Source organism: Mesocricetus auratus, unplaced genomic scaffold (genome assembly GCF_017639785.1).
Source record: "Mesocricetus auratus isolate SY011 unplaced genomic scaffold, BCM_Maur_2.0 Super-Scaffold_4256, whole genome shotgun sequence".
In the NCBI taxonomy this organism is placed as follows: domain Eukaryota; kingdom Metazoa; phylum Chordata; class Mammalia; order Rodentia; family Cricetidae; genus Mesocricetus; species Mesocricetus auratus.
In genome coordinates, this window is record NW_024429182.1 from 104462654 (window position 1) to 104534742 (window position 72089).

Genomic DNA, 72089 nt, shown 5'->3' on the forward strand with positions numbered 1-72089 from the left:
TGTGGATGGTGATATATATGGATCTCTCTGCTGCCAGCGTACAGTTGTGCCAGCACCATTTGTTGAAGATGCTTTCTTTTTTCCATTGTATAGTTTCAGCTTATTTGCAAAGATCAGGTGTTCAAAGGTGTATGGGTTGATATCAGGGTTTTCAATTTGATACCATTGTTCTACCTGTCTCTTTTTGTGCCGGTATCAAGTTGTTTTCATGACTAAAGCTCTATAATAGAGTTTGAAGTCAGGGATGGTGATGCCTCCAGAAGTAGCTTTATTGTGCAGGGTTGTTTTGGATATCCTGGGTCTTTTGTTTCTCCATATAAAGTTGAGGATTGCCCTTTCAAGGTCTGTGAAAAATTATGCTGGTATTTTGATAGGGATTGCATTGAATCTGTAGATTGCTTTTGGTAAGATTGCCATTTTTACTTTGTTGATCCTACTTATCCAAGAGCAAGGGAGATGTATCCATTTTCTGTTATCTTCTTCAATTCTTTCTTTAAGGAATCAAAGTTAGTGTTATACAGGTCTTTCACCTATTCTGGTAGAGTTACCCCAAGATATTTTATGGTGTTTGTGGCTATTGCAAAGGGTGCTGTTTCTCCGATTTCTTTCTCATCCCCTTTATTGTCTGTATATAGTAGGGCTACTGATTATTTTGAGTTAATTTTGTATCCTGCCTCTTTGCTAAAGGTTTTTAATCAGTTGTAGGTGTTCCCTGTTAGAATTCTTTGGTTCATTTACAAAGATTCTCAAATAGTGAAAGTTTGACTTCTTCCTATCAAATTTGTATCCCCTTAATATCCTTTTATTGTCTTATTGCTCTAACAAGAACATCAAATACAATATTGAAAAGATATGGAGACAGCGGATATCCTTGTCTTGCTCCTCATTTGGAGGAATCACCTTTAATTTCTCTCCATTTAGTTTGATGTTGGCTGTTGGTTTGCTGTATATAGCTGATATTATATTCAGGTATGTTATCTTATCCCTGATATCTCCAAGACATTTATCATGAATGGATGTTGGATTTTGTCAAAGGATTTCTCAGTGTCTAGTGATATGATCATGTGGTTTTTCTTTTTCAGATTGTTTATATGGTGGATTACATTGATGAATTTTCCTATGGTGAACCATCCTTGCATCCCTGGGATGAAGCCTACTTGGTCATGGTGAATGATTTTTCTGATGTGTTCTTGGATTCAATTTACCAGTATTTTATTGAGTATTTTTGCATCAATGTTCATGAGGGAGATTGGTCAGTAATTCCCTATCTTTTTTGTGTCTTTGTGTGGTTTGTGTACTAAGGTAATTGCAGTCTCATAAAAAAGTTTAACAGTGATCCTTCTGCTTCTATTATGTGGAACAGTTTGAAGAGTATTGGTATTAGATCTTCCTTGAATTTTTGGTAGAGTTCTGCACTGCAGCTGTTTGACCCTGGACTTATTTTGGTTGGAAGACTTTTTATGGCTGTTTCTATTTAGGGGTTATAGATATGTTTAAATTGTTTATCTGTTCTTGATTTAATTTTGGCAAGTGATATCTATCCAGAAAATCATTCACTTCCTTTAAATTTTCCAATTTAGTGGAGTACAGGTTTTCAAAGTATGACCTGATGATACTCTGAATTTCCCCAGTGTCTGTTGTTATGTTCCCTTTTTCATTTCTGATTTTGTTAATTAACATGTTCTCTCTCTCTGCCTTTTGGTTAGTTTGTATAAAGGTTTATCTTTTTTTCTCAAAGAACCAACTCTTTGTTTCATTGGTTCTTTGTATTGTTTTCTTTGTTTCTACTGTATTGATTTCAGCTCTCAATTTGATTATTTCCTGGTATCTACTCCTTCCAGGATGAGTTTGCTTCTTTTTATTCTGGAGTTTTCAGTTGTTTAGTTAATTCTCTAATGTGACTATTCTCCAGTTTCTTCATGTGGGAACTTAGTGCTGTGTATTTTCCTCTTAGTACTGCTTTCAAAATGTCCCATAAATTTGGGTATGTTTTGTCTACATTATTATTGAATTCTAGGAAATCTTTAATTTCTTTTTTTCTTCCTTGACCCAAAAATGGTGCAATAGTTCATTGTTCAATTTTTATGAGTTCGTAGGTTTTCTGTAATTTGTATTGTTGTTGAATTCTAACTTTAAGCTATTTTGATCTGATAGGATATGGGGTGTCATTCCAATTTTTTGTATCTGTTGAGGTTTGATATGTTTCCATGTTGCCCAGTATGTGGTTGATTTTAGAGAAGTTTCCATGTGTCACTAAGAAGAACATACATTCATTTGTGTTTGAGTGGAAAGTTCTATAGATGTCTGTTAATCCCAACTGGGTAATAACTTCTTTTAGTTCCTTTGGTTCTTTGTTATATTTGTCTGGTGGTCCTGTCTAGTGGTGAGAGAGAGGTGTTGAAGTACCCAACTATAAGTATGTGAGGACTTTTGTATGATTTCAGCTTTAGTAATGTTTCCTTTATTAATGTGGCTGTCTTTGTATTTGGGGCATAGATGTTCAGAATTGAGACTTCATCTTAATGGACTTGAAATGTACTTCTTCATCCCTTTGATTGATCTTAGTTCAAAGTCTAATTTGTTAGATATTACGATTGCTACACAATCTTGTTTCTTGGGTCCGTTTAATTGGAAAATCTTTTCCCAACACTTTACTGTCAGATAACATCTGTACTTGATGTTGACATGTGTTTCTTGTATGCAGCAGAAAGATGGATTCTGTCTTCATGTCCATTTTATTAGCCTGTCTTTTTATAGGCAAGTTAAGACCATTGACATTGAGAGGTATTAATAACTGTTGGTTGTTGATTTGTTGTTTGTTTTGGATTTGTTGGTGGTAGTGTTACTGTGTGTGGATTCCCCCCATCTTTTTTCTTTTGGTGTTTGGTAAAGCAGAATTATTTATTGCCTGTGTTTGTGAATGTAGTTATCTTTGTTGGGTTGGAGTATTCCTTACAGTACTCTGTGTGTGTCTGGATTTGTGGATATGTGTGGTTTAAATTTGCTTCTCCATTTATAGTGCTTGAAAGCTTTGCTAGGTACAGTAGTATGGGCTGGCATGCATGTTCCCTTAGCATTTGTAGAACATCTATCAAGAACTTTCTGACTTTCAAAGTTTCCATTGAGAAGTCAGATGTATTTTGAATATGTCTGCCTTCATATGTTACTTAACCCTTTTCTTTTGGTGCTCTTAATGATTTTGTTGAATGTGTTTTCTGTACCTTTGAACTATGTTTCTTCACCTTCTATACCTATTATTCTTAAGAATAGGTATAGATGTTCTACAAATGCTAATGGAACATGCATGTCAGCCCATACTACTGTACCTAGCAAAGCTCTTAATATTTTTTCTATATTCTCTATGTTTGGGTCTTGATTATTATGTGGCAAGGGGACTTCTTTTTGTGGTCTTGTCTATTTGGTGTTCTGATATTAACCCAACAGTGAAAAATACCTTTTAATCTATCAAAATATTTCAATTACATGGTTCATAAGAAAGCTTGTGATAATTGTTTTCCAGTTGAAATATGGACTTGTAATAGTCATTCTAGGAATCATCCTTCATTTTTTTTCTGATTTTTATATGACAGAATATTGGAGATCATAAAAGTGACAGGTAAATAAATTTGGTTTTTAGATTTCATAATATGTGTTACTATTGTTGAAAACAACCACATTATTACACTGGTTGCTTACAGATCTCTTGGCAACAAAACAAATTCACTCATAATTTCTACTGTTTAGTTAAGAACATTTCCTTCTGAGGTATAAGAAGTGCTTTCACTATCACCTTTCCAATAAAACTCAGATTTTAGATTTTCCGAATTCTAAATAAACATTTTGCATTAGCCATTTCCATTAGAAACGCCTTCATTTACGAAACTTGTCCTAGTATTTAAATGATGCCTGTGTCTTGTTGAGATGAGAGAAGAAAATAAAGGTATTGCCCCAGGCAATAAAATTACTAGACCTTCTAGCAGGAGAGTAAAATCAACTAATCTGATAAAATGTTGTTATGTATTTTTCATTAGTTTAGAAAACTAAGTTTTATCATTAGTGACTTCTACTCAGTTGCCTTAAATACCCTCAGGAGCCAGCTGGGTAATCAGAGATGATAAAATGTTTGCCTTGATTTCACTTGTTTGAGGTAAGAAGATCTGGCACCAAGTGCATTTGTGTGTCTGTCTTTAATTATTCCCTCCCCGGGTCTCCATTTCTCTCCATGTCTGTGTTAGGTCATCAAGGTGTTAAGTGCAAAGCTGCAGCTTGATGGAACAAGGCTCCAGACAGTCTGAGTTGAGGAAAAACAGTGCTGTGACTTAACAGCCAGAGGATACATTTGATCAAATGGTGGGTAACTTGGTACAGAATTGGATTAAACAAACCAAAAAAAAAGTCAATAAAAGAGCAGAAAGTACTTGTGGGAAGATTTCACAGGACAAAGTCTCAGTACAGGTACTGCTATTTTCTCCAAAGATTTTAAATGATATATTTTAGGAAAATATCACAATTTATCTCAAACAATGGAAAACAAACATGTTCACAGGTCATATGAATGAAACATTTTGTAAAATTGTCATTTACCTTTAGAAAGAACTCTCATTTAAATCTGCATTCACACAAATGAAGCAATATAGATTTCATGCTTTGATTTACAAATTTAATCTATTACTAAGCCCATTCAAATTTGTGTCTCCTCCAAACAGTGCTTAATATCAAATATATTTTGTAAATTTTAGAAGCATATTATTATTTTATTTTATTTCTATAATTCTCTAAGAAATTATTCAAGTAACTTCACATTTCCAAATGAACTTTCTTCTTTAAATTGTAATTTTGTAGGCTTTAAAAAATAAAGTAGATTTATTTTATCTTTTTTTTATTTGCGATTCTAAATATACTTCATTCTGCTTGGAAAGTTGTTTGATGACTGACTGTATTAGGGGGTTTTCTTGAGTAGATATGAGGTTTGCTCAGCTTTGTGCTTTCTTGCAGTTGACACCCAGGGGAAAAGAGGTCTTACCCAGGAGCTCTGAGAGAACTCTGAGGGAACCAAATTAGCTGTAGATGCATTGACAGAGGAGCTTTAGAATCCCTCCCAGAGGCTTTGCTTTTGTAATAAAATCCTATAATGTAAAAAGACAAACTTCTTAATCTTGGGTAGCTCTGTATGAACAGAAACAATATTGGTATCAAGATCTTATTACAAAAAGAATAAATCATTTGGAGATAAATCTATTGTTACAGCTGGTGTTCAGCCTTTCCCCATGAATTCAGTTTGCAAAGAAAAAGTAGAGCAAACACAGTAGGAAGACTGCAGTCTCAGGCCAGGATAAATACTATTCAGTATTTGAATTGGAAGTCCATAAAAGTCCAGAATTCAATAATTTCTTTAAAAAAATCCTTTTATTGTAATTTCCGATGAGTCCACTGAGTGAGGAAATATGTGTTACCACATGACAACCCTGACATGGAACTAAACTTATTTCCCAATGGATGCATTGCCCTTTCTACATCAAAAGTTACATTTCCCTTTCTTCAAATCAGAAAATCATGAAGAAGCAAAATTGACGTGATACAGTCTTGGAGCTTTTCTCATCACAGCCTCCTTCTCTCTCTCTATTTTTTCCATACTCTGTAAACTGTATTAATTCTTTGTTTAACTTAGACCAAGGCAATGTAGGGTCCAAAACCAGAATGAATGCAGAAGAATAAAAATGATAGTTTTCAAAGAAATAGACATTCACAGAACTTTATGAGTATCTTTGTGTCTGGAAACTCACAGAGCATCATAGCATTATCTAGGGAAATTAGATCCCAACGATATTTAAGAAACTATCTCAAATGTCATGTAGATAGCAGCTTTCACAGTTGCAAGTCCAGCATCTAAGTATGCATAATCCACATATCCCATTCATGCGTGCGTAAAGCTTTGTAGATTTAGTGTTGAAATAATTCAGAAATGTTCAGATTTGTACTATTATTTCCATAACCTTCTGTCATGATTACAGAAAGATGAAAAGGATGGCCTATCATCAGAAGAAAAATAACAAATGTATTAGTGACTATCAGGCCTCTATACAATATCACTATCAGAAAAATAACTAAATGGGATGGAGTCTGAAAATAATGGTAAACTGGTGTTCTCATTACAACAATGTTTACATATTCAATCTAGGATGCTCTCTAAGCTATAATTTTTATCTCCACTTAATTTTTCCTTACATTTTTTCAAACTCAAATTAAGCTTGCACCATTTGTTCAAACAAAAGTACTTTTTTATGGAGATCTCCAGCTTCAAAGAATTGTTCACCTATCATGTAGATATACTGGCCAGGAAATAGACTGTTCCTTCATTCTGGCTATTTAAAAGATGCAGTAAGTTTAAATTTTCTGCATTGTAATCTATTTTTCTGTAATTCCTATTTCTATGGATCTTTCCCCAGACAACAGTACAAACTTTGTCTTGATCCTAAATACCACAATATTTTCATATTTTTACAAATTTTCTATTTGTACTATATTCCATAATTCAACTAGAATCATTATTATAAATGAGAAAAATGTTATGATGCTGTGCAGTTTGGTAATTTGCAGCAGCTTCCTATTGTTCTAAGTTAGTACATAAAGTTACTGATTTTGGATACAGAGTTTTCCACAACATTGCTTTCTTTCTATTCAGCAAATTTTAAATAGTTTTCTTAATATATCACACTCACCATAAATGGAGTGTAATAAGATCCATATTCAATACCCAGGGAATGAAAAGCTGATTTCTAGTAAGGGAAGAGTTCCATTTCCCAGACATAGCTTCTAAGAGTGGTGCAGATGCCTGATGTTATATAGGATTTTAGAAAAGTATATAATTTGGGATCCTGTGGATATCCAGAACTGATATGATGGAAAGCATATATAAAATATTTAAAGTACTGGGTAACACTAGTTTTGATTAGGTGGCATTAGGAAAATTCTTACTGTAGTGTATTTATTTCTGAGTAGTAGGGTTATAAATGTGAGTGATTGTCATAAACTCATTAGTTTATCCACAGATGCTGAAGTTACAACTGAAAGAAGTTACAATATATTTTTCCTGAATACATTTTGTCATGGCTAGAAAAAACTTAGTGATGCTTACGATGTCTTTCCTTCATGTATCTATGTGCACACTCATGCCATGCATGCCTGATATACCCAGAGGTCAGGCATTTGATGTACTGAAACTGGAGTTATGAAAGGATGTGAGCCACTGTGTTGAAGCTAAGAATCAAACGCAGGTCCTCAGAAAAGGAAATATATGCTAGAAACCACTGAACCATGTCTCCAGTCCCTGAATTATCTTTCTCTCTTACCATTATGGCTATAATGTACCTTAGGAATGGAATAATAACATTCTTGTTTACTAAAGCATACTTCTGTCTACAGATAGAACATGATAATTAACTCCCGAAAATAATTACTTGGCAATTACGTCTTAGGCCATGGAAATTATGGAAAACAAAGTCATCTTTCAATTTATATCTCATGAGGATAAAATCAGTGTTTCTTCCTTCATACTCCATCTGCCTTCTACAAGTGATATTAAAAAGGAAATAACAGGAGACCATGAAACCTTTCTTTAAAAGCCATTCTCATTTTTCTATTCCATCTTGGGTAATTTTTCTTAATATTGTTATATATCCCCTCCATAACAGAAGAAAAGTACCTCTTATAAAACTTTCAGTGGCAAATGGGCACTATGTCTCTCTAATATATGGTGCTGTTAAATTATTATCACATTACTGCAGCAACAGTGAGATGTGCCAAGGATGATGGACTGCCAACTGGCTTCGACAAACAAGACACACACGCTTAGACTCTGAGAGACTCTCTAGTCAAGCACAGACATTTCACCTAATTGGCAGGGACCCAAGTTTTGACAATAGCTCCTATCACCCTGTGGTATTATTTAGAGTACAAAATATTCTCATTCTCTTTCCTTATTTTTGTTCTTGTTACAAGAGATTAAGAGCTACAATGTGTGTTCACACAGTACGTTATTTTAATACCCATCAAGTCTCTTCTGTTAGGCCAAAGCTGAACATTAAGAAAAGTTTTTAGACTTATGCCTCCCCATTTTCAACAATGTTTTGTTATATTTACTAAGAGTGCTAGTTTTTCTTTCTTTGGAATGGAGTACACATTCTCTTTCCCTCCCTCCCTCCCTATCCCTGTAACTCTCCCCCTCCCCCTTCCCTTCCCCCTTCTCCCTCCTCCTCCCTCCCTCCCTCTCTCTCTCTCTCTCTCTCTTTCTATCTCTCTCTCTCTTTCTCTCTCTCTCTCTCCTTTGTCATTTGATAGATCACATAGAGGCAGCTTTAAGTCAGCCAATCTTACATACTTGGACTGTCCATTAAATATTATTGTAATCACCCTAGAGCAAATGCCTAGGATTAAAACTTACTTAATAAGGAAACTAAGTCAATTTATACCTGATCTGAAGCACAAAACTCTATGATCCACGTAACTATTAGTAGTTTTCTAAGAGACTGCTCTGTTCACAGAAACTTCTAACTTAAAGAAACTGTCTTCATTGTCTCTGATATGGGTGCTTGGCATGCCAACTTCCCTTTCTTGGCAGTTGCTTCTTTAAAACTCTAGTAAAGTTGTTCTCAATCTTCTTAATGACTCCCAACTATAAAATTATTTTGTTGTTGCTTAATAACTGCAATTTTGCTACTGTTATGAATCATGCATAAGTATCTGTTATGCAACCTTTGTGAGGTTTGTCACCCACAGTTTGAGAACCACTGTTCTATTATAACTCTATGTCTCCTTGTTTTTTTTGATTCTAGTGTAAAGGAGCAGCCAAACCGTTCCCACAGATATTCACTGGAATGGCATTTCAGAGCTGTGTCCTGCCCTGTAGATCTTTCTTTAAAGTAACATATTAGGATCACCAGACATCCCCATCCATCTGTCCTTCCTCCAAACTTTTAACCATTCTGTTGATTTACATTTTAATAATTCAGATATTTTCTCTTTATTTATTTTCATATCTCCATGTGTGCATTCTGTTTCCTGTCTTCCTAAAAATGCTACTTCTGTTATCATATGTATGTCTTTTCTAAATATTCAATACTTGTTAAAAACAAATGGTAATATATATTTTTTTAATTTAAAAAAAGCGAGTGCTAGTGACTACATTCTCTTTCCACTCCAAAACACTATCTGCCCCATATGGCTAGAAGTTTCAGCCTGGCCAGATGCAGCTTTTGATATTAAGGCATAAACTGAAATATGAAAAACAAATTTTACAAAATATTTTGACTATTTTTTTCCTTTTACTGAAAATAGATTTGTTTCCCTCCCTCTAACTTGACCAGTTTCTCTCTACTTCCCTTCCCATCCAAATCTATCCTTGTCTTTCTCTCACTAAAAACAGATTTCTAACAGATAGTATTGCAGTAAATATGATAATAAAATATATAATAAAGTTAAGTTTAAAAATAACATATCAAAATTGAATGAAGAAACAAACAGAAGGAATAAAGCCCAAGGGAAGTTTAAAAAAAACAGAAATACACTCATTCACATGTCTCGAAATCCCATAGAATAACTAAATTGGAAGCTATAATCTATATACAAAGATCTGTAGGGTAAAAATAAGAAGAGAAATAGGTAATTAAAATTAATAAGATGTTTCTTTGTCTTGTTGTATCATTTTTGTCATATTTAGCTGTCCTCTCTTGGAGGTCTGCTTTTTTATGATGAGGAAATAGAACGGGATGAATCAGGCGAGGGTAGGTAAGGAAGCTGTAATCAGGATATACAAAAGAATAATCTATTTTTCAATAAAAACATAAAAAATAAAATAAAAACTGAAAGCAAAATCCTACAAATAAATCTAAATCAGGACAATTCTAAAGATTAAAACTTAAAAAAAGTAAAAGACCTGAAATTATGACACAAGGAACCTCCAAAGATGCCATTTAGTTAGTATTCTGTTCATCTCCTGTTGGGCATGCAGCCTAACCTTAAGAGAAGTTTGGTTCCTCCCTGGAAGGAAAAAAATGTACTTTTTTCATACAGTAAATTCTTACAGCAGTTTTCCCTCCAAATTAAAACCCCCACCCCCTTTACCCAGATCCACTTCCCTATTTTACTTCAAAAAGGAGTAGACCTCCCAGGGGGCATCAACTGAACTCAGTATTATTAGCAAATTATAATTATGACTGAGTACAACCCCTGATATCAAACCTGGATGAGGCAATCTAGCTTGAGGAAAACTGTCCCAAGAGTAGGCAAAAGAGTCAGAGACAACCTCCATTACAACTGTTAGGAGCCCCACAGGAACACCTAGCTACTCAGCTATAACATACATGCAGAGGACCTAGTTCAGACCCATACAGGTTCCATGTTTGTTGTTTCAGTATCTGTGAGCCCATATGAACCCTGCTTAGTTGATTCTGTAAGCCATGTTCATGTGATATCTTTGGCCCCTCTGGCTACTGCAATCCTTCCTTCACCTCCTATACAGTGTTTCCTGAGATCCATCTAAAATTTGGTTGTGAATCTCTGCATATTCTCCCATCAGTTGCTAGATAAACTATCTCTTATGAGGATTAGGCTAGACACAGATCTATGACCATAGCAAAATATTACTAGGAATCATTTCATTGACTTGGTTTTGTTCTTGTTGTTTGCTGTTGTGAGTTGTGTTTAGTTTTATCCTGTTTCTGGCATATCCAGCCCTGATTTCTGACCATCCAGGCAGTTTCAGGCATTGGTTCCTTTTGTTGGTTTGAACTTGAAGTTGGAGCAGTCACTGGTTGGCCACTACAATAGGGGACATCTTACAGGCATGACAAATTATAGGTCAAAGAATTTGTAACTGAGTTGGTGCCCAGTCCCAACACTGGAAGCCTTGTCTATTGTAGAAGATGACCAGTTTAGACTCTGTATGTCCCATTGTTAGGAGTCTTTGATAGGATTACCCTTTGAAATTCTTGGGAGTTTCCATTACGCTAGGATTCTATATTGCTCCCATGACAAATGCCACACAATTCTAGTAGTCTCTTTATTAATTAGAAAGTGTTTCTGGGTTGGTGACCCTGCAGGCCTGTGTATGCGACCTGAGTCTGTGAATTTTTATTAGGTTTTAACATGTTGATTTAGAGGGCCTTGTTTTCTTGATGTCCTCCATCCTTTCTGGGCCTTCACTATTTCTACATCCTCTTCTACTGGGGTCTCTGTACCCTGTGCAGAGGAATTTGATGGTCATGTCACATTTAGGACTGAGTTCCAATGTCTGTCATGTTTATATAATGTCTGACTATGGAACTTTCATTCTTTGCATAAAGTCTGACTGTGAATCTCTGTATTTGTTTCCATCTGATGTAGGCAGAGAGTTCTTTGATGTTGGCTGAACAATGTGCTGATCTACAGTATAGTAGAAAGTCATCAGGTATCATTTTTCCCACAGTATTGTTTTTAAAACAGTAGTATTTACTTTTATCCTAGGTCCCAGGAATATCTAGCCTAAGATCTTGGTCACTGTGTAGTGTCAGGTATGAGTCATATTTAGCATAGTCGGCCTTATGTCACGTAAGATATTTGTTCGTTACTTCCACAAAATGTGTGCCACCATGTGCACTAGTGTGAGAAGCCGCCCTCGCTATCGCTATCGCCATTAGAAGATGGCGCTGACATCCGCTGTCAGTTGGAGTTCACCGTTTAAGCTGTGCCTCTCCCGTGGCGTCATCTGGGGTGATGAGCAAACCACCAATCCCGGCTCTATACGTCTCACTCGGAGCTCCTAGGCTTATATAAGGGGCTGGGTTTCTGAGCTTGGGGTCTCCCTCTCAGAAGCTGATCATCTATCTCTCAAGATGGATGTAAAGCTTTACTGCAGAAGTATCCGAGTGTCCTGTGTCGTTCTTGCTGGCGAGACTGTGGCGCGGGACATCTGGTGCCGAAATCCGGGAACTCTTCAACATCGCCGGCGCCGCGGGAGACCCCTCGGAAGACGGGGCGGATTCAGAACTGCAGGGACGTAAGTTCAGAGAGGTATGCTTGATCCTGAACACCCCCCTTTCTTGACTTTGGCCTTAGTTTGTCATCACCGTGGGACGGGTCAGTGGAGGCTTTGGTGCTAGTCCTGTTTGTCCTTCTTCTTCATCGTGGCTGGTGCTGACAGAACGGTGCTGTCAGTCTGGTAAAGGAGTCGAGCGCCGTTCTTTAGATAAGCTGCCAGCGCGATGGGGTCATCACAGTCAGTGGTTACTGCCCTACAGACTGTGCTAAAACAAAGAGATCTTAAAATTGCACCACGAACACTTCAAACTTTTGTGAAGGAGGTAGATAGAGTGGCACCATGGTATGCTTGTTCCGGGTCCCTCACTGTGGCCTCATGGAACAAGCTAGGTAAAGAACTAGACAGGAAGCATGCAGAAGGAGATCTCCGCTTAGGTAACAAAGCCATTTGGAAGCTAGTTAAAAACTGCTTGGAGGATGAGGCCTGTCACCCTGCTATAGTAGAAAGTCAGAGAACCTTAGAGGAAGTTCAGGATAGCATGTCAGAAACTGAACGGAGTGAGAGAATGGGAGCTCGCAAAAGGAAAGACATGTCTAAGAAAAAAGGCCCTCCCCAAGAAGTTAAGAAAGGGGCAGAAAGAAGGGAGTGATCATTCACCCCCTAACAAATCTAAGAAAAAGAAAAAGCCAGAATCTAGCCTATACCCTACGGTAGAGCTAGAAGCCTTGGAGCTAGATAATTCCGATTCTGACACTCTGGATTCTAGCGAAGAAGGTAGTCTAGAGGAGGAGGTGGCACGGTATGAGGAAGAAAGATATCACCCTGATAGACACCGGCCGCTGAAAACAAAAATGAATGTGAGGCCACCGCCTATAAATCCGGCGGGCTCACGCCCCACGGCGCCTCCACCGTATGAGCTTCGGCTGAATACTGGTACTGACTCCTTTTTACCTTTAGAGGAACGGAGAAAAATACAAGTGGCTTTTCCAGTATTCGAGAATGCGAAAGGCGGAAGAGTACATACCCCCGTAGATTACAATCAAATCAAAGAATTGGCCGAATCGGTTCGTAATTATGGGGTCAATGCTAACTTTACCACAATACAGGTGGAAAGGCTTGCTAATTTTGCCATGACTCCCACTGACTGGCAGACGACAGTGAAAGCAGTGCTTCCCAACATGGGACAATACATGGAATGGAAGGCTCTCTGGTATGATGCAGCCCAGGCGCAAGCTAGAGTTAATGCCACGGCTGAAGATGAGAATCAGAGGCAGTGGACATTTGAAATGCTGACAGGTCAGGGTCAACATGCCCTTAATCAAACCAACTACATCTGGGGCCTCTATGGTCAGGTGTCGGCCGCCGCTATTAAAGCATGGAAGGCCCTCACAAAAAGGGAAGAATCCAGTGGACACCTTACAAAGATTGTCCAAGGACCCCAAGAGCCATTTTCAGACTTTGTGGCCAGAATGACCGAGGCCGCCGGTCGCATCTTTGATGATTCAGAACAAGCTATGCCCCTGATTGAGCAACTTGTCTATGAACAAGCAACCCAGGAATGTCCAGCGGCTATCGCCCCTCGCAAAAGCAAAGGTTTACAAGATTGGCTCAGAGTGTGCAGGGAGCTGGGGGGGACCCCTAACCAATGCAGGACTAGCTGCCACCATTTTACAAACGCACAGGCATAGAGATTTATCTAATCGAAAAGCTTGTTTTAATTGTGGGAAAATGGGGCACCTTAAGAAAGATTGTCAAGCCCCTGAAAGAACAAGAGAACTGGAGCTTTGCCATCGTTGTGGTAAAGGTTATCATAAGGCTAGTGAATGCAGGTCAGTCCGGGATATGAAAGGGAGGCTTCTGCCCCCTATTAAAGAACCCAAGGTACCCCAATCAAAAAACGGGTTACGGGGCCCATGGTCCCAGGGCCCTCAGAAATATGGGAACCGATTTCAGAAAAGCAATCAAGAGGAAGTAGAGGCTTCCGAGGAACCCCCGTAATGGACTTGCGTGCCGCCTTCGACTTCTTACTCATGCCCCAAATGAATGTTCAACCGGTCCCAGTCCATTCCCCTGGACCTTTGCCCCCTGCCACCATTGGGCTTATTCTGGGCCGTGGCTCCTTAACTTTACAGGGACTCATTATATATCCTGGGATTGTTGACCGTATCATAAAGAGGAGATTCAAGTTCTCTGTTCTAGCCCTCGGGGCGTATTTTCTATAAAGCAGGGAGATAGAATTGCACAACTGGTGTTGCTGCCCTCCCTCGGGGATGGAGAAACCTACACTTTACAAAAAAGGGCTATGGGATCTTCTGGAAGTGATTCAGCCTATCTGGCTATACCCCTAAATGAGAGACCTACAATAAAATTGTTAATTAATGGAAAAGAATTTGAAGGGATAATGGATACGGGAGAAGACAAAAGCATTATTTCACTCCATTGGTGGCCGAAGTCTTGGCCCACTGTTGTTTCATCTCATTCTCTACAAGGTCTTGGATATAATGAAACTTCACCTCAAGTTGTAGAATGTCTGATAGTACTGGAGGTTCTTGAGGCTTTTCCAGGACCCCTCAATATTGTATCAGATTCCTCTTATGTGGTTAATGCAGTTAATCTCCTTGAGATAGCTGGAATAATAAGATCCTCCAGCAGAGTTGCTAACATCTTTCAGAAGATACAAGCTGCCTTGTTAAATAGGAGATTTCCTGTTTTCATTACCCATGTCCGAGCACATTCTGGACTCCCAGGTCCCATGTCCTTAGGGAATGACTTAGCGGACAAGGCTACAAAGCTGGTGGCCGCTGCCTTGTCTACCCACGCACAAGCAGCAAAAGAATTCCATCAGCGCTTTCATGTGATGGCTGAGACCTTGTGCCATCATTTTGCTCTATCCAGGAAAGAAGCTAGGGAAATTGTTACTCAATGCCAGAATTGCTGCGAATTCTTACCTGCTCCCCACGTGGGAATAAACCCACATGGCATTAGACCATTGCAGATGTGGCAGATGGATGTTACTCATATTCCCTCTTTTGGAAGGCTTCAATATGTTCATGTTTCTGTTGACACCTGTTCTGGCGTAATGTTCGCCACGCCCCTAACAGAGGAAAAGGCCTCATATGTGATTCAACATTGCTTTGAGGCCTGGAGTGCTTGGGGAAAACCCAGAATTTTAAAAACAGACAATGGACCAGCATATACCTCTCAAAAATTCCGACAGTTTTGTCGGCAAATGGATGTTACCCATCTAACTGGCCTACCTTATAACCCTCAAGGACAGGGCATTGTGGAACGTGCCCATCGTACACTCAAATCATATCTGATTAAACAAAAGGGGAGTATTGAGGATGTTCTACCCTCGGTACCAAGAGTTGCTGTGTCCATGGCACTTTTTACCCTTAATTTCTTGAACTCTGATGCCCAAGGCCACACTGCGGCCGATCGCCACAGTTTAGAGCCTGATAGGCCAAAAGAAATGGTAAAATGGAAAGATGTCTTGACTGATCTCTGGAAAGGCCCGGATCCTATTCTTATAAGATCCAGGGGAGCTGTGTGTGTTTTTCCACAGGAGGAAGAAAACCCCATGTGGATCCCTGAAAGACTCACCCGAAGAGCTCCTTCACAACTCCAGAATAAGAAGGATGGAGGCCAAGTGGGTGAGGAAGACTCTCCTACTCGGGATGATGGTTCCTAGTATGATGAGAGAGTTACGGTGGGCCATCATGTCTACCTTCCCCCTACCGATGCCAGTGATGTATAATGTCCAAGTGTTCCCTAGATTTTTCACAACTAATAGAGAGTTGGGGCTTGCCTTTTTGCCTTTGGATCCTCAGATACAGAGTTTTCAGGATGAGAGAACCTTGTCATTGGTAGGAAGCTTGTGCTTTACTGTGATTTCTTCATTAAAGGATAATTTTATTCATATGGATCCAGAAAGATCTAATGCTAATCCTTTTGAATTAATGGAAGCTGTACTGATCTTTCTCCTATGGCAATGATTGCTGGAGGATATAGTGAGAAGGGACAGATTACTTTTGATTGGAAAGGGGCATTAGGCAACAGTCTGAATGAGGGACAGAGCTCTGGATCATCTGATTGGTCCTCCTCCAATGTTAAGTATACCCCTTTTAAGAGAACTAATTATTCAGCTGCTCCAATTTGTGTTTGGCTGCCCTTTATTTGGGTTGTGAGTAATGATACCTTAGGTAAGAATCAGAAAGAAATAAATTGCTCTGCTTAGAATTGTTTTTATGCATTATGCTGGGATGCTATTAAGCACCCTTTTGCTTTGGTAATGCGCATGCCTCGATTTGTTCCAGTTCCTGTTGAGGTGCCAAGTAGTTTGAGTTTGTTTAGGGAAAAGCGAGATTTTTGGGATCTCTGCTATTATTGTGGGCCTGATAGCTGCCGCCGCGGTTACTGCTTCGGTTACCGCCTCGGCCCTTGCACTTTCCGCCACTGTGCAGACAACTCAAACCATTAATGAACTATCGGCCACTGTGACCATGGCCCTAGATAAACAGGCCACTGCCAATTCTCAGATACAAGGAGGCCTGATGTTGGTAAACCAACAGATTAATTTGGTTCAGGAACAATTGGATATATTGTGGCAGATGGCCCAATTGGGATGTGAACAAAAGTTGCCTGGCCTTTGTGTCACTTCAGTACAATATGAGAATTTTACAAGAGCAGCTAACCTGTCAAAAGCTCTGTCTCAACATTTATTACAGAATTGGACTTTTGAGTTTGAGCAGACACTCCGTGAGTTGAGAGTGGCGATCCTGCAAGTAAATTCAACGCGTCTGGATCTTTCTCTGATGGAAGGCCTCTCCTCCTGGATTTCATCTGCATTTTCTTATTTGAAGGAATGGGTGGGGGTGGGATCATTTAGCCTAGTTCTCTGCTGTGGAATAGTGTTGATGCTTTGGATGGTGTGTAAGCTCAGAGCCCAAACAAAAAGAGACAAAGTGGTGGTGGCACAAGCACTTGCTGCCTTAGAACACGGAGCCTCCCCTGACATTTGGTTAACCATGTTAAAGCATTAGGTCGCTGGCCTCCCGGCTCTTGCACCCCACGAGGCTAGTCTCATTGCACGGGATAGAGTGGGTAGGCTTCAGCAGCCCAAGGAGTTGCAAGGCTAAGCACTGCACAGGAGAGGTCTGCGGTATAACAACTTTCTCCTGGGAGATAAGTCATCTTGCATGAAGGTTCTATGTCATGATCTCCTTCCCCCAGAAAAATGACATCGGGACTGGTCAGGGCTCCCTCTGGGGATAAGACCCTGGAGAGGAGCTTTGTACATGTTCCAAATTTGCACATGGGGATTTGACCTCTATCTCCACTCCAAAGTTGTGGGTGTCCTATGGCTTCCAAAATAAATGAATAGGGGGAGATGTGAGGAGCCGCCCTCGCTATCGCTATCACCATTAGAAGATGGCGCTGACATCCGCTGTCAGTTGGAGTTCACCGTTTAAGCTGTGCCTCTCCTGTGGCATCATCTGGGTTGATGAGCAAACCACCAATCTCGGCTCTACACGTCTCACTCGGAGCTCCTAGGCTTATATAAGGGGCTGGGTTTCTTAGCTTGGGGTCTCCCTCTCAGAAGCTGATCATCTATCTCTCAAGATGCATTAAAGCTTTACTGCAGAAGGATCTGAGTGTCCTGTGTCGTTCTTGCTGGCGAGACTGTGGCACGAGACACACTAGCATATGTTGCATGCAGGAAACTATTGTCTGGGTTGGTTGTTTATGTTTTTTCCTTTGGTAGCATTCAGTACCTTCTTGCAACAAAGACACTAATACATCTATGTAAAGGCTCTATTTAGGCTTGAACTCAATATTTCGTTAGTCAATGAATTGTGTAGCTAGTCTTCAGTAATGGACCCTTGAAATCTTCGAAACAGTCTGGGTTGTTTGGGTATTTCCATGTGAACTCTTTGGCAAATAACTTAATTGGATGTAACCCTGTAAGGGTGAGCCTCACAAAGCTAACTGCCCCAAAAGGGTAGAGATTTGAAGATGAGGCAGGTGGGCTACTTAAGGATAGAAAAAGTATTCTCTCACTCTCTTCTCTTCTCCTCATCTGGATGCCTGCCACGCCTTCGGTCCTCTCATTTTGTATGTGAATAAATATATTATATTCCATATTGCATTGACCTCCTTCATCACAACCCTATCCTGGTACCGCAAGCTTCATTTGATAACAAGAGATTAGTAGATGGGGCTTTGCCTCCCCATTATTTGCCAATTTCACTTATATTGCCTTCATATATGCATGTGTTAGGTTTCCATTGACCTTTAATTTTAGCTGTTTCTTCCCTTATTGTCTCCTATTTCTCCCCTTCCTTCTCACAGTCCACTTGATCCTCCCCCTCCTGGTACAGTTCCAGCACCCATCCATAACTACATCTTCAGTTTTCCAGTTCTACATGGATTTATCTACACCACCACAGTCCCCCAATCTATACCTAAACTTTGTGGTTCTATGGATGGATTCTTGGCACACATTGAGTTAAGACATAATACCCAATACAAGTGATTACATACCACATTTGCCTTTCTGGGTCTAGATTATCTCACTCTCAATGACTTCTTTTTAGCTCCATCCATTTACTTGCAAATTTTATTATTTCATTTTTAAAGGATAAGTAATACTACATTGTGTAAGAGTACAAAAGTTACTTTATCTGTTCTTCCGTTGAGAATATCTAAATTTTTGAGAATATCTAAATTTTTTCCCATTTCTAGCCACTATGAATGGAACAACAATGAACATGGTGAAATAAGTGTCTTTGTGATAGGATGAAGCATCTTTTGGGTATATACCCAAGAGTGGTATAGTTGGATCTTGGAGTGGTTCAATTCCCATCTTCCTGACTATCCATGCATGTATGTCATAGTAGCTATACAAGTTTTCACTCTCACCAAAATGGATGAGTGTTTTCTTTATTCAAAACCCTTGCCAGCACGAGGAAGCCCTTATTTTATTGATCTTAACCATTCTCATGGTTATAAGATGATATCTCAAAGTAGGTTTAATTTTAATTTTCCTGATGACCAAGGATGTTGAATATTCCTTTAAGTGTTTGTCAGCAATTTAGTTTTCTCTTTTGAGAATCACCTGATTTTAATAGGTTGTTTTCTGGATATATAGTTTTCTGGAGGGATTTTTTGTGTATTTTGGATATTAGTCCTCTATCATATATGTGGTTGGTAAAATCTTTTACCATTTTGTTGGTTACTGCAACCAACATCATTATGGGTTATATGTCTGCTTAAATTTTTTAACTTATCATGATTTAACTTTGGTAAACAGTACATGTTAAGCAAATTATTCTTTTATTAGATGTTTCAAACATTGATGAAGTACAGGTTTTTAACGTATGCCTTTATGACTCTCTGAATATTCTTGGTCTATTGTTATATTCACCTTTTTGTCTCTATCATTTTATTTTCATTATTTTCCCTTGAACTTTTTGTTACTGTGAATAAGGGTTGTTAAGCTTATTGAATATCTCAAAATACCAAGTCTTCATTTTATTGATTGCATTTTATTGTATTTTTCCTACTATATTGATATCAAAACTGAGGTCGATTAATTCTTTCTATCTACTCCTTTTGTGTTGATGTCTTCATTTGTTTTAGAACTTTCAGGTTTGCTCTTAAGTTTCTAGTATGAAATCTTCCCCCTTTTTACATAGGCACTTAGTGCTATTAACTTTCCTCTTAGAACTGTATTCATTGTTAATCGAAAGTTTGGGTAAGCTGTGTGTTAATTTTCGTTAAATTTTAGAAGCTATTTGATTTCTTTTTTATTTCTTCTTTGACCCAGGTATGGAGCACTTGTGCATTATTCAATTTCCATGAGTTTGTAGGGTTTCTGCAAATTGTGTTGTTGTTGAATTCTAATTTTAACACATGGTGGTCTGACAAGATGCATGGAGTTATTCCAATTTTTTGTAGCTGCTGAGGTTTGATATGTGCCAAGTATGTGGTCAAATTTTGAGAAGGTTCCATGTGTTGGTGAGAAGAAGCTCTATTCTTTTATGTGGAAGAAATGTTCTATAGATGTCTGTTAATCCCAGTTGGGTCATTACTTCTATTAGACCCTTTGCTTCTTTGTTGAGTTTCTGTCTGGTATTCCTATCTAGGGGTGAGAGTGGGGTGTTGAAATCTCCCACTCTAAGTATGTGGGGATTTATATGTGATTTAAGTTTTAGTAATGTTTCTTAAACAAACGTGGATGCCTTTTTATTTGGGGCATAGATGTTCAGGATAGAAACGTCATCTTGGTGGATTTTGCCTGTGATGAGTATGTAATGACCTCCTTCATTTTTTTGATTGATTTTATTTTAAAGTCTAATTTGTTAGATATTAGAATTGCTACCCCTGCTTTTTTCTTGGATCCATTTGATTGGAAAGTCTTTTCCCAAACTTTAACTCTCAGGTAATGTCTGTTTTTGAGGGTGAGGTGTATTTCTTGTATGCAGCAGAAGGATGGGTTCTGTCTTTGAATCCATTCTGTTAGCCTGTTCCTTTTTATGGGTGAGTTAAGGCCATTAATATTGAGGGATATTAATGACCATTGATTGCTCATTCTTCTTTGATTTGGAATGGTTGTTGGTGGTGGAATTATGTGTAGAATTCCACTCCTTTGTTCTTTTGGCTGTTAGTAAATTGGAATTATCAAATGCCTATGTTTTTCTGGTTGTACTTAACTTTCTTGGGTTGGAGTTTTCCTTCCAGAACTTTCTGTAGGGCTGGGTTAGTGGATATTCATTGGCATGCCTTTATTTAGGTTGGGAAAGTTTTCTTCTATGATTTTGTTGAATATGTTTTCTGCCCCTTGGAGGTGGTTTTCTTCACCTTCTTCTATACCTATTATTCTTAGGTTTGGTCTTTTCATGGTGTCCCATATTTCCTTGATGTTTTGTGTTAGGGATTTGTTGGACATAAGATTTTCTTTGGTCGATGAATCCATTTCTCCTAGTGTATCTTCAACACCTGAGATTCTCTCTTTCATCTCCTGTATTCTGTTGGTAATGCTTGTATCGGTAGTACCTGACCATTTTCCCAGCTTTTCTACTTCCAGACTTTTTTCAGCTTGTGTTTTTCATTGTCTCTATTTCAGCTTCAACCCTTGCCATGTTTGAATTGATTCTTGCAATTTTAGATTTACCTTTTCGTCTATTTGTTGTATTTTATGAATTTTTTTGGTTTGTTTTTTCTTCCATTTCTTGCATTTTTTAGTTTGTTTTTTCATCCATTTCTTTGAGGGATTTTCCTATATCATCTTTTAGGGCCTCTATCATTTTCATGAAGTTGTTTTTAAGGCCATTCTCTTCTGTTTCATTTGCACTGGAATGTTGTAGTCTTGCTGGTGTGGACTCTCTAGAACCTGGCAGTGTCATATTTGTTTTTCTGTTGCTGGGTGTGTTTTTGTATTGTCTCTTTCCATCTCTTCTTCTAGTGGGTTCAGAAAGAGCCCCTTAATGGTCTGGTGGTTAGGGACCAGAGTTCCTTTTCAGTGGGTGCTAGCAAGTCCAATACTCTGGTAGTTCTTCAATTCCTCTGGTCCCATGGGTGGAGAAGAAGACCAGTAATCTGGGGTGCTTAGTCTCCCACCTGGTCCCCTGGTCCCATTGCTGGAAGAGAAGATTTGGGATCTGGGATGCTCCCACTGGGATGGGATGCTCTGTGGCAGTCCCCAGTCACTGGAAGGCATGCCAGGGATGCAAGGCCTTGGTTACCTGGATGTGCTGATTTCCTGGTCTTGGTGGTGGAATAAAAGACCTGGAATCTGGGGTGCCCAGCTCCTTCTGAGATGGGAAGCTCTATGAAGCTCCAGGCACTGGAGCTATTTGATTTCTTAACTTCTGCTTTGATCAAGTTTTCATTCAGTATTGAATTGTTCAGTTTCCATGACTTTGTAATTTTGCTGTTGTTTCTGTTGATGTTGGTGTCCAACTTTAATCAATTATGGTCAGATAGGAAGCAGGCTGTTATTTCAAATTTCTTAGATCTGTTGAGACTTGTTTTTTTTCTAAATATGTGGTTAGTTATGTAGTAAGTTCCATAAAGTATTTTTTGTTTGTTTGGGTGTAATGTTCTGTAAATATCTGCTAAGTCTATTCAGCTTATAAAACCATTTAGCTCTAGCATTTTTTGTACAGCTTTTGTCTATATGACCTGTCTATTGATAAGAATGTGGTATTGATTTCTCCCACTATCAATGTGTCAAGGTCAGTTTGTAATTTGAGCTGTAGTGACTTTATTTCTTATAATATTCTATATAGCCTTGAACTTTATGTGTGTATATATATATATATTCCCTAAAGTTCCTAAGAAAGCAAGAACATAAATTACAAGAGAGTAATAATTTGTTCTTGTAGAAATGGGTTCAGAAGATGGTATGTGAGACAGTAAAGTAGATACTACCTCAAGAATGTGGAATTAAAAACACCAGCTCAACACCATTTGCTTAAAGGATAATAGATGCCAATAATTCACAGTTAATAAAGCAATCCATAAGTATTTTTATGAGCTGATGATACAAAGGTATTGAACATCCTCAAATCTACAGCTGAGTATAAACCAGCAAGAACTGCTTTATTAAGGAATGTTGAGAATGGTGAAAAATAGCCTATCTCAGGGAAAAACACACCAATTGATTCTCTAATACCATACAGTCAAACCTGAAATCATTCATACAAATTGACACTATTCTGACTGACATTATTCATGCTGTATTTATGTATTTATAATATATAAGAATATACATATATGTAGTGTTCAACAAAATTAATAAAATTTTGACCATGAATTTGAAAGAGATCAAGGAAGGACATGTGGGAGGGCTTGGAGGGAGGAAAGACAAGGGGGAATTTGTATAGCCATATTAAACTTTGTTTATAATATAAAGGAATGGGTGAAGGCAGTGTTATACATAGAAAGAAGTTTATATTAGGTAGTAAAATAATAATCAGATAGTTTCAGTATATGGCGTCTAGGCAAACCATGAATGCAAAAGTTCCAAGTGTTATGTTAGGTGTCTGTATTTTATGTTATAAAAAGGGAATTGACCACTGATAATTCACATTAATGCTGTTATTCACTTATTAGATCTTCATGAAAGAGAATCTGTGTTATGTATTTCAAAGAGGAAGGAAGATACAAAACAAACATCAATCTTTGAGAATGTAGGTAGGCTTAAATTTTGGGAATGCTTGGAGGACTGATGATTTAGTATGGTGAGAGTTTTCATAAATCATCCCTTTACTACTATGTAACAAATAATTACAATTTCTGTGTTATGTATAAATAGTTATTTATCATCTAACATGTTCAGAAAGTGAATAATTTGAAAGCAGCATGGCTAAGTTGCAATTTATTTGTAAATCATGTAATCTTTGACATGGAATTGGCTGACAGACTCCAAGCTCACTGATTCATGAAGCTGTTCTCTCAGTTCTTCTCTTTTATGGCTATTGAGAAGAAATCTCAGTTCTTCAACACAAGGTCCTTCCAAATGGCCAAAATTATGAGAGAAGCCACAGTGAAAGCTCAAAGGCACAAGTTGTATGTACTCACAGGTGACTGCAAATATTTCTTGACATATGTACACATCAAATATGTTGTTATGTGGAAGAAGACACAGAAAGGGCCTGAACTGAAAAAGGTGCAGGTCTCTGGAAATCATTTTGAGGCTGCCTATCACAAAAACTAAATATCGTTTAAAAGAAGACCAAAAGACAAAATATGGTGCAAATACATGATCACGTTGCAAATAAGAAATTGACTGTATTTTCAGCTGGCCTACACTTGAATTTTATAAGAACATTGGGATAGGTGTAGTGAGAATTTTTCCCGCCAGCCTTGTCCCAGAGCCGCGTCAAACCCAAAAAACACATAGAGACTCTATTAGTTACAATGCTGTTGGACAATGTCCAGGGCTTCTCATTGGCTAGTTCTGTCTTAAGTATTAACACTGACTACTAATATACATTTCTATATGGCCGTATCTTACTGATGATGCAGCCTCATGCAGCCTCTTTTCCTGGGATCATATGGTAACTCTCTACTCTTTCCTACATTTCCCAGAATCCTCCTTGACTCTTAGTCCCACCTATCCTGCTCCTCTAAAGGCCAACAGTGCTGTATTTATCAACCAGTTAGACAGAAGGACATCCCCCATCAGATAGGTAAGGTTACTATTGCTGTGATGAAACATCATGACCAAGGCAAGTCTTATGAAATAAGCATTTAATTGGGAGCTTGCTTAGAGCTTTAGAAGTGCATCCATTATTATCATGGTGGGGATCCCAGAGTCAGGCAGGAAGGCATAATGCTGGAGATATAGCAAAGAGCTTTCATCCTGATTTAAATTTAGATGAATTCTTAATAAGTATAAATTTTAAATACCAAAAATGAACCACTAAGTTTTATGAGGTATATTAGGCATATTTCAAAGTTTCTGTAACTTATAGAACAGTATCTTCATTGCATGTTTTACTGAATAATCCTTGTATGGAGTAAACCTCAGTTGACTTTTTGTCAGACCTGTGGGATAAGAATATCAGCTAGATACCATAGTTCACCCAGATCTAAATATAGGCAACTCTTTGGCATTTAATACTTAATTAAATTTGAAAGGTCACATTGAAAATTGTAATTGGTTGTTCCACATCCTTTACGAAGATAAACATAACTGTTTAATTAAATATCAGAGAACAATTAATTAATTAGGCCAGTGCTGTAGAGAAATAACTTATGACTCACTGAGTTCTTTTTCCCACCATGGTTTTCAGGTAGGGTTTTCCTGGGAAAAACCTAGTAGCATAAATGAGATAATGTATTTCATCTTCATCAGCAAAGGTTTTATGGATGGAACCTGAATTTATAATATTTATAATATGTTTAATAGGTTTGATGTTCATGACTCTTGCTTCTCTTCTTTCTCTTTTTCTTTTTCTTTTTGGCCCTTTAGCTATCAATATCACTAAGACATCAATCTTTCTAAAAACACTAACTCAAGGCCATCACTTTCTTTCTTTTCTTTTTTTATTATTATTAATTTGGCTTTGCTTTTGGTTTGTTTGTTTGTTTGTTTCCTATTGTTTTTTTGAAACAGGGTATTTCTACATAGTCCTGAATATCCTGGGTCTCAATAAGTACACCAGGCTGAACTCAAACTTAGAGATCCACTTGCCTCTGTCTCTGAGTGCTGAGATTAAAGTTATATACATCAGGCCTGAATGATCCTCAGTTTTTGACAAAGAACTGAGATCCTGATAAACTCCAGATCTTTTACACATTCTACTAAGACCCACATAGCATGGAATCTTTCCATATCTCTGCACTCATCTTCCAGTAAACTTGCAAACTCAGCATCCTGGGATTGCTGTCATTTTCTAAAATAATAAAGTCCTTTTTTACATTTAAGACTTTGTATGTAACAGTTTACTTTTCTTCTTTAAAGTGTCTGGATAACCTTTAAATCTCAGGTTAAAAATAATTACTATCTGAGCTACTTGGGCAAAGTAAATAGACTATATATGTTTTTTCTCTTCTAGACTTGAAACATATCCCAATAAGTTACCATAGTTCGTTCCTACTTGTATCAAAATACCCACAGTCTGTGCCTATCAGTTTGTAAATGTTGACCAAGGATATATTAACAGTAGTTTATATGCCAGCACTAAAGTTCATTTTGGATGGGTGAATGGGTAGATAGATTAATGGATACAAGAATGTCTATACACATATGTAGGGTGTTTGTTCTGAATTCAAAGGTACTGTAGCACACCCCACTCTTAATACAGAAATTATCCTGTCTACATTTTTATCTCTGGAATATATTCTTAGAAATTAAGGGTCAAAGACAGACAGACTACTACATGAAATTATTTTAGAATAAACCATTCTTGCTAAATTGATCCCAAGAGAGCTCTGAAACTGCATAGCATGATCTCCAAACTTACATCATGAAATTAATGTTATATTGCAAGTTCATACATATCATTTTGATTTCAGTGTGTTAAATTAAAAAACACAGTTTCTCCTAACAAGAACCACCAAGGAGGCATTTTATGACCATTTTTACAAAAAATATTCATGCCAAGAGTGAATATTTTGTATATGGTCATCTGAAACAACCAACAAACACTTGGAAAGTCAATTTTTGAAACTCAAGGGCTACAAAAAGCACCTCAAAAAATAGGGTAAGGATATCTCTGCAAAGGTGTTGGGGGGCGACAATGTACCTGCAAAAATTTATTGTTTTAAAAAAACCTTTGAGAAAATCTTCTTCTGAGACTTTGCCAAATCACTGCTTTGGAGAGAATTTGAGTGAGACTCTAGGGCCAAGAGTGAAGTTGTAAATCTGAGGCTTGTGTCAGGCCATTAAATTATAGTGTCAGAAATAAGAATCTAAAGCCTGTCAGTGGTATAAATAACTGAAAAGAGATTACAGTCTAAAACGGGCTGCATACATATTAAACAAGTGCTGTGTATTCCACTTGGGAAAATATATGGTGCTAAATCTAATAGCCCATCTTGCTTCTTGGCTCTTGCGTGGAAATTTAAAGCCTCAGCATTTTGAAAGGGAACACAAAGACCAGGGGAATCATGAATTTTTGTAATATGAAAACGCAATAATGAATTCTAAGATATGAGTGAAGAGTTGCCGCTAAGAAACACCCTGTACTTCAATTTGGTCACAAGTAACCTTTATTAGTTTAAATAAACAAAATGATTCCATAGTTCTCAGGTTTCTCCATACCTGTATCTTTTGAGAGAAAGTCTCATTCTGTAGCACAGGCTGGTTGAGAACCAACTATTTAGCTCACAGTATCCTTGGATTTGAGGCATTATCCCTGTCTCTGCCTGTCAAGTAGTGGGATTACTGATGTAACCTGGCATACCCAGCTATGTTTTTTTTTATTTTGAAGTCTTTATTTTTCATATGTGTCTTTCAAATTACTTCATATATTTTTGCTTTCAGGGATGAATGGGATCTCTTAATGCCAGTGACTAACTAAAGAGATTTAAAGAATGGCACTATTCATGAAGACATGCAGAGAAATTAACAAGTTACTGCTATACACATAAACAGGAACTTATGTATGAAGCCCATGGTATCCAACTATATGAACAGATTGACAAGGGAAGGAAGCAGTGTTTCTGGAAGCCATGGCCTTGGGAAATGTAGTCACAGGTAGATAGACACAGCTGCTTTTCCTGTTAATTTACTACCATCTGATGCCAGACAATTATCTCAGCACATCTCTTTTCTCAACTTCTGATTGTTATCATTTTGTTGCTTCCAAACTGAAGCAAAAAAGCAGTCTTTAGGATGGCAAATAACAAATCTGAAGAAGCAGATCCATTTATATAAGTAGTGCATAAGTACATACCACAGGAGTGTCCTGTTGGCCATTATATCAATGCACGGCTAGCCCAGCTATACTGCAATTAGAATCCCATATAAATTGAGCCACCATCAATGTTCTACATATCAAAAACAGCAACAACAAAAACACAAGGTTGTATGTGGGGGTGAGAATCAAGGATGGGGATATAATAGGCACTGCTATAGTCCTGGTTTCTCTATAGGTCAACAATCACATTCCACTACCCCACTCATTTTTTTCTCTTTTCTCTACATTCTGACAGTATTTAGCTTATGCGGGTGTTTAATCAGATGGAATATCCACATTGGTGTTAGACTCATACTCCTGTCTGATATTCATTGTTGGAACAGATTTTCATGTCCATTATTTTTGGACGAGTAAGTTCTGACAAAAGACCTTGTGATGCTGTGGGTTGAAGGCTACTGGAACGTATGCTGAAGTGAGGCCAAGTGGAGAGTTACATGGGGGACAAAGAACATCTGCCTAGTAGAGTTGGCAGTGCTTAGATAACATGGCCTCTGCCATTAAAATGGTGATAGAGCTGAATGCACCTCTATCTAATGAAGATCAAATCACCTCTCTGTGGTCTATAAGAATGATGTTAGTGCCAGATGGTGTTCTTGTAGGGCCCTTAGTAACATTGAGAAGAAAACCATGGCAGATGGAAATTAAAAGAAGTTGCAGAAAGTTAAAGCTTACAGAGAGAATAGCTGGAGACAGTTTGCAATGATGGTTTGGCTCTGCTTCCTCATCACATTCCTCATCAAGAATTGCAATGATTTCCTGTATGAGAAAGCAAGGTGTTCTGCCTGAAAATGAAGGGCAATTACTATGCTACTTGGGGTGAAGAAAAACAGCATGGTTGAAGCTTCAGAGGCCACATACAAGGAAGCCTTCAAAATAAGCAAAGAGCACAAGCAGCCAACACACCCTATCCAGCATGGCCTGGCCTTCAGTTTTTCTAAGTGATACGATGAGAGCCAGAATGCACCAGAGAATGCCTGCCGCTTAAACAAACAAGCTTTAAAGTTTTGATAGTGACAAACCTAAGCTGGACACATTAAAGGAGGATATCTATAAGGATTCCACTATTATCATACACTTGCTATAAGTAAAGCAACTCCAGACAAGCAACCAGTAGGATGCAGAAGCAGGAAAAGGGAACTGAAGACCCATGAGGTCCCTGGTCAAAGTCACTATAGTTAGTGCTAAACCTGTTTGAACTGACAGCATAGATACTCAGATCTACCATCCTGTCCCTTGAGAAGAAGTTTCAGAAAAAAAACACTTCATGGACATTTTATGGACTGATGGTTACTTTGAGCCACAGGGCAGTCCCCTTTTGAATTATACACAGAAATCTTTTCAGAATGAGGAATTATATTTATGTCTGATGATCTATGGAAAATCCACATGACTGTAATTAAGCAGTGTAGAAAGGAGAATTACCCAACACAGCCTGTGACTACTATTTAAAACAAGATGATAATGATATGTTAAGCACCACAACTTGTGTATGCAAATATAAAGGTGACTGCCCTACCCCTTCCTTCAGCTAATGGGAACTGACATAGAAAAATTTGCTCCTTCACCCTCAGCTTTATAAACTGTTTAATATGAGCTTTCAGCCATTCTTGTTGTGCTTCTTTAAATTATAATGTGTACACACCTTTTCAATGCAATGAACAGTCTTGATATGTATAACCTTTTGGGGTAAGATTAAGAATCATGGATTTATGTTTTTTGTAACTCTTTGGCTATTGTTCTTGTGTACTCTGAAAGCATCATGTGTGTCAATACATGTCAATCATGATGGGTGGTTATAAAATGATAAACTGCTAAAAAAATGAATGGTTTTAGACTTAAAAGAATAAATAAAAACTACTTTGGAAAAGCAAGATTCTTTAGGTGAACATTCAGAAAAGGTGAGCAATATGTTGCTGAAGAGATGGGTTCAGTGCATCTTAGATATATCTTTGGATATTAATTATCCATCTATGCATTCCTTGAACACAATTTTCTCTCACTAATTTGCAAAACATTAAGAAGTACATGCAACCATATTTCAGAGGACAACAAGAGTCATACCTTAGTTTAAAAAACGAGTGTGGTATAGATTCATTCTCTGAATCACAGGTCATGAATGCATTTCTCATCCATTAGAACACAGAGAGAACTGGAAGCTTCAGTAGTTGTTTTCTAGTGAACACAGCCAAAGGACCTTCTCTTCAAAAATTCACTCATATGCACCACATCACATGTGATTCCTAATTGACTTGCCATGTCATAGTGACACAGGCATAATTACCTGCAAACAAAGGTGGTAGGCTATCAGTTTATTCTGATTTCACAGACCCAATTTAATGTTTCAAGTATATATTTCATTCTTTTTTTTTCAATTTTTTTATTTTAAATAGCTTGTTTTACATGTCAATCCCAGTTCCCTCTCCCTCCCCTCCTCCCGCGCTCCCCTTTCCCCTCACCCTCCCACCCTATTGCCAAATCCTTCCACATAGGGGATATCAGAGTCTGTCATTTTACTCTGGGTAGGGTCCAGGCACTCCCCTAAGAGTCCAGGCTGAGAGAGCATCCCTCTTTGTGCTATAGGCACACGAACACTGTTTGTATATCAGGGATAGACACTGATCCACAGCTCAGGGCCCCATAGGTTGCCCAGGCCTTCTCGCTGACACTCACATTTGGGGGGGCTCCAGATCAGTCCTATACTGGCCTCCTCACTGTCAGTCTGGGATCCAAGAGCTCTCCCCTGTTCAGATGAGCAAGTGAATGTGTTAACTCCACTAGCAAAGACAGTGAGATCAACAATTAATAAATGGGACCTCCTGAAACTGAGAAGCTTTTGTAAGGCAAAGGACACAGTCAGAAAGACAAAAAGGCAGCCCACAAAATGGGAAAAAATATTCACTAATCCCACATCTGACAGAGGGTTGATCTCCAAAATTTACAAAGAACTCAAGAAGCAAGTTTCCAAAACATCAAAGGATCCAATTAAAAAGTGGGCTGCAGAACTAAATAGAGAATTTTCAATAGAGGAGTAAAATGACTGAGAGGCACTTGAGAAAGTGCTCAACATCTGGGAAATGCAAATCAAAACAACTCTGAGATACTATCTCACTCCTCACAGAATGGTTAAAATCAAAAACACCAAAGACAATTTATGCTGGAGAGGATGTGGTGAAAGGGGAACACTCCTCCATTGCTGGTGGGAGTGCCAACTGGTTCAGCCTCTTTGGAAATCAGTATGGAGATTCCTCAGAAAAATGGGAATAAACCTACCACAAGACCCAGCAACTCCACTCTTAGGCATGTATCCAAAAGATGCCCATTCATACAACAAGGATGTCTGTTCCACTATGTTCATAGCAGCATTATTTGCAATAGCCAGAACTTGGAAGCAACCTAGATGCCCATCAACCAAAGAGTGGATAGAGAAAATGTGGTATATTTATACAATGGAGTACTATTCAGCAGAAAAAAAAAATGGAATCCTGAGATTTGCAGGCAAATGGATGACACTAGAAGAAACCATCCTGAGTGAGGTAACACAGTTACAAAAAGAGAAACATGGCATGTACTCTCTCATATATGGATTTTAGACATAGATATGGGGAGTGCCAGCCTACAATCCCATGGCCAGAGACTCTGGGAAACAGAAACATCATTCAGTGGCTGATGGAAGAAGAGGCACACTCCCATGGCTAAGCACTGACCTGAACTCAAGAAAACCAGTAACATAGAGGGAGGACTGATGACCAAAGGAATTAAGACTGGGCTGGTTTAACCCCCGGAAACAGCTGACCTGACAAAGGTTAACTCTTGAATCCCAGGCATCAGCCTGGGAATCCAGCATGGGACTGATCAAGACCCCCTTAATGTGGGTGTCAGTGAGGAGGCCTAGGTAATCTATCCCGAGTATACACATGGACTTTGGACTCCCATCCAACAAAATGAAATGTACTCTCACCTTGAACTCTTGGAGGATGGTCTAGGCCTGTCCTGGATGAAATGGCAGACTATGGACACCCCCATGGAGGGCCTCACCATCCCTGGGGAAATGAGGGGATAATGGGGGGGTGGTTGGGGAGACGGCACGGGAGGGGCGGAGGGAAAGCGAGAGCCACCTGGAACTGACTTGTGAAGCAACCTTGTTTCTAATCTAAATTCAAACTTAAAAATAAATAATAATAATAAAAAACATAAAAAGTGACTGTGTTCTCCAGCATTTGTGATGGCAGGTTAAAGGAAGTCCACAAGTACCCAGATAAAGAGTTAACAGGTATTTATTTGGGGAACATTCATACAATAACAGTAAATAACTGTCACATTCTTCTGCTCCTGGAGATGCAGCCTTTGCCCTTCAGGATGCCCTGACAACAACCCAAGAGAGCTCTAGCCAGTGACTCCTCTTTCTTATACGGGGACTCATCTGAACACCTGAAGTCACACCCTAAAGTGTAGCCACTGCCCCAAGTCCTCTGGCAGAACAAGATACCACTATATTTCCCCTTTTTGTCTAAATAAGAGGGTTTTAAATCTGATACAAAAATGGTACACAATGATAACAAATATCAAGTAGAGTCTAGGGAAAAGAAAGTCAAAAAACACATACAAATTTAGACCTGCAAACAGCAAGAGCAAAATTAAGCAAAAAATACACACTAAATGTCCAGGCCAAGGGTAATGGCATATAACAGACATTACTCCAATAACTGACCTATTCTAGAAAGTCTAAATCTTGTAACTAATATGTTCTAGTCTTCAACCTGTGACTATCTAGTCTTCAACCTCATCAAAGACCTGAGAAGAAAAGTAACATTACTAGGGTATGTAGGAAGTGCAATCAGGTGACTTCCTGAAGGTGCAGGAAATGACAGAAATATTAGGTTACCTGGACAGTCACCTAAGCTCTCACAGTAACTTCAGGGCAACCAACTTTGGTTAAGGCCTATATTTGTTTTTAATTACTTCATTATAAAATTCATTAGGCCTTGCAATAGTATTTTAAGTGGTATTTCAGTGTAGCAGTATAAGGAAATACTGAATCTGAAAATATTTGCAATACAATGAGTATGTTATGACTTAGTTTTTAAAATCCAACGAAGTTTCTCTTTTTAAGTTATTTTTATTTTTACATTTCATTTACATTCCTATCACAGTTCTCCTTCCCACACCTCCTTGACTCCTCCCAACCCTCTTTGCCTTCCACCCAGCCCATCCCCAGGCCACTCCTCCTCACCAGTAAGGGTTCTCATGAGAAATTATTACAATATAGCACAATAGGTTAGGAGGAGCAAGTTTTTTTTAAGACAGATGAAGACATAGATTACTTATGCAAATGAGCCATCTCTTATTTGATTCCCAAGGAAATATACAGCATGTTCTCAGATTCAAGAATTATTTAAGTTCACTGGAGATTTGAGATGATGATTGCATAGTAAATCATGTTATGTCTATTAATTAACCATAGTCTTATTAAAAACCAAAGATACATAAATAACAAAAAATATAACATCATACCTTAAAACAGTAAATGCCCAAAGGATTTAAGAATTAAATACTTTCATAAAATAGAAAATAAAAGTGTGTATTGTTATGAAATAGAGAGAAATTTTTAGAAACCTTTAAAGAAAAGAAATACTATCAGTATTAATTTCTTTAAAAATCTACCAAATACTTCATGGCTCTGGTTCCAAGAAAAATAATAAAAGAAAAAAGGCAATAATAATAAAAATGTACACATACATTTTCACACATTTGACACACAGACACTTAAATATATGTTCATAATCAAAGAAAACAAGGTAAGACCTCAAATAAAACTTATAAAGTTAATAAATAATTGAGCTAAGAAAGAAAAAGAGATAGATAAGCTTAGAAAAAATATTCGCTTAGAAAAATACTCTAATTCACTACTACTAGATGAATACTAGGTGCTTTAAAGCAAGTCTGAAAATTATTTAAATCACTTAGGAAAGATAAGTTAGCTAAAAGTAGCATGTAAATGGCACGCTACTGTTCTTATGATTGTCAGATTTAGATCACAAAGTATCAAGACTGTGATTGATTTAAAATTCTATATCATATAGTCGTACTGTTTACTAGCTGAGAACTTAGAATCAGACGATAGAAAGGGTTACTACAGATTTCCATCCAAGCTTCATCCTGAGTGTTTTCCCTGAAGTCAACTGCTCAGTTTATTTTATTGATATTGGTGACCAAATTAAATCAAGATTCATATCCATCACTACTGACAATTTAATCATCCTAGATTCAATACACCCTCAGGGCAACACACTGTGGCATGGATGGTTTTAGCTCCTTGCACATAAAGCTGGCTGATCTCTTTTATTTTTAGAAGCTAGAAACCTGATGAAGCTGGCAAGCTGTTGAACATCATTTACAAAATGGAATACATTATTTTATTCAGTACTCTAGCTGATATGCTTACAAGACCTATACATAAATTCATGTAGAAAATAACAAAATAGAATGTGCACCATGTATGGCAACCCCGTGAAAAAGTAGAGCAAGGTGTAGGACTCTTCCTAGCTACTGTACAGGAAATGGTATGAATTGGATAATCCCTGAGCACAAGCCCTTTGAGTAATTTACCCCAGAGTTTTCCTTTGACCAAGTCTTTTCTAAAAGGTGGTACTACAAATCAGTGAGTTCATTACTAGCTGATGCCACATTACACTTCTACACAATAATGGGATTCGTTTAGTTCACATTTTTCTGTTCTCTCTCCTATACATATGTCACAGGGTAGTTATGTTATCTTTGTTGATTACAAATTAGTTATTATTGTTAGTGTGTGTTTCAGCATTTTATGTGATTTGTTTTCTTAAGGTATATGATTGCCTGGTCAGCAGTGGTGGAATTATTGTTCATTATCTAGCAGTAGTCCACAATTACAACATTAAATAACACTCAGTTTTTATCTAGAAATAAAACCTACCTTAAAAGGATATTATACATACTTGTAGTAACATAACTGTAGTATATATCTAAGTGTACAAAGGTATACCACCTGCTTACAGGAACCCATGGAGGTCAAAAGAGGCATTAGATCACTTGTAACTACAGTTACAGACACTTATATCCTGTCATGTAGGTACTAGGAACTGAACCAGGATCCTCTGCAAGAAGAGTAATTTCTCTTAACTGCTGAGTCCTATCTTCAGCCCCAGATTTCTTTATTTGTATTTAATAGGGTTAGATCTGCATAATTCAGTAATGTTTAAAGTTCAAATGATTTATTTCTTATTTACTCAGTGTGCTTAATAAATTGTCACATAATCAGTTGTATTCCTAAGCATTGCACAGAAAAGAAACATATCTGTGTGTACAGGGGGATAGAAAAATTCTTGTATAAAGGAAGAGAAATGCTGATTTCGTAGATGCTCGACATCTCTCTGTATCTTTATCTCTCTCTTTCTTGCTCTCTCTCTCTCTCTCTCTCTCTCTCTCTCTCTCTCTGTGTGTGTGTGTGTGTGTGTGTGTGTGTGTGTCTTTGTGTGATACATATATCTTATATTAGGAATTTATTCTAAAATATCTAAACAAGGAAATAGAATGTCAAGTACCTTCTACCTTTAGAAGACCACTTATTTACTTCAACTTTCTAATATTTTTAATTAATTTATTTATTTTATATCCCTGCCACAGTTTCCCCTTGCTCCTTTCCTCTTAGTACCTCCCCAACCCTCTATTCCCACCCCCAGTCCACTCCTCCTTCATATCTGTTCAGGAAAGGTCAGGTCTCCCATGGATATCAACAAAACATTTCATATCAAGCTACATAAGAGTAAATACCACCCCCCATGTATTAAGTACGTGTTACATGACCCAGTATGAGGAGTAAGTTCACAAAAGCCAATAACAGAGTCAGAGATAGCCCATGCTTCCACTGTTACGAATCCCAAAAGAAGACCAAGCTACAAAACTGTAAAATATATGCAATGAATAGTCAGTCCCATGCAGGTTCTCTCTTTGTGGATTCAGTCTCTGTGAGAAATGATGAGTTAAGTTTAATTGATTCTGTGGGTTTTCTTATGATGTCTTTGGCTCCTACAGTCATTTCTCTCCATGTTCTTCAGGATTCTTTGAGCTCTGCTGAGTGTTTGGCTGTGGTTTTGCATTTGTTCCCGTCAGTTTCTGAGTGAAGCATCTCTGATGACAATTGGCATAGTCACCAATTTATGAGTATAGCAAAATATTGTTAGGCATCATTACAATTACATTTTTTCTCTATTCATGTTTGGCTCTATCCTAGGTCTCCAGGTCATTCAGCCTTTGGGTCCTGGTGCTTGAAGCAATGTCAGGCGTGGGCTTATTCTCATGGCATGTCTTTTAGGCTAGACCAGTCATTGGTTGGCTAGTCCTTCAATTTGGTACTCTTACCAAAGTACATCCTATAGGCAGAACAGACTGTAGGTAAAAACTTATATAGCTAGATTGGTTTCTCATGAGACGGCCAGCTCAGGCTATGTATCTGCTATAGATAGGCATTTTATCTGGTTTCATATTGTAAATTTCTGGGAGATTTCCTTTCATGGGGTTTTTAGCTGATCCTGAAATGCCCCCCTTGCCAGGAGTCTCTTTCAGAACTCACCCCTCCCTGCCCACAGACAACCTGATGATTGTTTGTGATCCCATCCTCACTCTTCTATTTCTCCTTCCAAGAAAGATTCAGGTGAACTCCTTTAAGTCCTGCTTGTTACCTAATGTCTCTGGGTATGTATATTGTAACCCAGTTATTTTTTATTTTATAGATAATTTCCACTTGTGAGTGAGTACATACCATGTTTGCTTTTCTTGATTTGGGCTATCTTAGGATGACTGTTTTTAGTTCCACCCATTTGCCTGTTTTTAACAGCAGAGTCATAATCATTGTATAAATGTACCACATTTTCTTTGTCCATTTCTTCGTTGAGAGACATTAAGGATGTTTCTAGATTCTGGCTATTATACATAAAACCACTATGAACATTGTGAACAAGTGTCTTTGTGGTATGATTGTGCAACCTTTGGGTATATACTCAAGAGTGGTATAGCTATGTTTGTAGAAGACAACTTGTTAACTTGAAATTTGGAGTATTTTTTAACATTTATTGTTGCATTGAAGTTTCTCAGAAAGGTTGGTTTACATGTAAGCAGTCACAGAGATTGAGTGTAGATATTTTTAGATTAAGAAGTTTGCATGTGATGTTTTTAGAAAGTCTTTTATGGAAAACCACACACACACACATACACTGGTTTTTTTGAAACAGAGTTTTCTGAGTCACAGCTCTGGCATACACCTTTAATTCCAGAACTCTGGAGGCAGATCTACGTGAGTAGGAGAACAGTCTGGTCTACAGAGTTCATTATCTCATTAGATGCTGAAAAAGCCTGTGAAAAAAATTCAACATCCCTTCATGATAAAAGTCTTGGAGTGATTATGGATAAAAGGAACATACCTATACATAATAAAGGCAATATACAGCATACCAAAAGCCAACATCAAACTAAATGAAGAGAAAACCAAAATGATTCCACTAAAATCAGGAACAAGACAAGGCTGTTCATTCTCTTCCTATCTATTCAATATAGTACTTGAAATTCTAGCTAGAACTATGAGACAACAAAAGAAGATCAAGGGGATAAAAATTAGAAGGGAAGAAGTCAAACTTTCACTATTTGCAGATTATATGATAGTTTACATAAGTGACCCCAAAAATTCTACCAGGGAATTCCTACAACTGAAAAATAACTTCAGCAAAGTGTCAGGATACAAGATTAACTAAAAAAAATCAGTACCCCCCTATATACAAATGATAAATGGACTAAGAATGAAATCAGAAAAACATCTCCCTTTACAACGGCCACAAATAACATAAAATATCTTGGGGTAACATTGACCAAACAAATGAAAGACCTGTATGATAGGAACTTTAAGTCTTCCAAGAAAGAAAATCAGAAGATATCAGAAAATGGAAAGATCTCCCATGCTCTTGGGTTGATGAGATCAACACAGTAAAAATGCAAATTTTACCAAAAGCAATCAACAGATTCAATAAAATCTCCATCCAAATCCAAAAACAATTCTTCACAGACCTTTAATACTAAACATCATATAGAAAAACAAACAACCACACAAACAAAAAACAGGATAACCATAAGAATCCTGTAAAATAAAGGAATTTCTGGAGACATCACGAATCCTGACTTCAAGCTCTACTATACAGTTACAGTAATAACAACAGCTTGGTATTGACATAAATATAGACACCTGGATCAGGGGAATTGATTAAAGACCCTGATATTAATCCACACACCTATGAACACATGTTTTTTGACAAAGAAGCCAAAATTGTATAATGGGAAAAAGAAAGCATCTTCAAAAATGGTGTTGGCATAACTAGATCCATATCTATCCCAGACACAAAACTTCAAAAAGTTCAAACAGATGAAAGACCTCAACATAAATCCAGATACACTGAACGTGAAAGAGCAGAAAGTGTGCGGTATTTTGTTTTGGAGTTCAATATACCACCTGCCTAGTGTATCAGTCCTAACAATAATCTCTAGAGTCCCTTACTCTTTTTTTCCTCGCTTTGACCATCTTTAAATTTTTTATATCATTTTTTTTCATTTTAAATAGCTTGTTTTACATGTCAATCCCAGTTCCCTCTCCCTCCCCTCCTCCCGCGCTCCCCTTCCCCCCCCAGCCTCCCACCCTATTGCCAATTCCTTCCAAATAGGGGATATCTAGAGTCTGTCATTTCACTCCGGGTAGGGTCCAGGCATTCCCCTAAGAGTCCAGGCTGAGAGAGCATCCCTCTTTGTGCTACGGGCACACAATGACTTTTTGTATTCCAGGGATAGACACTGATTCACTGCTCAAGGCCCCATAGGTTGCCCAGGCCTTCTCACTGACACTCACATTTGGGGGGGTTCCAGATCAGTCCCATGTTAGCCTCCCCGCTGTCATTCTGGGGTCCAAGAGCTCTCCCCTGTTCTGATCAGCTGTCTCTGCTGGTTTTGCCAGCCCATTCTTTGCCAATTTGCTCATCACTCCTCTCTCTCAGCCACTGGGTTCCTTGGGTTCAGTTCAGTGTTTAACTGTGTGTTTGCCTTTGCTTCCATCAGCCACTGGATGAAGGCTCCCAGATGGTTATAGATATCAAGTTCATTATCAGGAATGGGCCTTCGAGGTGGTCTCTCCACTATTACTTAGCTTGCCAATTGGTGTTATCCCTTTAGATCACTAGAGGTCACTCTGGTGCCTGATCCGTCTTCAAACCTATGATTCCCTCTTCCCCCTATTCTACCCCCACCCACTCAACTTCCTGTTCCCCCATGACCTACTCTGTCTTTCTCTTCTCCCCCTCTCTTCTTCCCAGCTCCCACTCCCCCTTGCCTTTCACCGTGTTCCCCATCCATTCAGAGGATCTTGTCTCAATCCTCTTCTCTTGGGTACTATGCATACATGCATATCTTTTAGGTTCTTTCCTGTTTCCCAGACTCTCTAGAAACCATATATGAGTGAGTACATACCATGTTTGTCTTTTTGCGACTGGGTTACCTCACTCAGGATGGCTTCCTCCCGTGCCATCCATTTACCTGCGAATTTTAAGATTCCATTGTTTTTTTCTGCTGAGTAATATCCATTGTGTAAACGTACCACATTTTCTCCACCCACTCTTCAGTTGAGGGGCATCTAGGTTGGTTCCAGGTTCTGGCTATTACAAATAATGCTGCTATTAACATCGTGGAGCAGATGCCCTTGTTGTATGAATTTGCCTCATTTGGATATATGCCCAAGAGTGCAATTGCTGGGTCTTGCGGTAGAATAATTTCCATTTTCCTGAGGAATCTCCACACTGATTTCCAAAGAGGCTGTACGAATTGGCACTCCCACCAGCAGTGAAGTAGAGTTCCCCTCTCTCCACATCCTCTCCAGCATAAATTGTCTTCAGTGTTTTTGATTTTAGCCATTCTGACAGGAGTAAGATGGTATCTCAGAGTTGTTTTGATTTGCATTTCCCTGATGGCTAAGGATGTTGAGCACTTTCTTAAGTGTCTCTTGGCCATTTTAGCCTCCTCTGTTGAGAATTCTCTATTTAGTTTTGTACCCCACCTTTTAATTGGATCCTTTGGTGTTTTGGAGACTTGTTTCTTGAGTTCTTTGTAAATTTTGGAGATTAGCCCTCTGTCAGATGTTGGGTTAGTGAATATCTTTTCCCATTCTGTGGCCTGCCTTTTTATCTTGTTGACTGTGTCCTTTGCCTTACAGAAGCTTTTTAGTTTCAGGAGGTCCCATTTGTTAATTGTCGATCTCAGTGTTTGCGCCACTGGTATTATGTTTAGGAAGTGGTCTCCTGTACCAACTCGTTGAAGAGTATCTCCCACTTTCTCTCCTAAAAGTTTCACTGTGGCTGGATTTATGTTGAGATCTTTGATCCATTTGGACTTAAGTTTTGTACAAGGTGATAAACATGGATCTATCTGCAATCTTCTGCATACCAGTACCCAGTTATGCCAGCACCATTTGTTGAAGATGCTTTCTTTTTTCCATTGTACAGTTTTAGCTTCTTTGTCAAAAATCAAGTGTTCATAGGTGTGTGGGTTAAAATTAGGGTTTTCAGTTCGGTTCCATTGGTCTACCTGCCTATTTTTGTGCCAATACCAAGCTGTTTTCAGGACTATAACTCTATAATAGAGCTTGAAGTCAGTTACGGTGATGCCTCCTGATGTTCCTTTATTGTATAGGGTTGTTTTGGCTATCCTGTGCATTTTGTTTTTCCATATAAAGTTGATTAATATTCTTTCCAGGTCCTTGAAGAATTGTGATGGAATTTTGATAGGGATTGCATTGAATCTGTAGACTGCTTTTGGCAAAATTGCCATTTTTATTATGTTGATCCTACCAATCCAAGAGCATGGGAGATCTTTCCATTTTCTGGTATCTTCTTTGATTTCTTTCTTTAAAGACACAAAGTTCTTGATATACAGGTCTTTAATTTCCTTGGTTAACATTATCCCCAGATATTTGATGCTGTTTTTGGCTATTGTAAAGGGTGATGTTTCTCTGATTTCTTTCTCAGTCACTTCATCATCTGTATATAATAGGGCCACTGATTTTTTTGAGTTTACCTTGTATCCTGCCACATTGCTGAAGGTGTTTATCAGCTCTAGGAGTAACCTTGCGGAGTTTTTTGGGTCACTTATGTAAACAATCATATAATCTGCAAATAGTGAAAGTTTGACTTCTTCTTTTCCTATTTGTACCCCCTTTATCTCCTTTTGTTGTCTTATTACTGTACCTAGAACTTCAAGTACAATATTGAAGACAAATTTGAGAGAGTGGACAGCCTTGTCTTGTTCCTGATTTTAGAGGAATTGCTTTGAGTTTCTCTCCATTTAGTTTGATGTTAGCTGTGGGTTTACTGTATATTGCTTTTATTATATTCAGGTATGTTCCTGTTATCCCTGATCTCTCTAGGACCGTTATCATGAAGGGGTGCTGGATTTTGTCAAAGGCTTTTTCAGCATCTAGTGAGATGATCATGTGGTTTTTCATTCGCAGATTGTTAATATGGTAGATTACATTGATAGATTTTCTAATGTTGAACCATCCCTGCATTCCTGGGATGAAGCCTACTTGATCATGGTGGATGATTTTTCTGATGTATACTTGAATCCGGTTTGCGAGTATTTTATTGAGTATTTTTGCATCGATGTTCATGAGGGAAATTGGTCTACAGTTCTCTTTCTTAGTTGTGTCTTTGTGTGGCTTGTGTATCAAGGTAATTGTAGCCTCGTAAAAAGAGTTTGGCAGTGAGCCTCCTGCTTCTATTGTGTGGAATACTTTGAGGAGTATTGGAATTAGCTCTTCTTTGAATTTCTGTTAGAATTCTGCACTGAAGCCATCTGGGCCTGGGCTTTTTTTGTTTGGGAGACTTTTGATGACTGCTTCTATTTCATTAGGCGTTATAGGTCTGTTTAGATTGTTTATCTGTTCTTGATTTAGTTTTGGCATATGATATCTATCCAGGAAATTGTCCATTTCCTTTATATTTTCAAATTTTGTGGAGTACAGATTTTCAAAGTATGCCCTGATGATTCTCTGGATTTCCTCAGAGTCCATTGTTATGTCCCCTTTTTCATTCCTGATTTTGTTAATCAGCATGCTCTCTCTCTGTCTTTTGGTTAGTTTAGACAGAGGTTTGTCTATTTTGTTGATTTTCTCAAAGAACCAACTCTTTGTTTCATTGATTCTTCTCAGTGTTTTCCTGGTTTCTACTTGATTGATTTCAGTCCTCAATTTGATTATTTCCTGGTGTCTGCTCCTCCTGGGTGAGTTTGCTTCTTTTTGTTCTAGAACATTCAGCTGTGCTATTAATTCTCTAGTATGACTGTTCTCCAGTTTTTTCATGTGGGCACTTAGTGCTATAAACTTTCCTCTCAGCACTGCTTTCAAAGTGTCCCATAAGTTTGTGTCTGTTGTGTCTTCATTCTCATTGAAATCGAGGAAGTCTTTAATTTCTTTTTTTATTTCTTCCTTTACCCAGGGATGGTGCAATGGTGCATTGTTCAATCTCCATGAGTTTGTAGGGTTTCTGCGATTTGTGTTATTGCTGAATTCTAATGTTAATGCATAGTGGTCTGATAAGATACAGGGGGTTATTCCAATTTTTTTGTATCTGTGGAGATTAGCAATGTTTCCTATTATGTAGTCAATTTTAGAGAAGGTTCCATGTGGTGCCGAGAAGAAGGTATATCCCTTTGTATTTGGGTGGAATGTTCTATAGATATCTGTTAAACCCAGTTGGGTCATAACTTCTATTAGTTCTTTTGTTTCTTTGTTAAGTTTCTGTCTGGAGGTCCTGTCTAGCGGGGAGAGTGGAGTGTTGAATTCTCCTACTATTAGTGTGTGAGATTTTATGTGCATTTTGAGCTTTAGTAGTGTTTCTTTCATGAGTGTAGGTGCCTTTGTATTTGGGGCATAGATGTTTAAAATTGAGACTTCATCTTGATGTACTTTTCCTTTGATGAATATGAAGTGACCTTCTTCATCTCTTTTGATTGATTTTAATTTGAAGTCTAGTTTGTTAGATATTAGGATTGCTACACCCGCTTGTTTCTTGGGACCATTTGATTGGAAGACCTTTTCCCCACCCTTTACTCTGAGGTAATGTCTGTCTTTGATGTTGAGATGTGTTTCTTGTATGCAGCAGAAGGAAGGGTTCTGTCTTCGTATCCATTCTGCTAGTCTGTGGCTTTTTATAGGCAAGTTGAGGCCGTTGACACTGAGGGATATTAATGACCATTGATTGATGATTCTTGTTTGTGCTTGATTTATTGTTAGTGAAGTTATTTTGTGTAGTTTCTCCTCCCTTTTTCTTTTGGTGTTTTGTAGAGTGGGATTATATCTTGCCTATGTCTTTGTGAATGTAGTTATCTTCCTTGGATCTAGGTTTTCCTTCTAGCACTTTCTGTAGAGCTGGATTCATGGATACGTATTGTTTAAATCTGGCTTTGTCATGGAATATTTTGTTTTCTCCATCTATGGTAATTGAGAGCTTTGCTGGATATAGTAGTCTGGGCTGGCATCCTTGTTCCCTTATCGTTTGTAGGACATCTGCCCATGATCTTCTGGCTTTCATCGTTTCGATGGGAAGTCAGGTGTAATTCGGATAGGTCTGCCTTTGTATGTTACTTGGCCTTTTTCTTTAGCTGCTCTTAATATTTTCTTTTTACTCTGTAGGTTTGATGTTTTGATTATTATATGGTGAGGTGACTTCTTTTTCTGGTCCAGCCTATTTGGTGTTCTGTAAGATTCTTGTATTTTCATAGGCATATCTTTCTTTAAGTTAGGGAAGTTTTCTTCTATGCTTTTGTTGAATATGTTTTCTGTACCTTTGAGTTGTATTTCTTCGCCTTCTTCTATACCTATTATTCTTAGGTTTGGCTTCTTCACAGTGTCTCATATTTCCTGGATATTTTGTGTTAAGGATTTGTTGGTTTTGAGATTTTCTTTATCTAACGACTCTATATCCTCTAATGAGTCTTCAACACCTGAGATTCTCTCTTCTATCTCTTGTATTCTATTGGTGATACTTGCATCTGTAGTTCCTGATCGTTTACCCAGCTTTTCTATCTCCAGCATCCCTTCATTCTGTGTTTTCTTTATCATTTCTATTTCAGCTTTCAATCCTCCAACTCTTTGAGTTGTTTCCTTCATCTTTTTGGTTGTTTTTTCTTGGTGCTCTTTAGATTCTTTGGGAGATTTGTTTATTTCTTGAATTTTCCCCCCATTTCATGGATTTTTTGTTTGTTTTTTTCTTCAATTTCTTTAAGGGATTTCCTCCTTTCTTCTTTGAGGGTCTCCATCATCTTCATGAAATAATTTTTAAGGTCTGTCTCCTCTCCTTCATCTATGTAGTCCTTTTCGGGTCTTGCTGGTGTTGGATCCCTTGATTCTGGTGGGGTCATGTTGGTCTTTCTATTACTGAGTGAGCTCTTATTCTGTCTTCTTCCCATCTCTTTTCCAGTGTATGCTGGTGGGGTCTTTCTGTCTCCACTGGTCTCCCTCCTTCCTGAAGCTGAAGCTGGACTAGCTGGGGTTTGGGGCTTGGAAGAGCTGATGTCTTTCCTGTGTGGGCGGGTCTTCTGAAGCTGGATTCACTGGGGTTTGGGGCTTGGGGCTTGGAAGAGCTGATGTCTTTCCTGAAGCTGGACTCTGGTTTGGGGCTTGGGGCTTGGAAGAGCTGATGTCTTTCCTGTGTGGGCGGGTCTTCTGAATGCCAGGAGCAGCCCCGAAGATCAAGGAGATGGGTGTCAGTCGGGGGATTCCAGAAGCTGGACTCGCTGGGGTTTGGTGCTGGGAAGAGCTGATGTCCTTCCTGAAGCTGGGCTCACTGGGGATTGGGGCTGGGAAGAGCTGATGTCTTTCCTGTGTGGGCGGGTCTTCTGGATGCCAGGTGTGGCCCAGAAGATCAAGGGGATGGGTGTCGGGTGGGGGATCCCAGAAGCTGGACTCGCTGGGGTTTGGGGCTGGGAAGAGCTGATGTCTTTCCTGTGTGGGAGGGTCTTCTGGATGCCAGGAGCGGCCCCGAAGATTAAGGGGATGGGTGTCGGGCGGGGGATCCCAGAAGCTGGACTCGCTGGGGTTTGGGGCTGGGAAGAGCTGATGTCTTTCCTGTGTGGGAGGGTCTTCTGGATGCCAGGTGTGGCCCAGAAGATCAAGGGGATGGGTGTCGGGCGGGGGATCCCAGAAGCTGGACTCGCTGGGGTTTGGGGCTGGGAAGAGCTGATGTCTTTCCTGTGTGGGAGGGTCTTCTGGATGCCAGGAGCGGCCCCGAAGATCAAGGGGATGGGAGTGGGGGGGTGTCCCAGCTGGAGACCCAATCTCACCTGAAGCTGGGCTCGCTGGGGTTTGGGGCTTGGAACAGTTGATGTCTTTCCTATGTGGGCTGGTCTTCTGGATGCCAGGTGTGGCCCGAGGATCAAGGGGATCGGAGTCGGGCAGGGGATCCCAGCTGGAGACCCAACCTCACCTGAAGCTGGGCTTGCTGGGGTTTGGGGCTTGGAAGAGCTGATCGAGTCCCTTACTCTTAAAGTACACAAGAACATGTGGAGCAAACAGCATCTCAACTTTTGATCTATACTCTAATCCATGTTCTAAGATTTATTTGATCTACCTGGACATATTTTAAATGCTTTTTTCCGGTATATCATTCACCAGTCTACAAACTAAGACATATTCAACATAGTTTCCCAGTATCACCAATACCAGTAGGTGGAATGACCAAGTGTGGGAACTCAAGTTGAGTCCTATGTTCATCTTCCATAATTATTTGTGCTCACTGCTCAGAAGGACCACAGAGATAAAAATCTGGAGATAGGTTGGTTCAGTGCATTTCTGATCCTCTATGAGTACTAATGCTCTTGTCAATAATGCTACATTCTTTAGCCTTTGGTTGTTATATTTTTATTTATTACATACTTGGATAAATACACACGCATGTATCACACACATATATGTTCATTTTTCAATGAAACAACGCTTCTAAAGGACAGCTAGCCACGTACCCATGCACATTTATTTATTGTTACCAAATGGTTGGCATCATTTTGTATTAACTTTCTAATTGTTATTAATTACTTTGACATTTTTAGGAAGAACATTAATCTTAGCACAGTCATTTTGTATTTCTAAAGGAAGATCATTTGCTTCTCATCAGAGGAAGTTTCTTTCTTCAGGGCTATTCATAAATGTGCCATCTATTGTAAATCACCACTATGGGAATGAAATCCAACATCTGGATGAACATTGGTAAGGTCAAAGATGTCAGGGCTAATTTCAGCCCCCTAATGTATAGATCAATCACTCTGTTCCCATGCAGCACCATTTATACAGAGAGAAGGTAGAGGGAGAAATAAAGCTTTCAAGTGTGCAGAAATAAACAGGTATTAGTTTAATTGATGATGATTATGATCATGTTTAATATCAGTGAAATATACTCCATCTTACTATATATCTGACAATTGATTGGTGTTTTATGTATATATTTTAAAGTTTTAAAATTTATCACTGGTAACTATTTTTAATAATTTTATTCCCCAGATGAACGAATTGAGTCAAAATAACTTTTTTCATTACAGATCAATTCATAAGTGAAAGAACAGGAACTTAGGAAAGGCATTGTTCTTGAGAACAAACTGGTTTAACAAAGAATAATGCATGGTCTATACTACTGAAAATTATGGTTGGAGATGTATTTTAGTGTTCTTAGTTTTCCTTGTGTAAAAATTATATGAGTGGCATCCTCTTTTATTGTCTATATGGTGAGTGAAACATAAAATGAAGCACTATTTGTAGAGCCATGACTGATACATGAATAGCCTTGTGTAAATAGTACCTATTATTTGATTAAGCTATTAAAATATACTTGACACATACAATAGTGAGAAAATTCCAGGAAGGTGTAATTTGTACACCAACAGCAAGGTTTATGTTTGGTCACCAGAATGACCAGAAAACAGAGTATGCTGGTGCCTGTGAGAGGAGGTATATAAAACACACTGACCTGTTCAGAAGGACTCTGTTATGGAAAATAACATAGATTTTTGCCTATTTTTCAAAGCAACATATAATGTTTCCCAGGAGAGGTGTGTCCTTAAAGGAAGAATAACCTTTTAGTTAAGGCCAAATACAGGTTACTGTTGAAAATTAACAGAGAAAAAAATTGGGATGAATTGTGTCATGAGTGTAGGTGAATAGCCATGGCAGGATCCTGGAAAAAAATGCAATGAGATTTGGTTGACTGACTGCATGTAAATCTTTGGGATTAGAAAGGAATAAAAGACTGACTGACATTTGGTGTCTGCCTGTTGAGCTCCTTACAGGAAATAACATAGTCCTTGTTATTCAATGTAGTATTCAATACCTATCCACATAGGTATTTTAGTTGCTTTAATGAGTTGTTTTCATGTTTTAGAATTACTACCACCTACTACCTGGAATACACAGTCACTCACATATTTTATCATACATATTTTCTTCCTTACCATAGACACACAAAGCTAGGATTACTAGTTTTTTTTTAATTGCATACATTTTTAAATTTAATGTAATCCCATCAACTCCTGTTTTAAAGATTTAAGGAAATTGAGTAGTACTGAGTTTTTTTTAAAGCACACAAGAAGAAAGCCTAGATGCACTCACCATTATACAACTTAGAGCTCAGTAGTAGTCTATAGGACTCATTGGTGTGTCTCAAAAGAAAGTGCTAGTATTTTCGAGTTAAGGGATTCTCTCTGGGATAGAGTTGACATGAGAAGAAAGTACACACAAATATGAAATACTGTGTTATAACTTCTGAGTCTTCTCAATTAAAATTTCTTCAAAGTGCCTGACATGATTTTAATAATAATTCCTGTATTGATATATTACTTAACAATTAAAATGCTAGTTCTACTCGTTACCTCAATCTATTTTTATAACATCATGGAAAGGTGTGCAGAGGAGGTGCTAATATCAGTATTTAATTGTTAATGAAAACAGGTTTTCTAATAGAGAGCAAATGACCTCTAAATTCACACTTTCAGGATTCTGAGTCACAACATCATATCCCTCAAAAACTTGCAAGTAAAAACAAGAAGCATGGCTATTATAAAATGGCTATAAATTTAATACCAGAAGGCATGAATATGTTTCTGAATAACATTTTAATAGGCTCCAGTATAATGTCTGATTAATAATATTTTTTTCTTTCTACATTATAGCAACCAAACATTTCCATAAAGACAGTAATTACTTTTTCTTCAGAACCCGACACCCATCTTTATACAGTTGGCCCAAGAGACCATAAAAGAAAGCATCTCCTTTTGACTTTGCTCCACCCAGTCACACCTCAATAACCTTCACAAGACTCCTCACCACAAGACCTGGACTCAGAAAGGTGAATCCCATCCTTGTCTCTAATAGAGAAAGAGATTATAACGCAGGTACAAGAGCATGGAAAATATTTCTTTTAAAATGCAGAGCAAAAAATCCAAACCTGAACCAAGAAAACAAATAAAAGATGAAACCCAAGACTCTGATGGGTCAGTTCTAAAGAAAACATGTTATCTACTACCTCTCAGACTTAGAAAATGATGTGGAAGAGGAAGTGGAAAAAGACATAAAACAGCACATATTTAGAATGGCAGCAAAATTCCATCTCCTAAGCTTGACCCAGCCATGGTAATGGTGAACTGACAGGAAGAGCAGTCATTGGTAGTAGGCTTGATGAGACTGTTATGGTTGGGGAAATTACTAGTGATGTTCTAGCACTTCCTACTGAGATACTGGCTGATAGTAGATCCTAGGAGACTGGGAATTTTTATCTTCAATTTTATGCCTACCAGTGAATCCACCATGTTCCAATGGATAAGTCAAAAATTATGGTTGTACAGATGGTTCTGGTTAAACTCAGATTTGGTATATCAGAAAACAAAACAAAAAGCCATGAATTTTTGGAAAGAGATTATGGGAAATAAGGGTGTATAAGAGTGGGAGGAAAACAAAAATAGTGGAAGATGAATAATCAAGCATGTGTTATATATACGTATATGAAATTATCAGAGAACAAAATCAAATAATTACAAAAGACATTGATTTTCCTTTTCTCTTCCTGTATGTAAAAATGACTTGGAGAAATTTCTGCTTCCAATGAAGGTGGGGCAACAAGAGTAGATTTATATCTCTTCTTAAAATCTCAAGACACTAAGCATATACAATAAAACATACCAAATCATAAAAGCCAAAAACAAATGAGAAGATGTATTTCAAAATTTTGGGTCAGTTTTCATGTTTGACAATATTGGAACAGAACTCAGAGCCAAGCAGGTCACCTGAACTAAGGGGATGAGAATGAAATGTCAGTTCCAGGTCAGAGTATGGAATAAAAAGAAGCTAAGCGTAGAGATAATCAGGTGTAAGAATAGGCTAATGTCAGAACACCTTCCATCTGAGCACTAATTAAGGCATGGATATGTGAAAACTTCAGGAATCAGGGCTGTAATCACCCAAAGGATAAAGAGAATAAGTCTGACAGAGATCTAGGAGTAGTGTCAAATCCCACTAGTCAAAATCAGAAAGTGTAAGATTCACAAATCAAAAGAGAATACAAAAGGAAGAGAGCTCAGTGGTATGGGATACATATCCATAAAATATTCATTATTTTATACGGATTCTGTACTGGGGTATGATTATTTACAGTATCAAGCTCCATTATAGGATAATTCTAAGTAATATTTATTTGACATTCAAATTTTGATATTCAATTAAAAAATAATCAGTCATGCAAGGAGGAAGGAAAATAAAATCCTATGTAAGTAATTAGATCAATCAGAATAGACAAAGTTATAGGAATTCAGACACAAGAGCAGTCAAAGAGTTTCAAAATTATATCATACATGTTTAAAAGTTAAGAAGCATGAAAGATTAAAATAATATCATGGACAGAGGTAATAACAGATAAATATTGCCAAAGAATAAGGTTTGTGAACTTGAAGATTTAGTAATAAACTAAAGTTTTATTACTAAAGACACATGAAAGCAAATGATAGGGTATTATTAGTTGTGAGGGAACACAAAGTAGCCAAATCTATTTGTAAGCAGTGCATTTTAAGACTATATGAAGAAATATTTCAGCATACTATGACCTAAAATTGCAAACATAGACATATGTAAATTTCAGTGAAATTCTATGCTTGAGAAGCATAAAGAAAAATGTCACAGGCTGGCCAGATGCCTCACTGGTAAGCATGTCTATCATCAAGCTTTATAGCCTGTGTTTTGTTCTCAGCCCAATATACTAAAAGGATAAAACCTACTAATGGAAGTTGTTCATTACCTCCACATATGTGTAGGGGCCTTATGCCTTATGCAAACACACACACACACACACACACACACACACACAAAATTGAAAATGAAAATTTAACATCAAGTTACATCATGAATAAATTTTTCTGGTCAACAGTAAATTATCACAGCAAATAGAAAAATGAGAGAGTTGAACTAATATAAGGGTGACAACATGTTTTCACCACAATCAGTGTGGAAGAGCACATTTATAAAGTACCATAAAGAAAAATGCAAGTAGTGATCCTAGAATTATACACTTACCAACACTAAGGTTTCAAGTTGAAAACTTAATGGAGTTATTTTTAGATATGTATAAATTAAAATAATTAATCACTACTACAGATTCATGGTTTAAAATATCCAAACCTCAGCAGCTTCAAAATAATTGGAATGACTCCATGTATCTTATCAGACCACCATGCTTTAAAATTAGAATTCAACAACAACACAAATTGCAGAAAACCTACAAACTCATGGAAATTGAATAATGCACAACTGCACCGTTACTGGGTCAAAGAAATATTACAAAAAGAAATTAAAGACTTCCTATAATTCAATGAGAATGAAAACACAACATACCCAAACCTATGGGACACTTTGAAAGCAGTGCTACCGGGGAAGTTCACAGCACTAAGTGGCCACATGAAGAAACTGGAGAATAGTTATACTAGAGAATTAACAGTACAGCTGAAAGCTCTAGAACACAAAGAAGCAAAATCCCCCAGGAGGAGTAGACGCCAGGAAATAATCAAATTGAGGGCTGAAATCAATAAAGTAGAAACTAGGAAAACAATACAAAGAATCAATGCAACGAAGAGTTAGTTCTTTGAGAAAATCAACAAGATAGACAAACCTTTATCCAAACATACCAAACAGCAGAGAGTGAACATGCAAATTAACAAAATCAGAAATGAAAAGGGGGACATAACAGACTCTGAGGAAATTCAGAGAATCATCAGGTCATACTTTGAAAACCTGTACTCCACAAAATCGAAAATTTAAAGGAAATGGACTAATTCCTGGATAGCTATCACTTGCCAAAATTAAATCAAGAACAGATAAGCAATTTAAATAGACCTATAACCCCTATGGAAATAGAAATAGTCATCAAAAGTCTCCCAACCAAAAAAAAGTCCTGGTCCAGATGGCCTCAGTGCAGATTTCTACCAGAAATTCAAAGAACAGCTTATACCAACTCTTCTCAAAGTATTCCACGCAATAGAAGCAGAAGGGTCTTTGCCAAACTCTTTCTATGAGGCTTCAATAACCTTGATCCCCAAGCCACACAAAGATACAACTAAGAAAGAGAACTTCAGACCAATATCTCTCATGAACATTGATGCAAAAATACTCAATAAAATACTGGCAAATCGGATCCAAGAACACATCAAAACAATCATTCACCATATTCAAGTAGGTTCCATCCCAGGGATGTAGGGATGGTTCAACATACGAAAATCCATCAATGTAACCCACCATATAAACAAGCTGAAAAACAAAAATCACATGATCATCTCACTAGAAGCTGAAAAAGCCTGTGACAAAATCCAACACCCCTTCATGATAAAGTTCTTGGAGAGATCTGGGATAACAGGAACATAATTAAACATAATAAAAGCTATATACAGTAAACCAACATCCAACATCAAAATAAATGGACAGAAACTCAGTGCAATTCCTCTAAAATCAGGAACAAGACAAGGCTGTTCACTCTCTCCATACCTTTTCAACATTGTACTTGAAAAATTCTAAATTGTTGCTATTCTTTGTTGTTTTGGGAATTGAATTTCTATTAAGATGTTTCAATTCCTTAAAATAAACCTTATAACATTCCTCTCCTTTTATGAATGAGGTTTTCCACTTCTATTTGTGTAGAAAGTACAGCTAGACTTAATTATTCTAAAGATGAAAGGCATACTAGAGTTGATTTCATTTCAAAGCTCTTATTTTTTTTTTGATGGGAGAATACTGAAGGCAAGGGAGGAAACACAGTAAATTGAGAGTTATGCATTCCTGTGGCTCCCATCCCACTGAATTTTTGGGTCATAAATTGTGGCATGACCTTGTGTGGAAAACTCCCCCTTCATGTGGCAGGACTTCTGTCCAATCAGATTTTGTAGAAAACTGTTAGTGACTCCCAGGCTTGCTGCATTAGGATGACTTACAGCAGGAAGGCACTTCTGTCTTTCCTGCTGCCCTTTCCCAGTCAGACGGTTCAGAATAATGAGGTCTAACTGGAAGCCCAGAGTTTTTTCTCAATCACTGTAACGTTTTATTTATGCCTTTGTCTGTGCTGCCTTCTGTCAATAGAAATCAAGCTGAGAGACATCCTTTCCAGGCAGCCCCACCAAGTTTTGCATTTTTAACAATGGCAGCTCACCAGACATTGAACAGATTTCTGATTGGGCTGAATAACTTGTTGGAAAAAAGTGAATAACTTGTTGGAAATGAGTTGAAGTGTGTCACTTTTTGAGAAAATCTGCTACAGTGCTCACAGCAGGAGAAGAGTAAATTACATTCACATAAGAAACCAGGCTGGGTGAGCAGAGAGATAGATACCATAAGCCTAGGGTCTTCTCTTAACACACAAGGGTCTTCAGCTTGCACAATATACAAGAAGCAAAGCATCTTCTTTTAATGTTTTTCTAGACGGTTATCGACACTCTTAAAATTGGAAAGGAGAGGCAGCAAACTGATACTGGGCAAATGTGAGCATAAAGACTTGAAGCTCCCTACCAAAAGCACAAATCTGGGGAAAATGGAATTGAAATGATAAGAAAATGTGAATTAGTAAGAATAGGATGGGAATAGTTAAATATTCTGAAGAACAATGTCAGCCCACTTGCAGTGCCAACGGACCTTCCAAACCTCCATTCCCAATGTCAAAAGATATATACTAATGCCTAGATTGACATTTGGGCTTTCATTTCAATTATATGGAAAATATCTCAATAAATCCTTATATAGTACTTTGAGTTTATTTTAGATAGAAAAGATGTAGATATTAGCAAATGACTTGCAAAACATGCATACACAATAATGCGCTACCCCTGACACTGAATATGTCAAAATGGCTTGCTAGTCAGGTGGCATCTGAAACACAAAGGATCCAAGGAACCTGATACCTGACTGAGCTTCTGTGTGTCTGGTCCAAGAGTGGATATTCTTGATCATCTAGACCCCACCTAGCTGCCAATTGATTTAAAACTTATCAAAAAAATCCAGAAGAGATAGGCCAACCTGCTCAGTCCAAAATAAAGTCCTAGATTTCCTGCCCAGGTACCAGCTGTCTGAGTGGAAGCTGTTGGAAGCCAATACATTTCAGTATATATATGACACATCAAATCTTGATAAGTACAAAGTACTCACATTCCAGCAGATATTTACTACCCAACATCAGCTGCATTTTGATGTGTACTTGAAAGCAAATGACACTCCTTGCCTTTGTGTATATTCTTGAAAATCATCAAATATAGTATACTTGGATAATTCTGGCTTTCATATATTTTAAGTGTCACTATGACCAAGAATATTCTACAATGATTTTAACTTTGTATAACCTTTAGTGTGTATTTTACTATTATGTGTTATGTTTCTGGGTATGCCACCTTAACACTTCAGGCTTTGAATCTGACAGAAGCTGACTTTGAATTAATGGGCTCAAGAAATCCTTTTGCCTTGGTCTGCTAAATATTTTGGAATTCAGATACTATGAATGGTTTTATTTATTGTTTTCTGTACAAGCATATAAACATTTTTATAATGTGTATGAGGTTTATTTGTGGTGATTTATAAATATTTAGTTCTTTGTCCTAAAATCTATTCATGTATATGAGTGCTAATGAATAACTTCAACAAACAACATTTCCTCTCAGAAAATTTTGAATATTTATGTTTTCATTATCTCCATAGAGGAGATGAACTGTGTTAAATGTTTACATTCAACTCTAGATTAAAACACTATTATGAAGCACCACATTTGATATGAAACATGTCATTGGCAGTATAGCTTCTTGGTTAAGATCATGAGACTGTCCAGACTCAAACTATCATCACCACTCTGTATATTTCCTTAGCATCTGTAAGTACCTGACAAGATGGTTGGAAGTGTTTCCTAAAACAAGATATTTACTATGCTTCTAGTGTAAATTTTCAGAGATACTATTGTTGGGTACATTCTTCACCAGCAATCTCAGTTAATTTTCAATTTATCTGTCAAAGAGCATTTGTATTGTTTGTACTCTGTGCCTAATATATAGTCCTTGATTTGGAATGACCAATATTGTAGGCTCTGAGAACAGAAAAGCTGGTCTTTCAATATTAACACCAGCATTTATTTAATAAATGAATGAGGGAGAATTTATTTGCATATCTCTGGAAATTTCTTCCACCATAATTACAAAATTAGTACTTGCTGCTTGTGCTATATTTTAAATTTTAGTAACAAATAATACTATTCAGAGGCAAGCTTAACTTCTGGTGGTCTGAGCAGAACCACCAGAGACCTGAATACTGTGCACAGCAGATAAGCATCCAAGCCCAACGGGATTCAGCCCGCCCAGAGACTGCCAGCTTCCAAGTCCAATTCTACACCCACAGGACAGGCAAGGTGAGGCAAGCCTAACTTTCGGTGGCCTGAGCAGAGCCACCAGAGACCTGAGGTCTGCGCACAGCGGATCTGAATCCCAGCCAAACTATATTCAGCTAGCCCAGAGACCGCAAGCTTCCAAGTCCCATTCTACACCCATGGGAAAGATGAGGCAAAGGTCCAGCCTACCCAGAGTTTGCCAAGGTCACAATACTAGGATGGCCTCTATCCATGCAAGAGGAAAGCTGCCAGGGTATTGGATCTGCTCCCACCCACTGGAAAGGAACCGGGTTCACATACCCACAAAGGAAGGAATTCTGTACGTACAGGAAGAAATGATGGGAAGGAGACATAATAAAAAAACACCCACCAACAGAAAAACCAATATGACATGGCCAGAAACTAGAGAATCTATACCTGAAAGATGTGAACAGTCCATTGCACAAGAAGCAGATGAGAAAGACCTTAAAAACAACTTCATGAAAATGAAAGAGGCCCTCAAAGAAGATATGAGAAAATCCCTTAAATACATGGAAGAAAAAACAAACCAAAAATACAAAAAATGGAGGAAAAACTATCCAAAAACACCACACTCTCAACTCTAGACAGGACTACCAGACAGAAACTTAACAAAGAAGCAAAGGAACTAATAGAGTTATGACCCAATGGGGATTAACAGATATCTATAGAACATTCCACCCAAATAAAAAGAATATACCTTCTTCCCAGCACCACATGGAACCTTCTTAAAAATGGACCACATGCTTGGCAACATATCAAACCTCAACAGGTACAAAAAAATTGGAAAAACTCCATGCACCTTATCAGACCATCATGTGTTAAAATTAGAATTCAACAACAACAGAATTTGCAGTAACCCTACAAAATCATGGAAGTTAATAATGCACAATTGTACATATCTTGGTGAAAGAAGAAATAAAAAAGAAATTAAAGACTTAGTAGAATTCAGTAAGGACACAACATACCCAAACTTATGGGACACTTTGAAAGCAGTGCTACGTGGGAAGTTCATAACACTAAGTGCCCACATAAAGAAACTGGAGAACAGTTACACTAGAGAATTTACATCACAACTGAAAGCTCTAGAACAAAAAGAAGCAAATTCACCCAGGAGGAGTAGATGCTAGGAAATAATCTAACTGAGGGCTGAAATCAATACAACAGAAACTAGGAAAACAATACAAAAATCCATGTAACAAAGAGTTGGCTCTTTGAGAAAATCAGCAAGAAAGACAAACTTTAATCCAAACTTACCAAACGACAGAGTGTGAAAATGCAAGTTAACAAAATCAGAAATGAAAAGGGGGACATAACAATGGACACTGAGGAAATCAAGAGAATCATCAGGTCATATTTTGAAAACCCATACTCCACAAAATTAAAAAATCTAAAGCAAATGAATAACTTTCCGGATAGATATTACCTGACAAAATTTAATCAAGTACAGATAAGCAATTTAAATAGACCTATAACCTCTAAGGAAATAGAAGCAGTCATCAAACGTCTCCCAACCAAAAGAGGCCAATTCCAGATGGTCTCAGTGCAGACTTCTACCAGAAATTCAAAGAACAGCTTGTACCAATTCTTCTCAAACTGTTCCACGCAATAGAAGCAAAAGGGTCTTTCCCAAACTCTTTTTACGAGACTTCAATAACCATGACACCCAAGCCACATAAAGACACAACTAAGAAAGAGAACTTCAGACCAGTATACCTCATGAGCATTGATGCAAATATACTCAATAAAATACGATCAAATCAGATCCAAGAACATATAAGAAAACTCAGCCACCATGATCAAGTAGGCTTCATCTCATTCATGCAGAGTTGGTTCAACATATGAAAATCCATCCATGTAATCCACCATATAAACAAGCTGAGAAACAAAAATCACATGATCATCTCACTGGATGCTGAAAAAGCCTTGACAAAATTCAGTACCCCTTCATGAAAAGATCTTGGAGAGATCTGGGATAACAGGAACTTACCACAACATAACAAAAGCTATATATATTAAACCAACAGCCAATATCAAAGTAAATGGACAGAAACTTAACGTGATTCCTCTATATCAGGAACAAGACAAGGCTGTCCACTCTCTCCTTACCTCTTCAATATTGTACTTGAAGTTTTGGGGTTACATAAGTGACCCCAAAAAAGTCTACCAGGGAACTCCTGCAGCTAATAAGTATTTTCAGCAAAGTGGCAGATTACAAGATCAACTCTAGAATCATTAGAAAGAAATCACATAAACATCACCGTTTACAATAGCCACAAACAATATAAAACACCTTGGGGTAATACTAACCAAACAAGTGAAAGACTCAAGAAATTTGAGTCTTTAAAGAAAGAAATTAAAAAAGACACCAGAAGATGGAAAGATCTTCCATGCTCTTGGATAGGTAGGATTAACATATTAAAAAAGGCAATATTCCCAAAAGCAATATACAGATTTAATGCAATCCCCAATAAAATCCCAGCACAATTCTTCACAGACCTTGAAAGAAGAATAATCAACTTTATATGGAAAAACAGAAGGCCCAGGATAGCCAAAACAACCATTTCCAACAAGGCAATATCTGGAGGCATAACCTTCCCTGACTTCAAGCTCTATTACAGAGCTATTGTCCTGAAAACAACTTGGTATTGGCACAAAAATAGACAGATAGACCAATGCAATCTAATTGAACACCTCAACATTAACCCATACCCATATGAACACCTGATATTTGACAAAGAAGTTAAAATTACAAAATGGAAAAAAAGCATATTCAACAAATGGTGCTGGCTTAACTGTATGTAGTCATGTAGAATAATGCGTATAGATCCCTATCTATCACCACGCACAAAACTTAAGTCCAAATGGATCATTAGCCTCAACATAATCCAGTCACACTGAACCTTTTCGAAGAGTAAGTGGGAGGCACCCTTGAACGAATTGGTACAGGAGACTGCTTCCTGAACATAACTCCAGAAGCACAGACACTAAGATCCTTAATTAATAAAAGAGACCTCCTGAAACTGAGAAGCTTCTGTAAGGCAAAGGATACAATCAGCAAGAAAAAATGCAACCTACAGACTGGGAAAAGATGTTCACTAACCCCACATCTGACAGAGGGCTGATCTCCAAAATATACAAAGAATTCAAGAAGCAAGTCTCCAAGACACTAAAGGATCCAATTAAAAAGTGGGGTACAGAACTAAAAACAGAATTCTCAGTAGCGGAGTCTAAAATGGCTGAGAGACACTTGAGAAAGTGCTCAACATATTTAGCCATTACGGAAATGCAAATCAAAACAAGTCGAGATACCATCTCACTCCTGTCAGAATGGCTAAAATCAACAACCCCAATGACAGTTTATGCTGGAGAGGATGTGGAGAAAGGAGAACACTCCTTTACTGCTGGTGAGAGTGCTGACTTGTACAGCCACTTTGGAAATCAGTGTGGAGATTCCTCAGGAAAATGGGAATCAATCTACCACAAGACTCAGCAATTCCAATCTTAGGCATATACACAAAAGATGCATATTCACCCAAGGATGTCTGTTCCACTATGTCCATAGCAGCATTATTTGTAATAGCCAAAACTTGGAAGCAACCTAGATGCCACTCATCCCGAAGAGTGGATAGAAAAAAATGTGGTACATTTACACAATGGAGTACTACTCAGTGGAAAAAATCGAATTTTGAAATTTGCAGGCAAATGGATGGCACTAGAAAAAAAACATCCTGAGTGAGGTAACCCAGTCACAAAAAGAGAAGCATGGTATATACTCACTCATTTATGTATTTTAGACATGAATCAGGGGAGTGCCAGTATACAAACCCACTGCCAAAGTGTCTCGGAAACAGAACCTTCATCCAAGTGATTGATGAAAGGAAAGACAGATTCCCACAGACGAACACAGAACTGTACTGGAATCCAGTGTCAGAAAGAGAGAAATGATGGGAAAGGGAGTTAAGACTGAGCTGATTTAACCCACAGAAACAGTTGTCCTGAACAAGGGGGAGTTCTTGGACCCAAGATTGATGGCTGTGTTGAAAGCACGGGACTGTCCCAGACCCCCTGGGGCCTTGGGTAGTATTTATCCCTGGCATACAAATAGACTTTGAGTGACATGTCACAATATAGGATGCTCTCTCTGTCAGGATTCTTGGGGGAGGGCCTAGGCCCTGTCCTATAAGAAATGACAGTCACTGGAGATCCACCATGGAGGGCCTCACCTTCCCTGGGTATCAGAGTGGAGATTGGGTGGGGGACTGGGGGACCTGGTGGGGATGGCAGGGGAGGAGGGAAGGGAGAGGGAGCTGGAATTGACTTGTGAAATAAGTTTGTTTCTAACTTAAATAAAAAATTAATAATAATACTATTTCCTCTAAAATGATATAATTTAAAGTGTATTTTTATTTACCTGTTAGCATATATTTAACATTTTTGAACAAATTTTGTCACATTTTATGCATTCAATTTGTTCTAACATTCAGATTTTCAAATCTATTTTGTTGTGTGTGTTTAGTGCAATTATGTATACATAAAGAAATATATAAATGCTAATTTGCATAATAAATACTAGACATATCGCACCAAGTAATTAAGAACATGGTTACCATCAGCTTTCTAAGTGACAGAAAATGTATTCTGAATTCAGGTGAACTGTATTATTTTTGTGATTTTAATCCCATTTTACGCTAATTTTGTTAAGATTAATCAGAGCACTATATTTGAAAGCATGCATCTTTAATAAGGTATGTGTTCACATGAATTCATATCCAACCAAATAATATATTGCTATTTGTACAAACTTGAGTGGCATAGAACCAAATAATAAAACTGAACTTCTAGGTTTCTCACAAAGAATGACTGGAAAAACTATATAAAATATCTAGTCAGATGCTTTCAACAAATACCACAAGCATTAAGTATTTATTCATGTCTTTGTAAAATCCAAAAACTAGAATGAGTATTGCATAAGTGCTAGGAAAACTTTATTTTAGAGATAAAGTTTCTTAAAAGCATGTGGATAAGGTTTCTCAGTAGTGAAAGTCAGATAGTTAGTGGGAGTGACTATTGTTATAGTAACCATCACTTAGCAAAAATAAAATTGGTTGTGAATATCTTTGGCTTGCATAATGCTCTTTGTCTATATTTTATCCTGTATTATTTTAACATCTTGAATTACTGATCAGGTCAGAGTGATTGCCGGTATTACACAGTAATGCTTGTTCCTCATTGAAATATGTTCTGTTTATAAAACTCCAGCTCGCTCTGGTAATGTACTGTTGCAGGATTTACATGGAATGGTATTCAGAAGCCTTTTTTCTAGAAAACACATAAAAACTACTTTAATTAAAACTACAAGATTCAAAAATAGTAATTTCTGGAACATTGGAGATGGATGGTTATTGAACATTCTATGATAATTGTTCAACCAAAGGAGAAAAATAAAGAACCTATTAATATGTAAAGTTTATAAAGATGAAAATGTCATGTTTTGTAGTATAGAATCCTTGTCAGTCTTCAGTAGGCTCCAGTATTAAATACACATGCATTTTAATCATACTTTTCACTCAGAAATCTTTGCTTATCTAGTATTGACCTGGATATTTTGTTATGGAAAAATAGGAAGAGGAAGAAAATCAGAGCCAGTATCAGTTAAATAAAAATAAAATGAAGAACAATTAACCCCCCCAAAATAACAAACCCCCAAAACGTCTACTTTTAATTTTGTCATGTTTTAACATAATGTATCACACAATCTAGTAGCCAAGTAAAGGACTCAGCTGGAGATAGATTCTTGGTAGAGTGCTTGCCCAGCATACATGACATCCTAGATTAAATACCAAGCACAGCACAAAAACACAGGGAATATTCACGAGTTGAAATGTTTAAAGAAATATGCACATATGAAACAATTTTGTGCCTGTTGTGGCACAGATGGTCAAAATCAGTCCCTTGAGAGTAATAGGCAAGCACCCTGTCACTGATCTGCTCCTCCTGTCCAGGAAAACACCTTTATAGTAACTTCACACCATTTATCAACTCATTATTCTTTCTAAGAGTATCGTGAGATGGTTCTATTTAGCCATAGTTTTATAGGACTTTAGGTTCTAGAATTATAATCATTTTATGGGGACAGGTAAAAAGATAAGCATGTTAGAGCACTTCTCTAAATTCCTGCATCTAGTAAAGTGTTAGAAATGTCACAGTGCAGTGGTGTGGATAGACATTTCCCCATGGGTTCATGTATTTCAACATTTGATCCTCAGCTGGTGGCACTGATTGGGAAACTTATGGATATTTTGGTAGATGTGGACTTGCTGGAGAAAGTACTTCATGGAAGCAGACTTGTAGGGTTTGTTGCCTGACTCCCATTTCTATACTGCTGTCTATGCTTCCTGTGTGTGTTTGAAGATATGTAATCATTTGGCTTTCTGCTCTGCTCACCTGCTGCCATGCCTCCCCCACCATCCCTACCATAATTGACTCTTCATCTGGAATTGTAAGTCAAACTGCTTCCATAAGTCCCTTATGGTCATAATTTTTATTATGATGACTAAAATAGGTGTGGACGCAGGACTGTGAGCATAAGTATCACTAGAATTAGACAGTTAAACAGGTAAAAAAAATTGAGCCAGGATTGAGCTGTCTAACTGCACTGTGATTCTTTGTGTGTCATCTCCAGCTACAAAGAAATGTTTGATATTTCAAGCTGAGGAAAAACCTGAGGAATGTAATTCTTTCTTTTTATCTTATACATGAAGCAACTGAGATATCAGTGTACTAGAAAATGATCTCTGGTCTCCAAAACTAGACTTTATGAAAATAACACCATCTCCCTTTATCATGGAAATTATTTTTATATAAAAACCCATGATCCAAAGAGAGGATTAGAGATCAACTTTCTCATTTCCAGTATATGTGTATACTCAAAAAATATTGAGTAAAAATTACCCATAAAACAAATTGATTCTAATGATGGAAAGTTCACATTTAATTAAGTTAATTTTACTGTTTTCAGTCCAAGAAAATGTTTCATGTGGAAGGAATAATTACTGTTACCCTCTGTAGCATCTGTCAAGGTATTGACACAAAAGTTTTGTGTATTCTTGCTGAACAGGAAGCAAATTCATTCTAAGGATCATCTATGCAACTTTACTATGTAGGTAGCTTTGTTGTATTTTGTTACAGTTTTAATTGAAAATTTTGTACATGCATATAATATATGTTCATCAAAAGTATCTCATTTACCCCATCAAGAACATCGCCTATGTCCCCAAAATTTTTCCTTCTTGATTTCATGTATTTTAACCTTCTGGGCCCATTTAATCCTGAATGTAATGTGCATAGGTTATAAGACCATCTGCTTGAGCACTGATAGCCTTTCTAGGACTGCTTCCCTGTAGAAACTTATTCTCCCTCCTCTGGCAACCATCAGTTGCCAATAGCACCTCAATCAGGGATTGGATTTCATAAGCATCTTCACCACTCATGATGGGAGTTTGGTTGGCTTGACATTATGTAGGCCTTATGCATGCAGTTACAGCTGCTGTGAGTTTATGTGTACAACAGCTCTTTCACATTCAGCAGGTAGTATTAAAATGCAGTCACCCGTTACCTCTGGCTCTTAGGTGAATCTGCTCTCTCTTCCTTGATGATCTCTGAGCTTTAGGAAAGAGTAGTTTTATAGACGTCAAGTCTAGAGCTAAGAACTCCATGCCCTCTTAATTTCTTAAAGATTATCAGTTCTGGGTCTTCATATTAATCACCATGAACAAGAAAAAGAAGTAGAAGGAGTGGGGGGAGAGGGGAGAAGAAATAGAAAGAAGAAAAAGAAAGAAAGAAAGAAAGGAAGGAAGGAAGGAAGGAAGGAAGGAAGAAAGAAAGAAAGAAAGAAAGAAAGAAAGAAAGAAAGAAAGAAAGAAAGAAAGAAAGAAAGAAGAAAGAAGAAAGGAAGGAAGGAAGAAAATGACTCTCTGATGAGGATGAGAGATGTGCTAACTAACATAAGGGATAAAGATAGACTCTGAGCTGGCAGGTTAGGACTTTACTTGGTAGAGAGAAATTAGATCTGAGTTCTTCCTGAGGGTTGATGACCTAACCAGTTGATAGTATCAGACATGAGTTCCCTCATATGAAGAAGGTTTTAAATACAATTTGAAAGTAGTTAGTTACTCCCATAACATTCATACTACAGCTGAACCAGTGGGTATTTCTTGGCTGGAAAGTCATTGTTTAGCTCTCATTTTTAACACCTAGGGAAGACTTTTGAATACTTATTTTACCTGGTGGTATAAATAGATCTTTATGGCATTGTGAAAGGTAACCAGTAGGGGTAAAGCTTCTAGACCAGTACCAATTTGAATTCTCCATGTCTTGTAACTCAAATATGTGGTGCCTTTAGAAGCAGAATATTACAGTCTAATGCTGGAGGGTAATATAAACCAATAACCACATCCTATAATAGTTAATGGATGTTGTCTATGGGATTCCCACTAATCAACAATTTAAAAGCACATAATCAATACGTGGCTTTGGGTTTATTTTTTCGATAAACTATAATTTACCATTGTATCATTATATCATTGTATCATTATAGGGTAACCCAATTTAAACTTCATCTATATGTAAATAGTGGGTTTTCATACGGTATTATTGAAGGTCTTTAATGTTGATTATTCTTCTCTATACATTCTCCTCTTCCCTGCCTTCCCACAGAACCCACTTAACTCCTCCTGCTCTGTTTCTGATTTCCTACTCCATACTACCTGCATTATTCTTATTTAAAATAGCTCCCCCATGCCTTCTTTCTAGTGAACCATTTGATTAATTCTTTCAGTCTCTCTCCTGTGCACACAGTTAAAAATTGGAAAGATCTGCTTCTAATATACCTAGGATAAAATCTCCATCTCTACTTTAAATTTAATATTACTGTACAGATTGAGTATAAAAATATTCCTAGGAAAGTTTCAAGTCAGTCTTTGTGATACTGCTAAATCTGTTTCATAGCCCCTGTCAAGTCAAACCACTTGGTCTTCACGAGAAAAAGAAAATGCCTTTCAGGGTTACTTCCGAATAAGTATTTTCATTTTCCATGAAACAGCCTAAACCTAAAACAATAGATGTTAGTTTGCTTAAGACCAAATTAATTAAAACTCATTGGCTAAGTTTCATTCTGTAGCATTTAATACATACACATATTTTAACCTAGATCAGGGAATCCAGCACTGAAGATTTTCTCTGAACATCATTTGACCATGAGGGAATCATGCACTTTTTGAAACTAAGAGTGATTTTGGAAATGTTTTCAAAATACAATTCAAATACTGTTTACCCCACTATAATTACTTTTGTAATAATTTTTATTTGTTGATATTATATTGTAATTTCATAATTTACCCCTTACCTTTCTTCCTTCAAACCCTTCTCATGTACTTTTTTTCTTTGAAACTCTTTTATCATGTGATTATAATAGGAATCCTATAACAACTGCTGATACCCAGATGTTCTGTTTGTGGATAAGAATGCAATGGATTTTTCATGGTGTTCCCCAAAGAATGCAATTAGTCAAAAGACAAACTTAACCTTTATTGACTAGCAATCAGCATGTGAAATGTACCCGATATATTATGGTAGAAAATGATCAATATTTTATTCAAGAGAGTATTGACAGCATATGTCAAAATGATTTTACCAAGTGTATTTTTAGACTACAATGTGAGGAGGGATCAAAACAGAATATACTCCTGTCCTTGGGAATTTGATGTAATTAGCTCAAAGACTTTGTGTCATCTTCCCCAAAGCACATCAAAATAGGGAAAATATTGAAATAAAATGTGTCACAGATAGATTAAAAACAAGGGGGTGACTTCAAAGAGAGGCCTGAGTGGAGAGTATAGACTATAGCATGCTTTAAGAAAAAAATGTAATGGGGGGTTGTCATTTTGCCCTAGGTACTATGGTGTGCTGTGCTTATAGTGGAGAGTATATTGGTAGAGAGGGTGACAGATATACGGCTAGCCAAGTAAAATTTGAAGTGGCAAGTGCTGCAAAATTCAGCATGTATTTAAAGTACGGTGTAGACAAATAAAGGAACTGACTTTTCAGTGGCCAGCCTGTGAAATGATGTGCTATTTTATCTTCTTCGTTAAAACCAATCTACCTTGATTCTCAGCACAGCTTCTGAATTAGCTTTCTTACTTTAAAGTTGTTTCCTAAAGGCTTTTAAATGTTTCATCACTTTACCATGTTACTGACTTCTTTGTTCTAAAATCTGCACACATGATTTTCCTCTACTTCTTTACATATTAAGATTTCTCATTTAACACCTCTTCTGTCTGCTTTTCCCAATGTTCAATTAACCACATTTCTAGTACACAATGTCTGAACTTTACTCATGAAACAATTTGATAAATATGTTTACTCTTTTATTTCTTTCAACTAATAATTTCTGTATTTTAATATTTGTCATTTTACACTATGTAATTCATTTTCAAGTTCTTTGAAACAGTTCATAAGAACCAACAAACTCCCATTAATGCTATTTCCTGAAAGCTTTAGTTCATTATGTAGGCTGACAATTATTTTTACAGGTGTGATTTTAAATCTCTGATATTTTATTTGTTCTTCGAGTTATTTTTCTTTTCTCTAATTGATTGTTTTATTCTATGATGTCTTGGGACATGCTCAGGAAATTTTTATGTGGACCATCTTCCATACACAGGGAGCATACTTACCTGGCCCTTAAAATATGAATAAGATGAATAAGTAATGGGAAAGACAATACAAGTGATTAAATAAGTTTATAATAAAGATAGATAGCCTGATAAGATATATAACCAGAAAAGCAGTTCAAGAACCTTGATGGAATAAATATAGTGGCTTTCAACCATTAGACAAAGCTCAGGGAATCTTGCTGAAGGATGGGAAGGAGGATTAAAGCATCCAGAGGGGCCAAGAACATCACAAGAAACTCACAGAATCAACTGTCCTGGGCTCATACAGCTCACAGAGAATGAACCAATAATCAGGAAGCCTGTATGTAACTTACCTAGGACCTCTGCATATATGTTACATTTGTGTTGCTTGGCCATCTTGTAGGACTTAGTCATAACAGTGGGAGCAGGGGCTGCCTCTGTCTATTTGTTGACTTTTGGGATCCTATTCTTCATACTAGGTTACCTTGTCCAGCTTTTTATGAGGGGAGGTGGTTAGTCTTACTACAACTTGATAAGCCTGTTTTGTTGATATCTATGGGAGGTCTGCCCTTTCTGAAAAGAAACAGAGGACAAGTTCATGGGCATGGGGCAAAAGAGAGGTGGGGGTAACTGGGATGAGGGTAGGGAGGGGAAACTGGTTGAGATGGAAGAAAATCATTCAATAAATAAATAAGTCTGTGGCTGTATAGTGTACTTGACTGGGCAAAAGTAAAGACTTTGTAAACAAAGGAGTAAATGAATAGGTCTACTTACTGGTGAAACAATGAACCCAGTGTCACTCCAAGTTTAAGTGGAATTCTTACAGTTCTTGGACTATAGTAGGTGCATTATTATATGAGCTATGACATTCTTATCCTTTGTAAAACATGGAAAAAACATCAAGATGACGTAATTGAAAAATGAGAAGTCTATATAGTTTTGTAATCATGAGCAAAACAATATATTTAGAAAAGATAAGGAAAGGAAATTATCTACAATAATTCTCAGGTTTGTGGTATGAAAGACTAGCAATTGACACATATATTTGTAAATATTGAGGATTATTAATTTATGAAATGAAAATTAAGATGATTACATTCATTTTAAAGAAATGTAACAATTGGAAAATATTTAAATGGAGGGTAGAGTGTAACAAAACATATCTGTGAATATTAGAAAACCTTTAAATGGCAAAAATACTGGAATATTATGATTGATCATCAATCTGTAAAGCAACAGTTTAATATCAAAGAAATTGCCAACAAACAATTGCTCTGTCTTACGTTCATTTGCTTCAGTAATAATAAAACTTCCTTAATCTTTCTCTGATTTTATCATATCATTGTACACATACATAATGTTTTATGGTGCTTGAGCCAGATTGGATATAATTTGGAGGAAATCATAGCACTAAGTAATATGTATTTGTACATCACGGTTATAAAGCTGAGGTCCACCAGTATATTCTGGATATCCTAGCAAATTTTCATATTTCTCTATTTTCTTTAATGATCTTCCATTCTTTGTTTTATTTCAATATTCTTTCATCCTTTCCCAATTCAGATAATATAACACATTGTTATTTACTCAAAAATAAATGAAATATAAATATATGTATATTTCTACATATGTGTATATCCATATATGTAGCTATATTTTAATTTTTCCTTCTCTTTATGTGCCACAAACTTTATAGTTAAGGAAGGTAATCTTTTTCTCTCTTTTCTTTGCTACATGCAGATGTTTTGATATTGTTTTAATTGACTATACAGTGGAGATTATACAGGGTATGTTAATAGTGATCTCACTACCTGTCCCTGTTCTGCTTGATGTAGTGTTCACACCGTCACTTGAAAACACTGACTTTCCTTATGTCACAGACAAACTAAAGTGCTGAGACTTTGCACTGTTTGTGTAATTTACACAGCCCTTTATCTGCTACGGCAATCTGAAGACAAATCATTGCCTATCGCGTGTGCTTTTATTGGCCCCATGACATCAGAATATGCATTACAAATAGTTCTTTATGGCAGCAGTAAATCTGTGTCTTCCCACAGATGCCAGAATCTTTTCAAGATTGGTAGCAGAGGCATCCACATCCAGAGGTGTTTGTCATGTTGCACTGTGATTTAAATTATTACAGTTTGTTAGGTCACCATAATTTTACCATCTACATGATATAGTAAAACTATTTAATTCTCTGTGATAGAAAACTGATCTATTGCCAAACACTAACTGTCACCCAATTTCTCCACCTCATCAAGTGTTTGTGTTGGCACGTACGTCAAAACAATACACACAAAAATACAAAATATTTCTGAAATAGCAATCTCATACATCATATTCAAACTGGTATTGTAATAAAAACTTTTGACATGAAATCTGTTGTCTTTAATTTTTAAAAGCACAGTTGGCATATTGTTGCAAAGAAGTCCTCACACAACTTCTTTTCATTGTATAACAAACTTTGTTCGCACCCACAACAACTTGATGCTTCTATATTCTAACAAGCAATCAGCATTCTAAAATATTTCTCATAGTTTAATAGTATCTACATACTCACTGTTATTGAAAAATGAGATGTTTTCTTTTTTTATAAATTTTATTTAAATTAAGATCAATCTTATTTTGCATATCAATCCCAGTTCCCTCTCCCTCCCATCCTTCCATGCACCCCACCCAGGGAGGGTAAGGCCTTCCATGAGGGACCATCAAAATCTGTCAAGTCATTTGGGACAGAGCCTAGGCCCTTGTGCCCCACCCCCACCCCCCCGTGTATCTAGGCTAAAAGAGTATCGCTCCATGGGGAATGGGCTCTGGAAGTCCATTCACGCACTAAGGATACATCCTAGTTCCACTCTCAGAGTCCCAATTGAGGGCCCAGTTCACCTAGTTGACATCCACGTTCAGGGGGTCTGGTTTGGTTCTATGTAGGTTACCCAGCTGTCAGACACGGGTCCGTGAGTTACTACATGCCCAGCTCTACTATTTCTGTGGGTTTCCAAGCAAGGTCTTACCCCCTTACTCCTCCCTCTCTGTAACTGGGTTCCAGGACTTTGGCTCAGGGCTCAATTGTGGATCTCTGCTTCTGATTCCTAGTTTGGTCATCCTTATGGAACTCTGTACAATTCCCTAGTACCAGATTTCTTTTTAAACCTGTAATGGCTCCGTCTATTGATGCGTCTCTTTTTCTTGCTCTCCTCTATTCATATGCCTACTCCTTCATGTTCTCCTCTCTGCTTTTCTTCTCCCCTCCTCTTTCTCCTATCTCACTCCCCTTTCCACCCATTCTCCTAATATGTTCAGGGGCTCTTGGCTATTTCCACTTCCCCAGGCAACCATGTATGTCATTCTTATAGTCCTGCTTGTTTCTTAGTTTATCTAGAGGTTTGAATTGCACTCTGGTAAACCTTTGCTCTATGTCTAATATCCCTATATGAGTGGGTGCATACCATGTTTGTCTTTCTGTGACTGGGTTACCTCACGCAGGATGGATTCTGCTAGTTTCATCCATTTGATTGCAAATTTTAAGATTCCATCTTTTTTCCCACTGAGTAGTAGTCCATTGTGCAAAGGGCCACATTTTCTGTATCCATTCTTCAGTTCAGGGACATCTAGGTTGCTTACAGGTTCTGACTATTAGAAATAATGCTGCTATGAACATATTTGAACAGATGTCCTTGTTGTATAAATGTGAATTTTTTATATTTTTTATTTGTAAATTGAAATTAGAAACAAATTTGCTTCACTTGTCAATTCCAGGTCCCTCTCCTTTTCCCTCCCCTTCTCCCATGCCCTCCCACCAACTCCCCAGTATCCCCTCATTACCCCAGGGAGGGTGAGTCCCTCCATGGGGGTATCCATAGTGTGTCATTTCATCCAGGGCAGGGCCTACACCCTCCTCCTAGAGTCCAGGGTGAGAGTGCATCTCTCATTGTTGGATGGGAGTCCAAAGTCCATTTGTATACCCGGGATAAATACTGATCTACTACCCAAGGCTCAATAGATTACCTAGGACTCCTCAATGACACCCACATTCAGAGGGTCTTCATCAGTCCCATGCTGGATTCCCAGGCATCAGTCTGGGATTCAAGATCTAACCCTTGTCAGGTCAGCTGTTTCAGGGGGTTAAACCATCCCAGTCTTAATGCCTTTGATCATCAGTCCTCCCTCTCTGTCACTGGATTTCTTGAGTTCAGCTGAGTGCTTAGCCATGGGAGTCTGCCTCTGCTTCCATCAGCCACTGAATGAAAGTTCTGTTTCCCAGACTCTCTAGCCATGGGATTACAGGCTGGCACTCCCCAGATCCATATATGAGAGAGTACATGCCATGTTTCTCTTTTTGTGACTGCATATTTTGGGTATATGCCTAAGAGTGGAATTACTGGATCTTGAGGTAGACTGGTTCCCATTTTCCAGAGAAACCACTATACTGAATTCCAAAGTGGCTATACATGTATATACTCCCACCAGCAATGGAGGAGCATTCCACTTTCTCCACATCCTCTCCAGCATAAACTATCTTCAGTGTTTTTGATTTTAGCGATTCTGACAGGAGTGAGATGGTATCTCGACCTGTTTTGATTTGCTTTTCCCAGATGGTTAGGGATATTGACCACTTTCTTAAGTGTCTCTCAGCCATTTCAGACTCCTCTACTGAGAATTTTCTTTTTGGTTCTGTACCCCACTTTTTGATTGGATCCTTTAGTGTTTTAGAAACTTGCTTCTTGAGTTCTTTGTAAGTTTTTGAGATCAGCCCTCTGACAGATGTGGGGTTAGTGAACATCTTTTCCCAGTCTGTGGGTTGCATTTTTGTCTTGCTAATTGTGTCCTTTGCCTTACAGAAGCTTCTAAGTTTCAGGAGTTCTCTTTTATTAATTGTCGATCTTAGTGTCTGTGATACTGGAGTTACGTTCAGGAAGCAGTTTCCTGTACAAATTCGTTCAAGGGTACCACCCACTTTCTCTTCTAAGTTGTTCAGTGTGGCTGGATTTATGTTGAGGTCTTTGATCCATTTGGACTTAAGTTTTGTGCATGGTGATAGATATGGATCTATCTGCAATCTTCTACATGTCTGCATTCAGTTAAGCCAGCACCATTTGTTGAAGATGTTTTCTTTCTTCCATTATATAATTTTAGCTTCGTTGTCAAAATTAGGTGTTTGTAGGTGTGTGCATTAGGATCCTCAATTTGATTCCATTGATCTACCTGTTCTTTTTTTGCCAATACCAAACTGTTTTCATTACTATAGTTATTTAGTAGAGCTTGAAGTGAGGGATGGTGATACCTCCTGAAGTTCCTTTATTATACAGGGTTATTTTGCTATCCTTAGTGTTTTGTTTATCCACATAAATTTGAGTATTGACCTTTCAATGTCTGTGAAGAATTGTGCTTGGATTTTGATGGGGATTGCATTGAATCAGTAGATTGTTTTTGGTAATGTTGCTGTTTTTACTATGTTGATCCTACCTATGCATGAGCATGGGAGACCTTTTGATATCCTGGTATCTTCTTTAGTTTCTTACTTTAAAGACTCAAAGTTCTTAATATACAGGTCTTTCACCTCTTTGGTTAGTTACCCTAATATATTTTATGATGCTTAGGTATGTTCCTGTTGTCCGTGATGGCTCCAAGACCTTTATCATGAAGGGTGTTGAATTTTGTCAAAGGCTTTTTCAGCATCAAATGAGATGATCATGTGATTTTTATTTTTCACATTGTTTATATGGTGGATTAAATTGCTGGATTTTCATATGTTGAGTCATTCCTGCATCTTTGGGATGAAGCACTCTTGATCATGCTGGATGATTTTTCTGTTGTGTTGTTGGATTTCATTTGCCAGTATTTTATTTAGTATTTTGCATCAATGTTAATGAGGGAGATTGATCTGTAATTCTCTATATTAGTTGTGACTTTGTGTTGTTGGGGTACTAAGGTACTTGTAGCCTCATAAAAAGAGTTAGGCAATGATCCTGCTTCTATTGTATGGAACAATTTCTGGAGTATTGGTATTATATCTTCATTGAATTGCTGGTAGAATTCTGCACTGAAATAATTTGAGCTTGGGCTTTTTTTGATGACTGCTTCTATTTAATTAGGAGCTACAGGTCTATGTAAATTGCTTATCTTTTCTTGATTTATTATGGTAAGTGAATCTATTCAGAAAATTGCCCATTTCCTTTAGATTTTCAAATTTGTATGGTACAGGATTTTAAAGTATGACCTGATAGTTTTTTGGATTACCCCTGTGTCTGTTGTTATGCCTCCCTTTTCATTTCTGATTTTGTTAATTTGCCTGTGTCCTCTCTGCCTCTTGGTAAGGTTGGAAAAAGGTTTGTCTGTCTTGTTGATTTTCTTAAAGAAACAACTCTTTGTTTCATTAATTCTTTGTATTGTTTTCTTTTTTCTTCTTTATTGATTTCAGCCCTGAATTGATTATTTCCTGGCATCTACTCCTCCAGGGTGAGTATAATTCTTTTTATTCTAGTGTTCTGTTAATTCTCTAATGTGACTGTTCTCTTGTTTCTTCATGTGGGCACTTTCCTCTTAGCACTGCTTTCAGCGTGTCCCATAGGTTTGTGTATGCTGTGCCTTCATTTTCATTGAATTCTAGGAAGACTTTTATTTGCTTCTTTGTTTTTTCTTTTATCCAGGAGTAACAGAGTTGAGTTTAATTTCCATGAGTTTGTGTGCTTTCTGCAATTTGTGTTGTTGCTAAATTCTAATTTTAAGCCATGGTGGTCCAGTAACATACAGGGTGTTATTCTAAATTTTTTTGTATCTGTTGAGGTTTGCTTTATTGCCATGTATGTGGTTGATTTTATAGAAGGTTCCATGTGGCACTGAGAAGAATTTATATTTTTTTGTGTGTTTGAATGGAATATTCTATAGTTGTCTGTTAAAACCAATTGGGTCATAACTTCTGTTATTTCCTTTTTTC

The 72089-nt window shown here is 37.6% G+C and overlaps 1 pseudogene; it reads left to right on the forward strand.

Annotated features, from left to right (window-relative positions):
- Nucleotides 1–27776: 27776 nt before the first annotated feature.
- LOC101841461 lies at nt 27777–28531 on the forward strand (annotated as a pseudogene).
- The last annotated feature ends 43558 nt before the right edge of the window (nt 28532–72089 follow it).